The sequence below is a fragment of the Rhinoraja longicauda genome, unplaced genomic scaffold, assembly GCF_053455715.1.
Source record: "Rhinoraja longicauda isolate Sanriku21f unplaced genomic scaffold, sRhiLon1.1 Scf000469, whole genome shotgun sequence".
Lineage (NCBI taxonomy): Eukaryota > Metazoa > Chordata > Chondrichthyes > Rajiformes > Arhynchobatidae > Rhinoraja > Rhinoraja longicauda.
Genome location: NW_027601686.1, coordinates 12,938 through 85,026, shown reverse-complemented (window position 1 = coordinate 85,026; position 72,089 = coordinate 12,938). Strand labels below are relative to the sequence as shown.

Genomic DNA, 72,089 nt, shown 5'->3' with positions numbered 1-72,089 from the left:
TTGCTTCGAGATTTTATTGCATTATATCATGTAGAAATGGCGGCAGTAAACTGCCCACCAGTTCTCTGACTTCACAGCAGAACTGGCCGACAATTTACTGGGCAATAAACAACTTTTGTTTTTTTTTGTTAGAATATTTTCATAGAATAGTATCTATCAACTACATGGGTACCAATTATTACATTAGTCATAACATACTTTTTATTTATGTTAATCTTATTCACCAACAAATGGTTAATACAAGTCAAACACAATATAAGGGCATCTCGACATTATTCTATCTCACCTTTTAGGCAGCTCGCGCCACCATCCCCTCTCCGAGCCGTGGAGGAGCCAGCGCTGCCGTCGCAGCTGCGGCTTGCCTGCAGTCCGTCTGTCCTTTGTGTTTTTTGTTGTTTTTGTCTGAATTGTAGTTTAATATGATGTAGTGTTGTATGTTATGTTTTGGGGGGGGGGGGGGGTGGGAGGGAACGGGAACTGTAGCATTCTCTCTCCCGAACGGAGACGTGACCTTTGTTTCTGTGTCGTGTCTCCGTTCCCGTTGCGGCCTACCACCGGCCATTCACCTGGGAACACCTGGGGCTCTGGTTCGCAGAGCCCGCGGTCCGGACTCACCACCTGCGGCGCTGGCTGCCTGCGAATGCTGCGGGAACGGCTGCGACTCGTCTCCGGAGGCTCCGGCGCGGGCCGCGTGGACGTCGGAAGCCCGCAGACCCCTGGATGGGGGCCGACATCGGGAGCTCCGGCAACGGCAGAGGCAGCGTGTTCGCCCGCCCCGAATCGCGGGGCTTGGGTCGGCCCGTCGCGGACCTTTCACCGTCCGGCGCGGCCTGAAATAGGCCGTTGACCTTTCACCGCCCAGCGGGGGTTTCAATATCGGGAGCCCCGACCGCCCCGACGTGGCAACTCCAACAGCCTGACCGCGGGACAAGACGGCAGGGGAGAGAAAAAGACATTTTGGCCTTCCATCACAGTGAGGAGGGACTGGAGGAGACTCACTGTGATGGATGTTTCTTTTTGTTTGGTGTTAGTTGTGATTGTATGTGTTATTGCATTTTTATTGATTAATCTTATTGGTCTTATTGTTCAACTGCGGGTAATGTTTCATTTTACTACACATTTATGTGTATGTAACAAATAAACGACTATTGATATTGATATTGATAAGCCCGCCATTTACAGTAACATTCCCATACCACTAGCGGGAGGGGGCGCGGGTGGTCTACTGTAACTTCTCACAGAAGGGAAAACAAGTTTTGTAAGCTCCTCCACTATTTCATGCTTGCCTTTATCATCCACCCTTCAACACATTCCCAGACAAGAGGTAACACATCTAGTCTTACTTTGCCGATTTCCACGAACCTCTTCTGCACCTGGTTAATGAGTGATGCCAATTGTCGCATCCAAGCACCCTTCCGTTACCTTGTTCAATTCCAATCAAAATTAAGTAAGGAAGGACATTAATTTTTCTTACACAGAGAGAGAGGGAACCACAGGCATCAGAGAATGGGGAAGACATTAGGGAAAGAGGGAGGTATAGGTTAGGAGGAAAGACGATGGAGAGGGATGATGAGATGGCGAGCGGTTACATAACGGAGAGGAAGAGCATGGAGAGAGATGTAGAGGTGATGGAGAGAAACAGTGGTGGGGTGACGGACACAAAGGAGGAGAGAAGCAGCGAGTGAGGAAATAGAATATGTGCCAGAGCGTGGGGCAATGAGAGTGGCGATGGAAAGCGGGGCAATGGGAGCGGTGGCTGCGGGAATCAAAAGAGGGAAACAGAAGATGGTGCAGACCTGGAGAGAAGCTGCACATTTCTTCCAGAACCAAGTACTAACTTCCCCTGCTTTATTCTGTAGTTGTTCAGTAATCAAATAATCAATGATTCATAAAATGAAATAAAACGCTTGGCGCCCTCAATCCCAGTGTATGGGTGTTGCTTCTTCTCTTCCAGCAAACAAAATCATGCGATTTCTCTGAAATCATACCTTTAATGAAAATTATGGTGAAAACAGCTGTAAATTGAGCAGTCGTTATGGCAATCTCCAGAAGAAACAAGAGTTGAGAAATAGGCAGTTGAAAGCAGGGATAATAGGATTCAAAGAAGGGCAAAGGGTCAGAGGGGGGAACAGGATGCTACGACGGATAAAGAGCCAAATGGAGAGATGCAGAGGGACGTCGGCGAATGCTCATCCCTCAGGAACACGTTCCTACTCATGTTTGAATGAAGACAAAGACTACAGAGAATATGTGCACACTGTCCATGGTACATGTGTCCATTCAAGTACAGGGCGAAAAGAGTAATGCAGTAGCGACAGATGGTGGCATGATCGAGGGAACGGACAGCAGAGACTGCAGCAGAGAAAGGGAGTACCATGCCACGATAAAAGACAACTCTGGTGAAAAAAGGAACGACAGATGCTGGAATCATGAGCAAAAGACAAAGTGCTGAAATAACTCAGCGTGTCAGGCAGCATCCAAAGAAAGATGCCGGCATGAAATGTTGCCAGCCCATGTCCCCAGACCAGCTGCCTGACCCGCTGAGTTTCTCCAGCACTTTGTGTTACATTTAAGGCAATCTTTTCTGGGCTGGAGAAGAACTTGGAATAGGAAGGAAATGTATCCACTCGTTATGTCCGCGTAGGAACTAATGGCCAGGAATATTTGTGAATTGTGAATAATTTAAGGAAAAACTGGAAAGCAAAACCTCCAATTTGATCATCCTTTGGGTTTTTACGAGACCCATGTGCAAATTGGCAGAGCATTGCATAAGACTGGATATAGAAACATGTAGCACAAATTAGAAGGTGTGGAACCTTTGGATATTAAAGGAATTATGGGATGCGAGGGCGACAGAACATCAACCACGATTCAGGTGAACAGAGCAGGGTCGAGTCCATTGCTTGACAGTTTATAGAGTAGAAGCAAGGAACTGCAGATGTTGGTCCACAAAAAAGGACACAAAGTGCTGGAATAACAGCAGGTCAGACAACATCTCTGGACAACATGGATAGGTGACGTTTTTGCATCGCACCATTCTTCAGACTCGCAATGACTGACAATTTGTGATGTTTCTCGGTTATACTGACCTCTGCCTTATTTAGCCTGAATTAATCTTGCTTTCAGGTTCACACTTAGTCTCAATTTCTCCCAAGTCTAACGCTCCGAGCTTCCTACTTCTGTTGGCCTCAGTTCGGTCTGCCATCAGTTGCGGTGGGTTCAGTGTCCTGGCTCGCGTTCACCTCGATCCTCAGAGCCCGCACTGGAAGCTCGGGCACCCGCTCGGACATTGCGTGGCTTGCTCGTCTCTTCCCGCTGTTGCTTTTTGCGCTTTGTGTGCTCCACGCAAAAAAAGTATTCTTGCTATTGAGGGCGTGCAGCGTAGGTTCACTAGGTTAATTCCCGGAATGGCGGGACTGTCGTATGTTGAAAGGCTGGAGCGATTGGGCTTGTATACACTGGAATTTAGAAGGATGAGGGGGGATCTTATTGAAACATACAAGATAATTAGGGGATTGGACACATTAAAGGCAGGAAACATGTTCCCAATGTTGGGGGAGTCCAGAACCAGGGGCCACAGTTTGAGAATAAGGGGTAGGCCATTTAGAACGGAGATGAGGAAGAACTTTTTCAGTCAGAGAGTGGTGAAGGTGTGGAATTCTCTGCCTCAGAAGGCAGTGGAGGCCAGTTCGTTGGATGCTTTCAAGAGAGAGCTGGATAGAGCTCTTAAGGATAGCGGAGTGAGGGGGTATGGGGAGAAGGCAGGAACGGGGTACTGATTGAGAGTGATCAGCCACGATCGCATTGAATGGCGGTGCTGGCTCGAAGGGCTGAATGGCCTACCCCTGCACCTATTGTCTATTGTCTATTGTATGGAAACGGGACGTTTCCCGGAGCAGCGGGTCAGATCCGCGGCCTCGTCCGCCAACAGAATGGCGCCAAGGACCGCTGGCACTGCGGGGTGTGGAATGCATCCTTAATAAGGATGGTGTTATAGTTGTATAAGGACAATTTGTTTTATTTGTATTGTGGTGGTGGGTTTTGTTTGGAATTATTTGGTACTGTAAATTATTGCAAATACTTGAATAAAACTATTTTTGGTTAAAAAAATGAAATATAAACAGCAGAATGGTGTGGGAAAAGTGCGACCGTGCCTGGTGGGAGGGGGGGGGGGGGGGGTGGGTGCGGGGACCACTAATCACGGGACGCGCGGGGATCTCACCAGTCGGTCACCTTATGCAGAGTAAAAGCGGGTCAGGCAGCATCTGTGAGAAACGGGGATGGGGAGAAATTTGGGGCCACGACCCTTCTCCAGCTTGTCGTGGGCAAAGATAATAGAGCAGAGCAAGATAGACCACTCAACCCTAAAAAACGTAGTATGTCATGGCGCCATTTTAGTAGGCAGAAACTTGCAGAAACATTTAAAAAGAAAAAAGAAAAATCTGTGAATTGATAGATGAGATATATTCTGCATTTTTATGGTATCATCACACATAATGTTCCCCCAAAACACTGATTACACTGCGAGAGGCAAAGCAAAGATTGGCTGAATGCTAACATTGTCCCCATCTATAAAAAAGGAGATAGGATAAATCCTGCAAACTATCGCCCACTTTCACTGACCTCCATACCATGCAAGATTCTCGAACATATAATCCACTGACATATCATGGGCCGTATTGACTTCCACAAGGTATTAACAAACCACCAACATGGCTTTTGACAGGGTTGATCATGTGAAACCCGCCAGGTCACTCGATAACAAGGGTCAGACTGACCTGATTATATTAGACTTCAGTAAGGCTTTTGATAAGGTTCCCCACAAGCAGCTCCAGTACCAGCTCAACCATGTTGGAATAGACGGCAACCTCCTAAAATGGAATGAGATCTTTTTGACAAGGAGACACCAGCGAGTTCTCATGGAGGGGGAGACATATATTGAAACTCCTGTGACATCAGGTGTGCCACGGGGAACTGTCATGGGTCCATTGCTCTTCCTACTGTATATCAATGATATTCCAAATGCAGTTTCGTCCATAGTTCGACTCCTCGCAGATGATGCCATAATTTATAGAGCGATTAAAACACCAGAAGACAGCTTGTCCTTACAAAAGGATCTGGATGCTCTCTTTGAGTGGGGGAAAACCTGGCAGATGTCATTCAATACAAGCAAATGTCATACCATGCATGTCTCACACAAGACTAAACCACTTCTATTGGAATACAACATGGGTAGCCATATATTACTTGCTGTCGACCATCACCCATATCTAGTAGTCAAATTAAGCAAAGATTTGAGTTGGGTGACGCATATTGGTCAAGTGTCTAACAAAGCAAATAAAACACTTGGCCTTCTTAAAATAAATTTGCACGCATGTAGTACATCCGTCAAAGAGAACCCCTACAAGGTCAGGCCCAAATTGGAGTAATGTGGAGCTGTATGGGATCCGTATAACAACAATAACAAGATCACCCTGGAGAAAGTACAACACCGAGCAGCTCGCTTTGTATGTAATGACAAGCGCAAATCAAATGTGAATAATATGCTGACTTTTCTCAGATGAGATAACCAAGAGCTTCGCAGAATCAGGCTAAGACATATTGCTATATACAAAGAGATTCACAAAATCACGCCATCAAATCTTCCGTCATCCCAGAGCACCAACTGCCATGAAACAAGACAAAACAACGGTCCCTATTTAATCAACTCGCTGAATTTCAATAAACTTTGCTACCGATATTCCCTTTACCCTAGGACAATAAGGGAATGGAATGTTACCACCCAACACACGTGCCGCTCCCAATGTTCAGTCATTTAAAAAGGGGATTGAGCAACTAGATCTCCTCTAGATTTCCATCCTGCCCTAAAATATACCTGGACTATCTCCGACATCTCCCTCCCGTTTCTGGACCTCACCATCTCCATCACAGGAGACAGACTATTGACGGACATTTACTATAAGCCCACTGACTCGCACAGCTATCTGGACTACACTTCTTCCCACCCGGTCCCCTGCAAAAAGTCTATCCCCTACCCCCAATTCCTCCGTCTACGCCGCATCTGCGCCCGGGATGAGGTGTTTCACACTAGGGCTTCCGAGATGTCCTCGTTCTTCAGGAAACGGGGCTTCCCCTCCTCCATTATAGATGAGGCTCTCACTAGGGTCTCTTCCACATCCCGCAGCTCCGCTCTTGCTCCCCCTCCCCCCACTCGCAACAAGGACAGAATCCCCCTCGTTCTCACCTTCCACCCCACCAGCCAGCGGATCCAACATATCATCCACCAACATTTCTGTCACCTACAACGGGACCCCACCACTGGCCATATCTTCCCATCCCCTCCCCTCTCTGCGTTCCGCAGAGACCGTTCCCTCCATAACTCCCTGGTCCACTCGTCTCATCCTACCCAAACCATCCCAACCCCGGGCACTTTCCCCTGCATCCGCACGAGATGCAACACCTGTCCCTTTACCTCCCCCCTCAACTCCATCCAAGGACCCAAACAGTCTTTCCAGGTTAGACAGAGGTTCACCTGCACCTCCTCCAACCTCATCTATTGCATCCGCTGCTCTAGATGTCAACTTATTTACATCGGCGAAACCAAGCGCAGGCTCGGCGATCGCTTCGCTGAACACCTGCGCTCGGTCCGCATTAACCAAACTGATCTCCCGGTGGCTGAGCACTTCCACTCCCCCTCCCATTCCCAGTCTGACCTTTCTGCCAAGGGCCTCCTCCAGTGCCATAGTGAGGCCCACCGGAAATTGGAGGAACAGCACCTCATATTTCGCATGGGCAGTTTGCAGCCCAGCGGTATGAACATTGACTTCTCCAACTTTAGATAGTTCCTCTGTCCCTCCCTTCCCCTCCTTCTTCCCAGATCTCCCTCTATCTTCCTGTCTCCACTTATATACTTCCTTTGTCCCGCCCCCCCTGACATCAGTCTGAAGAAGGGTCTCGACCCGAAACGTCACCCATTCCTTCTCTCCCGAGATGCTGCCTGACCTGCTGAGTTACTCCAGCATTTGTGAATAAATAGATCTCCTCAACTTGGTGAAAAAGGCCCACTTCAAAATTTAATGACTACTCTACTCACTCCGACCTGCGCGAGATAAACACTTATGCGGTGTTTGCGCAGTAATCAGAAGCAGAAGCAGAAGCAGAACCAAAGGCAGAATGCAGGGTTTTGCTTACTACAATGGACGTTCCGCTCCTTTGCGTACTACACTTCGGTATAGGCGATTTCGACGGAGTGGTTCATCTTGCTCCTCTAGTCGTGGGCGTCCGGCTGGTCACGTGGGGCGCTCGGCGCGGCCAACGTTGACAGTTGGTCGCGCGTGCGGGTCCGTTGGTCGCGTGACGCGCGTGGGGAGGGAGGGGTCGGTTTGTCACGTGCCGCGCCCGCAGACGGAACAGCGATTGGTGCCCGCCTGCCCAGGTGATACGCGCGCGGCCGAGCGGTTGCCGCGTGACGCGCGCGGGAGCGGCGGTTCGCCTCGCCTGTCACGTGCCCTTTCAAACGCGGGTCCGTTGCTCGTCGGTTTGGGAGCCGTTGTCAACCCGGCGCTCGGCACAAACACCTGGTGGACAGCGCTTCTCAGCCTTTGGCAAACATCAAGCGTAGGATGCGTTCTTGTCAGTTTTTCTGAGTCCGAGGTGGATTCATGATGGCTGGGACACAAGTTCACAAGTTGTAGGAGGAGAAATAGGACATTCGGCCCATCGAGTCTACTGCTCCATTCAATCGTGGCTGATTTATCTCTTCCTCCTTATCCCATTTCCCTGCCCCTTCCTCATAACCCTTGACACCCGTTCTATTTAACATTTATCTATCTCTGCCGTAAAAATATCCGCTGACTTGGCCTCCGCTGCCTTCTGTGGCAATAAATTCCACATATTAACTGCCCTCTGACTCAAGATGTTCTTCCTCATCTCCTTTATAAAAGAGCGCCTTTAAATTCTGACTGTCTGGCCTCTGGCCCTAGACTCTCCCACCAGTGGAAACATCCTTTCCATGTCCACTCTATGATTTCCGTTATCACCAGGGACCACCTAACACTTCTGTGCAGCTCAACAGTTCACTTTGACCAAGATGGCTGCGGTGTGGAGTTCGGCAGGAGGACATGGTTTTCGGAATACCCGGTGAATGACGGTGAAGAACCCCAATCAGGGGGAGCCCCTTCTCAAGTGATCTCTTCATCAAGAAGGTGCTGCTGGAGGCCTGCAGGTTTAAGGCCAAGGACATCTTCTGCCACCAGGAATACTCGAGCAACAGATACTTTGACTTTTTGAACTTCATGCACCCGGCGGATGCCAGAAGCTGCTTCAGGACATCCGCTAGAAGGGGAATAAAACTCTGCTGTCGCTCCTGAAGATGAAGCGTCTCTTGAGCCTCCCCACTCAAAAGGAACAGACAGTTCACGGTGCACTTGTTCAACCCCCACTTGCTGGTCATGGATGTCCTTGCCTTCCTGACTCATTACGTCAAGGGGGCAGGAATCTGTGTCGATGCGAACGATATGTTTTGGATCTGGACCAGTAAGTGGCAGGTGAAGTTGAAGCTGAGGGTGGAGGACAAAGGAGCCATCATCCATACTCGCTCAGTGTTCGATATCAGAGGGAACCAAGGGTTCATGACATGCAGGACAGCCCTGGGTGTGTTGTATGTGCAACATACCCTTAGATGTCGCGACCAAATGTAGCGCATTATTTGTAAGATCTGTAAGAGACAAGACACGAGACCATTAGGTCATGAGGGCACCGTGCAAGCAAGTACTTCAAGCTCTGTGACACAGTGTCGCAGCGGTAGAGTTGCTGCCTGACAGCACCAGAGACCCAGGTTCGATCCTGACAACGGGAGCTGTCAAAACAGAGTTTGCCACTGCATTCACCCTCCCAACATCCAGCTCATTATTCTCTATTTTGTTTACCATTGACTGTCAATGGAAATGCGGGAGACTGGGAGTGGGCGGCGCATTTTCCGCCATAGCACATTCCCATACTTGACAGAAAGCAAAACCCAGTGAGCCTGGGAGCAGCGGACGGCGGGGATAGTACAGCGCGACAACCACTTCATTACATTTGGTTTCTAACCCCGGTTCTCGTTTTCTTACTCTGACCAATGAGAGGAACCCTCCCCTCAGCTCAGTAACTCATAGTTACAGGGACTGTTAAATCACCTTGTTAAAACAAACAGACTGCGAATGAACAAAAGCGGTGAAATGTCAAAAGACGAAGTCACATTGACAAGCGATAACGCGACTCACCTGGAACCCCGAACGCCACGAGAACAGGATAGAAAACGGCCTTAACTTGGACAAGGATCAGTCTACTCATCTCGAAGGTATTTATTCACAAAATGCTGCAGTAACTCAGCAGGTCAGGCAGCATCTCGGGAGAGAAGGAATGGGTGATGTTTCGGGTCGAGACCCTTCTTCAGACTGACTGTCCGAAGATAGCTGCCTGACCTGCTGAGTTACTCCAGCAATTTGTGAATATGCTGCCTGACCTGTTGAGTTACTCCAGCATTTTGTGAATAAATACCATCGATTTGTACCAGCATCTGCAGTTATTTTCTTAGTCCAATCATCTCTCTCTCCCAAATTAATTTCCACATACCTCGACGCCATCCTATTCCCCTGGTCAAATCCCTTACTACCCCCACCCCCCCCCCCCCCATGTCCAAGGCACCTCGCATGTTCACTGTCTCCTCAATAACTTCCGGTTCCCAGGCCCCCACTCCCTCATCTTTACCATGGATGTCCAGTCACTCTACACCTCCATCCCCCACAAGGATGGTCTTGAAGCCCTCCGTTTCTTCCTCAACTGTAGAACCAGCCAATCGCCATCTACTAACACTCTCCTCCTCCTAGCAGAGCTGGTTCTTACCATGAACAACTTCTCCTTTGACTCCTCCCACTTCCTCCAAAACCGTGGAGTAGCTATGGGCATTCGCATGGTTCCTAGCTAAGCCTGCCTCTTTGTCGGGTACATCGAACAATTCCTGTTGCAGGCGTACACTGTCCCATCCCCGAACTCTACCTCCGCTACCTTGACGACTGCATTGGTGCTACCTCTTGTACCCATACAGAACTCACGGACTTCACACATTTCACCACTGATTTCCATCCTGCTCTTAAATATACTTGGACCATCTCCAACATCTCCCTACCGTTTCTGGATCTCACCATCTCTATCACAGGTGACAGACTTATGACCGAATCTACTACAACCCTACTGACTCACACAGCTATCTTGACTACACCTCTTCCCACCCTGTCTCCTGTAAAAAGTCTATCCCCTACTCCCAATTCCTCTGTCTATGCCGCATCTGCGCCCAGAATGAGGTGTTTCACACTAGGGAATCAGAGGTGTCCTCATTCTTTAGGAAACGGGGCTTCCCCTCTTCCATTATAGATGAGCCTCTCACTAGGGGCTCCTCTATGTCTTGCAGCTCTGCCCTTGCTCCCCCTCTCCCGATTTGTAACAAGGATAGAGTCCCCCTTGTTTCCCACCTTTCACCCCATCAGCCAGCATATACATCAAATTATCCTCCAACATTTCTGTCACCTCCAACGGGACCCCACTACTGGCCACATCTTCCCATCTCCTCCCCTTTCTGCTTTCCGCAGAGACCATTCCTTCTGTAACTCCCTGGTCCACTCGGCCCTTCCCACCCAAACCACCCCCTCCCCAGGTACTTTCCCCTGCAACCGCAGGAGATGCAACACCTGTCCCTTTACCTCCCCCCTCGACTCCATCCAAGGACCCAAACTGTCTTTCCAGGTGAGGCAGAGGTTCACCAGCACTTACTCCAACCTCATCTATTGTATCCACTGTTCCAGATGTCAACTTCTCTACATCGGCGAGACCAAACGCAGGTTCGGCGATTCTTTCGCTCAACACCTTCGCTCAGTCCGCCTTAACCAACCTGATCTCCTGGTGGTTCAGCACTTCAACTCCCCTTCCCACTCCCAGTCTGACCTTTTTGTCATGGGCCTCCTCCATTGTTATTGTGAGGCCCACCGCAAATTGGAAGAACAGCACCTCATATTTCGCTTGGGCAGCTTACACCCCAGTGGTATGAACATTGATTTCTCTAACTTTATATAGCTCCCCTGTCCCCATCTTTCACCTCCCCTTCCCAGTTCTCCCACTGTCTTCCTGTCTCCAACTACATCCTTTCTTTGTCCGGCCCCCTTCCCTGACAGCAGTCTGAAGAAGGGTCTCGACCCGAAGCTTCACCCTTGTCTTGTGAGATGCTGCCTGACCCGCTGAGTTACTCTAGCATTTTGTGATACCTCTCTCACCCAGGGACTCGGTGGTGCTGGAGGCGGGTGCTCTGATCTGCAGTCAGATCAAGCAATGTGAATCCAATCCTATATATGTACCTGAGCTAAATGGTCAGTGATATAATTACTTTGTCCAATTACTAACATTAGTCATGGTACTTTAACCAAACAGACGAGGCAATTGTTGTTAATGTAATGAAACTTTATTTTCATCAATCGAACTCTCCACTAACTTTAAACAGATGAGGTTGGAGGAGGTGCAGGTGAACCTCTGCCTCACCTTTCTCTGTCTCTTTTGTGTTGCTGAGTTGGTCGCACATGGAATCCAATGGGGATGTCAAAATAACACGTTGATTTCAGAAACCATTTCCCATTACATTCATCAGATACACAGTGGTTCTTACAGGTTGTTGTTCTTGTCCAATTTTTTTCAGGCTGGGTTTAATGTACCAATGTTTTATGGGTCAGGCAATCTCGCACGTTCCCTCTTCTACTTGTAAACCTTCACCCACTTCACTATGCCGTGTTCCTTGCTGAATACTGACAAACCGCAGTTCGACTCTGGTGTGTGGGAAGCAACTGCAGATGCCGGGTTACATAGAAGATAGACAGAAAGTGCTGGAGTAACTCACCGGTCAGGCAGCATCTCTGGAGAAAAGGAATAGGTGAAGTTTCGGGTTAAGACCTGAAGAAGCTGGATTCTGAACAGGTGCTCATTGCCTCAAAGAGGCAGTCAGCATCATCAGAGACACACACCATGCTGGCCACATACACATGTCATCACTGCCACCGGGAAGAAGGTACTGGAGCCTGAAAACGGTAACACCCAAGTTCAGGAACAGCTTCTTCCCTACAGCCATCAGGCTATTAAACACAACAACCTCAAATAAGCTCTGAACTACAAGAGATTACAATTTTTATTTTTATTATTATTATTATTATTATTATTATTATTATTATTATTATTATTATTATTATTATTAATTATTATAATAATTATTATTATTGTTATTATTATTATTATTATTATTATTATTGTTATTATTGTTGTTATTGTTATTATGATTTGCAGTGTACTTTGTTTACATATTCTGTTATGCTGCAGCAAGTAAGAATTTCTTGTTCTATCTGGGCCTTATATGACAATAAAACCCTCTTGACTCTTGCTCCAGAAGCTTCGATTGCAGATGGTTCGACTGCCCTGACCACAGGAGTATGAAGAGGGAAGCGGATTGGACTTTATTGCCTTCCATCAATGTGAGGAATGTGGGGAATCCACTTTGGTGGATGTTTTTGTTAACTTTTTTGTACTTGTGTGTCTTGCTGCTTTTTCTGGTGTTGCTCTATGGTAAATCGAGTTTCACTATACCTTAATTGGTACAAGTGACAATAAAATACCTTTTTATCCTTAGAAACCTTTGAAACATAAGTGTGATCTGCTCCCTGTACTCTCCCATTGCCCATCGTTGTTAAATGTAAGACCATAAGACCAAAAGACATATGTGCAGGATTAGGCCTATTGAGTCTGCTCCGCCATTTGTTAATGGCTGATCTATTTTTCCCTCTCAACCCTCTTCTCCTGCCTTCGCACCCATACTAATCAAGAATCTGTCAATCTCCGCTTTCAAAATACCCAATGACTTGGCCTCCACCGCCGTCTGTCACATTGAATTGCACAGATGCACCACCGTCTGGCTAAATAAATTCCTCCTCATCTCCATTTTAAAGGTACGTCCTTTTTTTCTGAGGTCGAGCCCTCTCTTCCTAGACTTTCCTAATACTGGAAACATCCTCTCAACATCCACTCTAGGCTTTTGAGTATTTGGTTAGTTTCAATGAGATCCTCGCCCATCCTTCTTATCTTCAGTGAATACAGGCCCAGAGCCATCAAAGGCTCCTGGTACGTTAAGTTAATCATCACTGGCTCCAAAACCAGCGCATGATTCATCAGATATAAGGCCCACAACTGTTCACCATATTCCAAATGTTGCCGCACAAGCACCTTATAAAGCCTCTGAAATACCTTTCAGAATGTTCGAAAGTATTTCTACTGTGTGCATCTTCCGGGGAGACGGACACCTATATTCTTCTACGTTAAAATTTCCGTTGATTACGTGGAGAACAGTCGGTCATTGCTTGCTATCATCAACAAATAACAACTGGCATGGTATTTCACACAAACATGACATCTCCAACGAGGGAGAAAAAGATCAATACCTGGTGCTTATCGTGCCAAGTTAAAACGCCTAGTTGAACAGGTTAGCAGCCAAATAATCGTATTAATGCAAACGCCAGCTTTATAAGGGAAGTGAACTGTTGCAATGTACTATCTAGGCAAGCAAGGGGCACAGATTCACTGGAACAAAGAAGTAGCCTTGATCTAGGACCCTGACCTGAAATGTCAGTAATTGTTTTCCCCCAGAAATACTGCCCAACCATCCAGCGGCTTGTTTCGTTACACTCATAGACAATCTAGGCCAGCGAGAAGTTGATGTGCATAATTGGTCTATCGCAAACGAAAAAAAATCACAACGGAATATTCACTTTGAAGTAAATCTTCGGTATGGATTTGGGCTGCACAGTGGCGCAACTGGTAGACTTCTGGCTCACAGCGCCAGAGACCCACATCCGATCCTGACTGCGGGTGCTGTCTGTGTGGAGTTCACACGTTCTTCATATGACCGCCGTGGATTCCTTCGGGTGCTGTGGTTTCTACCCTCATCCCCAAGATCTGTGGGTCTAGGTCAATTGTACTATGTAAATTCCCCTACCACGTCGGAAGTGGATGGAAGGAACATAGAACTGCTGTGAAAAATGTTATCTATGGTGAGCGTGGACTCAGTGGGTCAAAGGACAGGTATCCACGTTATATCTGTCAATCGATGAATGGGTTCCTACTCTCCATGAAGACCTGTGTACATATGGGGAGATGTACTCCCTCACAGTAGGTTTGTAGTCAGGCTTGTAACGAGATCGTGCACCCTGTGTAAAATCCAACATTGAACCAAAAATCGACTTAACCGTGGATTCATAAAAATGCCCCCAAAACATCAGTGGAGGCCGAGAAACATTTTATTGGGAGCAGTTGCATTGAAAGTTAGAATCATCTACATATCGTGGAACGGTTAGTTTATCCTTGGACAAGGAGATGGAACAGCTCTCATTGAACGTGGCTGGAGACACATTTGATTCATTGGATGCCACAATCATGGAGGCGCTTTCACTGTACTTCGTATCAACTGGAATGAAAGTAACTCAGTAAAACTCAATTTTTTTTAAAGGACGAAAAAGGGGTGAGTACTTTATGTACTTCCAATTCCCATACTGACCTTTCTGTCCTATGTCTCCTCCATTGTCAGAGTGAGGCCCAACGCATCTTGGCGGAACAGCATCTCATATTTCGCTTGGGCAGCTTACAACCCAGTGATATGAATATTGATTCCTTTATCTTCAAGTAACCCGTGTACTCCCTCTCTCTCAACCCCTCCCCACCCAAGTCGCACCAGGTTCCCGTTCTCACACACCAAACAGCTAACAATGGCCTGTTTCCTTTATCACTCATTTTCTGCATATTTTTCATTCATTTGTTTTGATCTCTCTACATCACTGTGCATATCGCTCGTTTCCCTTTCCCCTAACTCGGCTGAAGACGGGTCTTGATCCGAAACGTCACCCATTCCTTCTCTCCAGAGAAGCTGCCTGCCCCGCTGAGTAACTCCAGCATTTCGTGTCTGTCTTCGGTTTAAACCAGCATTTGCGGTGCCTTCCTACACAGTACTTTGCTGTACTTCGTATCCAAAAACAAAGAAGTTCACTGTACTTAGGTAGAATATTATCATCGGCGTCAATTATTATGGAGCCATTATGATCTCCTTTGTTTGAGAAATTATGGCACACATGGAAATTAATATTTGACAATCGTGCTCATGAGCATGAAAATTGTTAGCGTTGGCGAAAAAAACCCTTCTTAATGCCAACATGAACAATTTCGCTGTGAATCCATCAGCTCTCGGTCGGCACGTTTAAATCAGGTCCTTGGTATGTCCATTTAGAATGGGAATATGGATTGACGCTATTGTCCCTGTTGCCCACGCGAACAGCCGCCAAAATCTGCTGGGTTCTCGCTCTGTTCGTCAAGCCGTGAACGAGAACAGAGACCAGCTGGTTATTTCACCATTGGTCCCTCATGTCCGTGTTTCACCAGAACCTTGAGAATTGAGTAAAGACAACTTGCCTGCACATGGTCTTGCACTGCGCATTATACATCTAATATACTTTTAAAATGCTGTACTATTATTTTGTAAGATATACAGAGACTAATTTGCACCCAATAGATTCCCAACGCGATGTGGTTGTGTGGGGAAGCTGGCAGTTGATGGGAACGTATTGCGCTTCGTGGGATTGTTTCCTTTATTTGTGGAAATGCTGCCTGGCATTTTATTTTTGCGGATGTTCATGCAAGGTGCTGTGATGGATCTTTCTTGTAGTTGTTTTTGCAAAAAGCAGATATGTTTGTTGGGCTGTTCTGTTGGTCTTTCAGGTTGGCTCTGACGAGTTCATCACCAACTATATACTCCCCCTCTCCATCGCCGTCCACCCTCATCTCCAGCAGCGTTAGAGCTCCAGCCGTCATTACAGTAGAGACCGTGGTAACGGCAGTTGTTCAATGCCAGTGATTTATTATCTTGGAACGGCAGGATATGAGTACCGACGTGGTATGATTCTGCTGCTAAGACGTGAGGATTTGGCTTTACAAATTGATTATTCATTGAGAGCGCGGTTGCCGAGGAAGGATCAATAGGGATCATGGAAGCTTAAGTGAGGGATATCAGGCAGGGCTCGGTAAACAGGTGAAAGATAATTGGGGATCGGTAAAAAGGCTGGCAAATGAGATACAAGTACATAGGTTGGAGGAAGCGCGATTGGCAAATGGGTAGAGTTGCATTTATTTCCCACCTTTTCTGATATTACCACATAAATTTGTCCTCGTGACCCTCTTCCAGACAAATAGCACTAGTTGCTTGTACCTCGGCGCCTGGTCAGGAACGACAGATACGGCAGCTTAATTCAATTTCCCGCGCGTCTCCATTTGTGGCAACAGCCCACACGGAAACAGGCGCAGCAGGGCAACCAATTATCTGGAATAATACAGGGTATTTGATGGCTGGAGGCCTGTTGGTGTCAAACAGCTTCCACCAGTTGGTGATAGGCAAGCTGATGAGAAGGGAACATGACTGTTGTATCTCTCGTCAATGTGTTTTAATCAGCTGGCAACGTTAGTGAGCAACCGTGGGTGGCACAATGATGCAGCAGTAGAGTTGCTGCCTTATAGGGCCCGAGACCCGCGTTTAAACCTGACTACGGGTGCTGTCTGTACGGAGTGGGGAAGAAATTAATTTAGAGGGAAATTAAAGGAAAATGAAAAGCAACAGAATTCGCAGGTTTCTTTCAAGATACTTTATTCAAGAGAGAGCTAGATAGAGATCTTAAGGATAGCGGAGTCAGGGGGGTATGGGGAGAAGGCAGGAACGGGGCACTGATTTAGAATGATCAGCCATGATCACATTGAATGGCGGTGCTGGCTCGAAGGGCCGAATGGCCTCCTCCTGCACCTATTGTCTATTGTCTATTTATTGCATGATATCATGGAGAAGGCGGCAGTAGACTGTTCACCAGTTCTCTGACCTCACAGCGGAATTAGCCGACAGTTATACTGTGCAGTAAACAACTTTTGTTTTTTGTTAGATTGTAGTGAGTCCAGACGAGTGGTATTATCTAAATCCTTTATTAGTATAAAACCCGTAACAAACGCGACAGACTTCTTTCTGGACAAACACTAACTTCACTCACTAATCTAATCTCTAATCTCTAATCTAACGTTTGGCGCCAAGCATTTAAATACCCCGCGCTTCCTCACCCCGTGACCGTAACCCAATCCGAGGGTTCTATTACCTGGCCAATCCCTATGTCCCTACATGACCCCCCCCAGAACCCTCGAAACCATACCTCACGGGCGGCCGAACCTCCCGCCCAGAACGTGTACGGATGGGGGAAACCGATACCCCCAGCGTGACAGGAGGCGGGGGGGACGCCGCCGCTGGAGGCGATGGGGGGTCCACTGGAGCGGAGGGTGCAGGTGACGTGGGGCACTTGATGAACAATGGCAGCCCGGGACCAACCATAGGCGGCGGAGGCCCAAGAGGTGGTAAACTGGGCGCCGCTGACGGGACCAGTCGAGCAGCCACAGGCCGGCCCCGGCGCGGCAGCTGAGCCACCGACACGGGGAGGTCCTGGTCTAAATGGGCCGGCTTGAGACGGGACACTGAAACCAGCTCCTGACGATTTCCTACCTGCAAGGTGAAGGTTACAGTCCCTCTTTTGAGCACCTGGAACGGGCCCTGGTAAACCGGCTGAAGAGGGGGACGGTGGCAATCTTTCCGAAGAAACACGAAATCACAGCTCCGCAATTCCGAAGGAACGTGAACTGCTGTGCTTCCGTGACTAGAGGTGGGGACTGGAGCCAGAGAACCCACCCGTTCCCGGAGGGAGCCCAAGACTGACGTGACGGATGGCGGCAAGGCGGGAGTGGAAGGGAGAATGTCGCCCGGCACCCGCAGGGGCGAACCGTAGACGAGCTCGGCCGAAGATGTGCCCAGCTCAGCCCGCGGGGCCGTACGGATGCCGAGGAGGACCCAAGGCAGCTGGTCAGCCCAATCGTAGCCAGTCAGGCGAGCACAGAGGGACGCCTTCAGCTGCCGATGGAAACGCTCAACCATCCCGTTGGCTTGGGGATGATAGGCGGTGGTCTGCTGTAATCGAGCACCATAAAGCTGCGCCAGCGCGGCCCAGAGAGACGAGGTGAACTGGGCTCCCCGATCTGTAGTAATGACAGCCGGGACCCCGAAACGAGCCACCCAATGCAACGCCAGGGCCCGTGCACAGGAGGCCGCCGAGGTGTCTGACAACGGGAGCGCCTCCGGCCAACGAGTGAACCGATCAACCACCGTCAGTAGATGAGTGTAACCCCTAGAATAGGGCAATGGACCCACCAAATCCACATGGATGTGGAAAAAACGGGAGGGGGGAACCTCGGATGTCTGGTGCGGGGGCTGGACATGACGATGGACTTTGGAGGTCTGGCACGGAATGCAGGCGCGTGCCCAGGCTGCCACCTGCTTTCGCAGGCCATGCCAGACAAACCGGTCGGCCACCATGGCTGAAGTCGCCCTGATGGACGGATGTGCCAGGCCATGAATGGCCTCAAAAACCTTACGCCGCAGAGCGGCAGGCACCACCGGGCGAGGGCGTGGGAGAGTAACGTCGCACCACAACTTGGTACCCGTGGGGCCACACGCCACCTGCTCTAAACGCAGTCCCGAGGTTGTGGAGGCGTACACCGCGGCAGTTCCTTCCAGGCGCTGAGCCTCCGCTAGCTCCTGGAAATCCACATGTTTACCAACCACGGCTATGGAGGGAATGGCCGGCCGGGACAGGGCATCAGCAACGGCATTCAGCCTACCCGCAATATGACGGACATCGGTCGTAAACACCGAAATGAGGGTTAGGTGCCGCTGCTGGCGAGCCGACCACGGATCAGAAACCTTAGCAAAAGCGAATGTCAAAGGTTTGTGATCCGTGTAGGCCATGAAAGAACGGCCTTCTAAAAAGTAACGGAAGTGCCGGACTGCTAAATAAAGGGCCAGGAGCTCCCTATCGAACGCACTGTACTTGAGCTCCGCTCGAGAGAGCTGCCTGCTGAAAAACGCAAGAGGCTGCCATTCACCGTCAACCTGCTGCTCCAAAACCCCTCCCACCGCCACGTCTGAGGCGTCCACCGTCAGAGCTGTGGGGGCGGAGGAGCGCGGGTGCACCAGCATGGCGGCATTGGCGAGGGCCTGTTTGACCGCAACAAAAGCCGTCTCCGCAGCTACGGACCATACCAACTCCGCGGGGTTACCTGCGAGACATTGAAAAGGGGACGCATAACCCGAGCTGCTGCAGGCACGAACCGATGATAAAAATTGACCATGCCCACAAATTCCTGCAAGCCCTTGATGGTAGTCGGGCGGGGGAAAGAGCGGACCGCGTCCACCTTAGCTGGTAAGGGAGTGGCACCGGCCGGAGTAACCCGGTGACCCAAAAAATCCACCACGGACAGGCCGAATTGGCACTTGTCCGGATGGAGAATCAGGCCATGGTCTTGCAGCCTCTGGAACACCGTGCGGAGGTGGACCAAGTGCTCCTGGACCGAACGGCTGGCAATCAAAATATCGTCTAGATAAATAAAGACAAACGGCAACCCTCGACCCACCCGGTCCATCAGACGCTGGAATGCCTGAGCTGCATTTTTAAGGCCGAAAGGCATACACAACCACTCAAACAGTCCGAAAGGGGTGATGGTCGCTGTTTTCGGAATATCCGGCGGGTGGACCGGGATCTGATGGTATCCCCGCACCAAATCAATTTTTGAAAATATTGTCGCACCCTCCAGGCTAGCTGAAAAGTCCTGAATGTGTGGAATCGGGTAGCGGTCCGGCCGTGTTGCCGCATTGAGTCGACGGAAGTCACCACATGGTCTCCACCCCCCAGATGCTTTGGAAACCATGTGCAAGGGGGAGGCCCATGGACTACTCGAAGGCCGAATAATTCCCAACCTCTCCAAGTTTAGGAACTCCTCTCGCGCCCTGGCCAGCTTGTCGGGTGGGAGGCGCCGTGCCCGGGCAAAAACCGGCTGCCCTTCGGTTGGAATGAAATGGACGACCCCGTGCTTCTCCGAAGGTGAATCAAAACGCTGGACGAGGAGCTGCGGGAAGTCGGCCAGGACCGCATCGAACTGACCGGGAGCCGTGGTAATGGACTGGATGACTAGGCTGGGTGGGGCGGCGCTTGTAGAAGCCTCTGGCCCAGTATCCCGAGGCCGTACATCAGCCGAGGGTTGTAGGCCCCTCCCTCGGACGTCTGCGACCAAGGAAAACGCCCATAAGAAATCTGCCCCCAATATGGCCTGGCCCACATCCGCAACGATGAATTCCCAACGGTAAGTCCTGGACTCGAAGGACAGGGACATGGTCCTTTTACCGTATGTACGGATGGTGCTACCATTCACTGCAATTAGGGTCGGGCCCTTTTCCCCACTCGAACTTCACAGTCATAGGGGGGCACAATACTTACGACCGCTCCTATATCCACCAGGAAAACGATCCCGGTACTCTGATCCGTAGCGTAGAGGCGGTGGTTACGGCCAACCGAGACTGCCTCTACAGTCGATCGGCCCAGGCGTTTCCCGGAAACGAACACGGGGATCTACAGCTTCGGGCCTCGCTGCCCCACCGCCGATGGAAAGAGCACCAGCCACGCCTATCCGGCTCTGTTGGTCGAGCCCGCTGCCAATGAACAGGCGCCGCCGCCCTCTCTTGGCGGGCCGGCTGCGCAATAGCGGCCGATGCGTCGCTCTCCCGGCCGCACCCCCGACTGCCGCTGGGCCTCGAGACCCGGTTAACGGAGCCGTCTCGGGCGTTGCGTTCCCTCACGAGCGTGTCTGCCTTCTCGGCGAACGCTACCGGATCTTCAAAAGGGACGTCTGCCAACACCAACCTGACGTCCCCAGGTAGCTTCTCCCGGAAGGCCGCTTCGAATATCATGCACGGCTGATGGTCGCCCGCCAAAGCCAGCATCTCGGACATCAGCTCCGACGGCAGCCGCTGCCCCAGGTCTGGCAAATGGAGGAGCTTCAGCGCCCGCTGGCTCTGGGCCCAGCCGAAGGTCCGCAGCAGGAGCTTCTTGAGCCCCACGTACTGGTTCGTTTGGGGTGGACTGGTCAGGTATCGGCTGACCCGCGCAGCCACCTCCGCCTGCAGACAGCTCACCACGTGGTGGTACTTCTCCTGGTCTTCCTCCACCTTTTTGAGATGGAACTGTGATTCTGCCTGCACAAACCACAGGTGCGGCTGATGGGCCCAGAACGGCGGTAGATGGATTTCGCCCGCGCTCGCTCCCGCCTGCGACATGCTGCTGCTTTCTTCCTACGTTCGAGGTCACCAATGTAGTGAGTCCAGACGAGTGGTATTATCTAAATCCTTTATTAGTATAAAACCCGTAACAAACGCGACAGACTTCTTTCTGGACAAACACTAACTTCACTCACTAATCTAATCTCTAATCTAACGTTTGGCGCCAAGCATTTAAATACCCCGCGCTTCCTCACCCCGTGACCGTAACCCAATCCGAGGGTTCTATTACCTGGCCAATCCCTATGTCCCTACAAGATACAACTTTACGAAAATATACAATCCACTACATGAGTACCAATTATTTCATTAGCCATAACATTCTTTTTGTTTATGTCTATCTTATTCAACGACAGATGGTTAATACAAGTCAAACACCACACAAGGGCATCTTGACATTATTCTATCTCATCTTTTAGCCGGCCCGCGCTACCATCCCCTCTCCGAGTCAATCATAAGCCCCTATTTACTGCAACGTAACTAGCTGCCAACGGTAGGGGGCGCGGGTGGTCTACTGTAACACTGCTGAGAGAAACTAGCTTCCTTATCTCCGTCTACTATTTCATGTTTACATTTACCATCCACCCTTCAACACATTCCTAGACAAGGGATTAGACATACGTCTAATCTTCCTTTGCCGATTCCCACGAACTTCCTCTGCGCTTGGTCAACGAGAGATGCCAATTGTCACATCCAAGCAGCCTTTCGTTACGTTGTTGAATTCCAATCAAAACTAAGTAAGAAAGGATATTCATGTTTTCTTCCACAAGGAGTTTGTCCGTTCTCCTCGTGACCTGCGTGGATTTTCTCCGTGAGCTCCGGTTTCCTACCACACTCCACAGACTTACCGGTTTGTAGGTTGATTGGCTTCGTATAAATGTAAATTGTTACGAGCGTGTGTAGGATAGTGTTAATGTGCGAGTAGCACTGGTCGGTGCGGACTCGGTGGGCCGAAGGGCCAGTTTGTCCGCTGCAAGGCAAGCACCTATCCACTTTACTCCCATTTTTCGGCCTTCTGTCCCGAGACGTTTCAAGTCTCATCCAAAAAAATCTAAAAGATCTTGAGAGTATCTGCGACTAACAACCCTGCAGGCCACGTGGTCCAGTGAATAAATACCAACCTGAAATCCCATTTCCCCAATAGATATCTCATGCTGTAGATTGCTCCCTTATGAGCAACGCATCTCATTATCATATCATATATCTACAGCCGGAAACAGGCCTTTTCGGCCCTCCAAGTCCGTGCCGCCCAGCGATCCCCGTACATTAACACTATCCTACACCCACTAGGGACAATTTTTACATTTACCCAGCCAATTAACCTACATACCTGTACGTCTTTGGAGTGTGGGAGGAAACCGAAGATCTCGGAGAAAACCCACGCAGGTCACGGGGAGAACGTACAAACTCCTTACAGTGCAGCACCCGTAGTCAGGATCGAACCTGTGTCTCCGGCGCTGCATTCGCTGTAAAGCAGCAACTCTACCGCTGCGCTACCGTGCCGCCGACATATAGCCCTTATAATATTGTACATCCCATTCCCAGTTCACTCAGCCTTCCCTGCTGCAATGTAAACAAACTCAGCACTTCCATTCTCCCCCTTTAACCTGACACGCTCCATTCCGGGCTAAGTCTGGTAAATCTACTTGCAGGCCCTCAAATGAAATCACGTCCTTTCCTCAGGTGGCGATCTCAATTACACATAGTACCGCAGTTGCTGACATCTTACGTGTTTTTTTACATTACATTTCTAAATTGCTAATCACAGGTGAATGATGGAAAATTCCTACATTCCGCCTATCAAAAAGTTCCCTGACCAGCCATGCCATGTCCTGCCTCTCTTCACAGTTTTCCCTCACTTCCCTTCCCCCAACAATCAATCTGAGGAAGGGTTCCAACCCGAAACGTCCCCTGTCCATGTTCTCCAGGAATGCTGCCCGATCCGCTGAGTTACTCCAGCACTCAGTGTCCTTTAATGAAGGGGAAATTTTTGTAAAGGTATTTACTAACTTATTTACCGGTGTTGCTGGCTTCAGGGGTCCATGGACGTGAACGCAGACGTCCCTCTACTCCCCAGTAGCTGCTACGAAGCATTGTGCTTATCTTCGACTTATCTGTGTTCACAAAAAGAATTAAGTTTTCAGTATGAAGTTCTATCCGCCATTGCTCGACCTATCTTACTAACCCTATCAATGGCGACCTTTGGCAGTGCCTGCCACCCTGAACAACACTGACAAGTGTTGACATTTGGCCAACGGACAATCCGTGCCTCCAGCATTCACATCCACATGGTTTATATATCTCTGTCAGTGATGGATATGGGTTTTAGGAACTCGGGGTACTCTCAGGTCCGTGAGGCTGAGGTTGGGAAGGAAGGGGGGTAGGGGGGTTATGTGCGGTCATACCCATGTAAGAGTACAAGAATGCATGACTTGTTTATTGTGTGTTTATAATATAGTATATTGTGTATTAAATGTCATAGCTGCTTTCTGGCATCTTTCTCTCTCTCTGTTTACATTACAAAATGTTCCATAATGGTATATAATCTCCATTTCTTTCTGTTACCTGCTCTTTCTTTCTGCATGCCGTTTCTTCAGCACACCTTCTGCCACTAAGAAGCCATGTCCTCACATATTCTTTAGGGTTGAATTTTGACAGAGGAGGTCCCACCAATTTAATAAATAGAAGAGTTGAGAGATGATCAGTTTGAAGTCTTGCACGTTGTGGTGACATGCAGAAATTACCAGCTGCTGAAAATCTGCAGAAACTATCTTCCCTTTAGATTCCTTGAATTCTCTGAAGGCTCTGACACAAAGCCAACCATTTAAGCCAAATTGTTCTGCCATTTCTTCTCCCCATCATTATCCCCAAAGGTAAAAAGTGAATCTTCTGGAATATTGTTAATATCTAAATATTTCGATTTGTTAATTAACTTTTTACATTTATCATTGGAAGCTGTTGTAGAGTCAAGCAGCCTGGATTTCATATTATTGACCAAACTCCTCAAAAACTGTTTTCTATGTATAGTAGGTACTTTACCAGCTCTCAAATTTATTCCATTAAATATCATCTGGCTTGTTGCTTTCTCCACTTGAGTATAAAATGTTCCTGGCTTCTCTATTTGACATTCAAGACCCTTGATAGTTCGTTTAATTTCCTCATGTGCTTTACCAACATGAAAGATTCACCAACTGCTGCTCTCAAGCAGACTACTAGAACAGTTTTCCCATTAATAGTTGTAGATTCATCAATCATAATAGTCATTTTAGATTGTTTTGAAATTATATTTTCCACCACTGTCTATCGCATCTGGTTCCCTATGTGGTGAGAAACATCTGCACATGACTTACGAGAGTGTAGAATGTACCCTAAGTTGATGCCGTTTCTTTCTTGCAGTTCAATATCGGAAGACATATCTGTGTAGGGCCTACCTTTGTGTACAATATTATATACCGTTCTAAAAACTCAACCTGTTTTTGCTTCGTCCTTTTTCAGTGACATATACAGTATATTTTCGATTGCTTTTTTTTCAACAATTTCATTGATTTTTTGGCATCTGATATGAGCTTCACTATTTTTGTGCTTAATAATCTTTTTTCTTAAACTCATTAACTGTTTTGCTTTGTCATCACTCACTCCTACTACATTGACACTGCACCACTCACGACAAAATGAATTCCTTGTGTTCGTTCAAGTCCAAGATGACACTTGCTGCATACACTACATCCTAGTTTTCTATTTTTAACAATTAGCCAGGGATATTCTTTCTTTTTGTTTAAGTACATTTCTTGTGTCCAACGGTCTGGAAGGTCACATTTTTCAATATCTTTTGAAATGTCTTCACATGCAGCATCAGGCGAAACAGCTGCATCAGTTACATTATCATTTTCAAGTGCCTTTTCTGGCTGAGTGTTTTCATTATCATTTATTTCTTCATCGATCTGAAGACGCTGTCTTTTAAAGTATATCAGTATGCTCATTTTCACAGGGGTACACAAGTCTGAAATTTATAGATATTTGATAGTGATATATAATAAAATTTGATAGTGATATATAATAAAATATTTCCGCTTGCACTATTGTTTTGCTAAATAAAACCACCCATAATACAATATTCACCACTCACGATTTAGGCTAGAAAAAACTATTGGTACTACTTATTTAATTTTCTCCCCATCCATTCTAATTTAACTGAAACAACTGAGGCACAGCGGCAGAGAGGCACAGAGGCGCAGCGGCAAATAAAATAACGTGGAATAATAAAATAACGTGACTTTACCTGAGCCCGTGCTCGCGGTCCGGTTGCCCTCACAGTGAGTTTAAGAAATTCTCCCTTGAATTTTATTCAAAGGAACGTGGTGTCATTAGTACATGGTCAAAACACAATTACATTTACTGAGGAATGTGGATCGATGTATTGATGACACATTATATAACTACTACCTGTTAACTACTGGCTGTTAACAAGTGCTAACGGTGGCAGTTAACAAATCGTTTTCGTCTGAGTTGAATAAAATGATAAACGACTCGAATCTTTCTGCAGTACTCATTAAACCCGAGCTGGAAATTGAAAACTAGGGGAACACCGTCCCCCTGCGTACCCCACCATTTCCATCACTGATTCTAAAACTAGAGTGCCCCACACCAGGCCCCTCTTTGTTCTCCCACCATCCCTCACGGCGGTCCTCCGTCAAAGAGAACGCCTACAGGTCCTTGGTCAGGCCCAAATTGGAGTATCATGGAGCCGTTTGGGATCCTTTCAACAACAACAAGATCACCCTGGAGAAAGTACAAGGCCGAGCAGTTCGCTTTGTATGTAATGACTACAAGCGCAAATCAAGCGTGAATAATATGTTGACTTCTCTCGGATGGAATACACGAGAGCTCCGCATAATCAGGCTAAGACTTATTGCAATTTACAAGGAGATTCACAAAATCACGCCATCAAATCTTCCGTCATCCCAGAACACCAACTGCCATGAAACAAGACAAATACCTACATCATCAACTAGCTGAATTTCAATAAACTTTGCTACCAATATTCCCTTTACCCAAGATCGATCAGGGAACGGAATATGTTGCCACCCAACACACGTGCTGCTCCCGATGTTAATTAATTTTAAAAGGGGATAGAGCAACTAGATCCCCTCAACTTGGTCAAAAAGGCCCACTTCAAAATGTAATCACTACTCTACTCACTCCGACCTGCTCGAGATAACCACTTATGAGGTGTTTGCGCAGTAATCAACCAGAACCAGAACCCATGCCGGGTCATCCATTGTTCTTCGCGACAGTCCCCCCCAGGCCGGGTCATCCATTGTCTTCCCCTCCCCCCTTTAGGCCCCACCGCTGCCGAGGCTCCTTCGGCCCATTCAGGCTTTGCCGCTCGGCTTCTCCGCAGTCCGCTGTGGGGCAAGTCGAGCCTGTCTTTCTGCAACGTCGCACTGGGACTTTGATTAGGCTACATTTGGAGTATCATGTGCAGTTCTGGTCGCCTCCCTTACAGGAAGAACATGGACATTTTTGAACATGTACGCAGTTTTATTTTGTTTTGAAAGGTATTTTTCCATTTTGAAAACACTAAGCTCTCAGCTGTCACCCCGAAACTGTGATGATCTTCGGTGGAGGTGTTGAGGTGTTTTAGAAACTTAAGTTACAGTTCTTTGCATCTTTTAAGATGGTTCGAGAGGATTGGACTTGGCCACTGTCCAGAGGCCACTTAGCTATCTCTGAGTTTACTGGTTTGCTTGAGAACTATTTTCGGGGAAAGAACAACTTTAATCCAACTGAATGAGTAGAAGAGCTTCAGCTCTAACCATTTTAATTATTTTTTTCCCCACATGATCTGGGACAAAACTGGTCAACCTGTGTGAATGAGAATGCTGCTACCTGTAATGTTATCCCTTCCCCCTCTCCCCCCCCCCCGCAAATCAGTCGTGTATTTTCTCACTTATATTAATTTCCCAATGTCAGAATTATGGAACTTGTTACCCATAGTTGTGTAGGACTGCAAAGTTAGAGGTTGTGGTTTGCCACTCACATCCTGCAAGCGTTTTTCCAACTCTTTCTTCTTCAGTGTGCAGTGTGTGTTTTTCTTGCAAGCTGTCTTGTGTTCTGTGAATTGAGTAAGTCTATATCTGGTCGTTGCATTCAACAGTTGCATTAATTGATATTCCAACCAAAAAAACAAGCAGGGAAGACCAAGGAGGAACTTGCTATGGAGAAGAAGAGTTGGAAAAACGCTTGCAGGATGTGAGTGGCCAACCTGTCCACCCCGGAGGACCGGCGCCCGTCCCGGTGTGCCCTGTGCCTGACCTTCCTCCCACGCTGCGGTGCGGCGCAGAGGGTCCAACAAGATGGCCGCCCTCCCCGCAGGGGCCGAGGTCAGTAGGGCCGAGGGGGGCAGGAGGGGAGGGGGGGGTTGGGGGGAGGGAGGGGTTGAGTGCAGGGGGAGGGGAGGGAAGGGGTGAAGAGAATGGGGGAGGGGAGGAGGGGGTGCTGCACCAATGCAGGAGAGCTTTGGAGCCACTTGGTCTAGTATCTCTCTAAATCTGGCCTATCCATGTATCTGCCCAAATGTTTCTTAATCATTACGATAGTGCCTTCCTCGACTATTTCCTCTGGCGGCTTGTTCCATAAACCCACCACTCTGGAAAAAGTTACCACTCGGATTCCTGTCAAATCTTTCCCCCTTCACCTATGTCTGGTTCTTGATTCCCCTACTCTGGGCAAGAGGATCTGTGTGTTCCTGATCTATTCCTCTTGTGCAGCATGGAAACGTACCTTTCCTTCCATTGAGTTTGTTCCAAACATCAACCTCTCATTCCATTAACTTCAGTTAATTCCATTTTTTTAATTACACCTGCAAGAACCCCCTCCAGATTCTTGGTGAGGAGTTGTGTATTTTAGTTGCTTTGTTTCAACTACGATTGAGTGAGGAAATGTTGCTTTAATTGAGGCTTTCTCTTTGCAGCGACTGAGAAGCCAGATCCGATTCAGGCAGCGGGTCCTTCACGCCTCAGTGCCAGCAGCAGCAGTTCGTCGGGATCTGACACTAGTAGCACTTCAAGCGGATCAAGTTCATCAGACACTAGTGATTCTGACTCTGGTTAGAGTTGGCAGATTCTTTGGTTTCTTGTTGAGGAAATTTGGTTTTGGATTGGTTCGAACTAATCTGCAGGGTCGGAAGAAGTATGAACCAGACTGCTGGGAGGTATCCTGTCCCCACGTGCCCGTCGTTACTGACTGCAGTGTACATGGTTTGATGTGATTTTAATTTTACAAAAAAAGGACAATACTACAAGCGCTGCATCGCGAGGATGGACCCGGTAGAAGATTATCCACTCTGTAACACATCAGCTAGATCTCATAATCTGTCTGTCTCAAATGTGTGCTGTATTTGGGGCCAAGTTGGGACTGGGTGGGTGGGAGGGTACTAAGGGGTGCTTGAGGCTATTGCTTGGTTCCTCCTCTCCAGTGGAGGCAACTAGGCCGGGTCAAAAGTGACTGCAGCCTCTAAACCTAGAGTGCTCCTTGCTTAAAATCATGTGGAGAATCCAATATGAGGGGCACGCAGTTATGAACTCGCCTGTCGAGTTGCTGTACGCACTTTTATTTTGTTTTGAAAGGTATTTTTCCATTTTGAAAACACTTTAAGCTGGTCTGTGAGCTGTCACCCTGAAACTGTGATGATCGTCGGTGGAGGTGTTTTAGAGATTTAAGTTATAGTTCTTTGCATCTTTTAAGATGGTTTGAGAGGATTGGACTTGGCCACTGTCGAGAGGCCACTTAGCTTTCACTGAGTTTACTGGTTTGGTTGAGAACTATTTTCGGGGAAAGAACAACTTTAATCCAACTGAATGAGTAGAAGAGCTTGAGCTCTAACCATTTTAATTATTTTTTCCCCACATGATCTGGGACAAAACTGGTCAACCTGTGTGAATGAGAATGCTGCTACCTGTAATGTTATCCCTTCCCCCTCTCCCCCCCCCCCAAATCAGTCATGTATTTTCTCACTTATTAACTTCCCAATGTCAGAATTATGGAACTCGTTACCCATTGTTGTGTAGGACTGCAAAGTTAGAGGATGTGGTTTGTCACCACCGTTAAGTGCAGTGTGTGTTTTTCTTGCAAGCTGTCTTGTGTTCTGTGAATTGAGTAAGTCTATATCTGGTCGTTGCATTCAACAGTTGCATTCATTGATATTCCAGCCAAAAAACAAGCAATTAATCCGAGCGTGACCTTGAAATATATTTTTAGCAGTTCCTTCCCTGAAACTCGCGAGCCAAGTTGACTGCCCGAAGTTGAGTTTGCTGTTGGGGGGCTGGGTGTTGCGGGAAGCCATTGCGTAGCACTTTTAACGCCATAGAGTGTTGCGGTGTGGAAACAGGCCTTTTGGCCCAACTTGCCTACACTGGCCAACATGTTCTATCCGTACTAGTGCCACCTGCCTGCGTTTGCCCCATCTATACATACTACTAAAACTCGGTTCAGTACTTGAATGCAGAGCAGTAACGCTGTACCAAGGTGGTGTTGGTCAGTGCACAGTTTGTAAGCAATTGCTTTGTGCCTATCTTATTTCCCCTCCTCTTTTGGTTTGGACTAGGCTGTTTGGATAGTCTTGCTGGTTATCCTACTTGGTGCTGTCTTACTGAGTTGCACGACTTAGTTTGGAGGGGCAAATTTGTTTTTAATGTGTACAGTTTAGTTGTAGTCTTCATTTCTGCAAAGGTTACAGGAAAAGCTGACAGCTAAATTTAATCTTTTTTCATCCAGTTATGTGGTGTTTTATTTATTTTGTTACAAAATAATTATGTTTTATATTGTAAAGACTGAACCAACGTGCCTGTTGATGCAGGTCACAAGAGTGTAGAGTGAGATTTTAACAAGTATTGTATATATAAAGATGCACAATTGAGAAGCATGTTTCTTAATGTAAAGGTGATTTTTATTTTTTATCTTAATCTGTAAAGTTTTTTTTCTACAGTCCGTTCTTGTTTTTTTTTGTTATTTGCAGAATTGGACCTCATGTAGCAGTTAACAACTTGTATGTGACAATGTATTTGTTAAACCTTGAGTTCTCAACGCTGTACAGTAAAAATGTTCTTTAAAGCCGCATCTGTTTATTAAATTGTTGGATTAGTTGCCTATTGTAGGGGTGAAAGATGAAACCTGATAATTAAGATGGTATTGCTTGCATAAATGAACTATTAAACGTGTAAGGAGTTGGTAAGTGAGAAGAGATATAAAGGGGCTTAATCAGAATAATGCAGGCTTTGTAAAGCTGATTTGGGGGGAATGATTTCCCACGTATTAATTGTGGTTATCTTTAGTTTACATGTAGCACATGAAATCCAGTCCCCCTCCAGACTGACCATTGATCACCTGTTTACACTGGTTCAGTTATCCCACTTATGTATCCACTTGCAACGTACTAGGGGCAATTTTATAGAGACCAACTAAACATCGGATGTGGGAGTAAACTGGGACACCAGGGAGGAACCCATGTGGTCGCAGGGAGAACGTGCAATCTCCACACACAGTACCTGAGGCCAGGAGGTGCAATGAGGCAGGAGGATACCTGCTGTGCCTGCCTATTCAGCGCAGATGAAGCATATATAATTCCGGAGGTGTACAGGGGAGCAACTGAATGTTACAAATAAGGGAAAGCGTTACTGCACCATGGAAATGTAGCTGGTCAAGTGGATGGATTCTCAATTGGACATCCTATTATTTTTGGAGATAACGATGTAATAAGATATATGGTAAATTTCACCACAATGGGATGATCTTGCAAAGATTAGGAGCATCTACTTGCAGGTAAGTATGTTGTATTAAGGTTTCAGTGAAGAAATAATGATTTGAAGATTAACATGCTCCTGTAAGCATAAAAGCAAGGATGTGCAGAGGTGTAAGTGTTGTTTAAGCAGTAAAAGTATGAAACAGGTAAGGGGAACTAGTGGAGAGGTCTGGCAAGAGTGTACAAAAATAAGGAGGCGCTCAAGGAAATTAGGAAGGCCAAGTCTAACGAAAGGCCACTGATAGCAGGATCAGGCAAATCTGAGATCCTCTGAAAAAGAATAATTGGATAATAAAGTAATCCCTGTGGAGTAAGAAGGTATAAGCGAGGGTACTAAATTAATAACTCATCAGTATTTACAAAGGAAACAGACTTTGTAGCTGGTGAATTCACTGGAGAGGTAGGTGAAAGTCTGGTGCACGCATTCATAAATGAAAAGTATAACTGATGTTAAAGGTGATGGAATCCTCAGAGCCAGAAGGGATTTATCCCAGGGGAGAGGTTGCTTGGAGTGGCTGAGATTTTGCATATTTGATGTACACTTTACCTAATGCCTGATTGTTATTGAGTCTAGTCCCCTGGTAATTGTTCCCAGAGGTCAGCATGGATATGGTGGGCCGATTGGCTTTTTTCAATGCTATATACCACCATGAATAAATAACTGGTGCTGTCAGTGTGATGTTTGTACCATCTTTCTGTGACCGCATGGGTTTCATCGATGCTCCCCATCCAAATATGTGTCTAGATTAATTGGCCTCTAAATTGCCCCTAGTGTATAAGGAGTGGAAGAGAAAGTAGAACAACTACTGGATGATTGACTCGGGTTGGGTTTGGTTGAAGGGCCTGTTTTCATGCTTCCTTTCAATCAAATAAACTTAGGTCATGGACAGATGATTGGGGGGGAAAAGCGTGTTCTAATTCCCTGGGAGTGATGGCCTGCAATCTAAAATCCTCTGGTGGGTAATGGCTAGCAAGATGAGCACATTGGTGATAACTTTAAACATTCCCTAGTTTCTGGGCAGCACCACTAGGATGGCAACTGATTATAATGCAAAGAACAAGAGAACTAAAACATGAAACTGATGCAAATTGCAACACTGGAACAGCAATGGCTCGAAAGCCAGGCCTCCAGGTAAAGTTTACTACGATCTTTTCCATCTTGCCTGGCCCCTGTGCTACCTTTTGATTTAATGTGTTCATTGTAGATGTTGCACGGTATTATAAACTTTGCTAAAAAGAAAGTGTAACAATACTAAAACTCTGTTCACGTGGTTCCAAATTTCAAAGCATGGAGGGTTATCAGAGTTTTATTGTAACTGGGATTTGTGAAAGTTACTGCACAAAACTTAGATAGAATATGCATAGGGAATTATTCAAAGGATAGTTTGACTTGCCTGTGTCCCTCATACATGTTCTTTCGTACTTGGCTAATAAATTTCCTTTTAATCCTTGTAATCTATTGATATATGTTGCCTTTCAGATTTATTTTACAGTGATTGGGGATCATTGTTCAGATGTTTGACTTGCAGTTTGCATGCACCTTCCCTTTAGAGATTGCATTTGAAGCTGCAACATTCTTGCTGTGCATCCTTTGTTCTTTCCCCTCTCAAAACCTGGGGTGTATGTCATTGTGGTCTAGGTTCATCCACATTTAAAGCTGCTAGATCCGTTGGTATTGAATCCTTTTGTTTAAAAAAAATGGCTGGCCAAATATGTATTCAGAGGTGGGGATGCTGTATTTTCCTTTCAAAATATTAAGTATAATTCAATTGCCTTCTTGAATCATTCCACATACCTGAAAATAAGGTCATAAGGAATAGAAGTAGAATTTGGCCATTCAGCCCATCAAGTCTACTCCACCATCCAATTATGATTGATCTATCTCTCCCTCCTAACCCCATTCTCCTGCCTTCTCCCCATAACCTCTGACACCTGCACTAATCCAGAATCTATCTCTGCCTTAAAAATATCCACTGACTTGGCCTCCACAGCCTCCTGTGGCAACAAATTCCACAGATCCCTCGGACTAAATAAATTTCTCCTCACCTTCCTAAAAGAAGGTCCTTTAATTCTGAGGCCATGACCTCTATGTTTGAGAAATCTCCCCAGGATAAATCTTGTTGAGTGTTGGTATTGGGCATGTGATTATTAGCCTGCGATTATTAGGGCTAAGGGCCTGTGATTATTAGGGCTAAGGGCCTGAATTCTGGAAATAATGGCCTGGGAGATACAACTGCCATTAATGCCCACATCCTTGGTGTGTCTGGAAGATGCGACCAGACTGGCGTTAAGACAATAGACAATAGGTGCAGGAGGAGGCCATTCGGCCCTTCGAGCCAGCACCACCATTCAATGTGATCATGGCTGATCATTCTCAATCAGAACCCCGTTCCTGCCTTCTCCCCACACCCCCTGACTCCGCTATCCTAAAGAGCTCTATGAAGCTCTGTCTTGAATGCATTCAGAGAATTGGCCTCCACTGCCTTCTGAGGCAGAGGATTTCACAGATTTACAACTCTCTGACTGAAAAGGTTTTTCCTCATCTCCGTTCTAACTGGCCTACCCCTTATTCTTAAACTGTGGCCCCTGGTTCTGGACTCACCCGACATTGGGAACATGTTTCCTGCCTCTAACGTGTCTAACCCCTTAATAATCTTATGTTTTGATAAGATCCCCTCTCATCGTTCTATGGCAAGCTCCACCAGAATGAGTCAAGTCAAGTCAAGTCAATTTTATTTGTGTAGCACATTTAAAAACAACCCACGTTGACCAAAGTGCTGTACATCTGATTAGGTACTAAGGAAAAAAAAAAGAAACATACAGTAGGATCTCTAGGTGAGCGACGACAGGCAGCCAAACACAACGGCGCGGCCATCTTGAACAAAATGTTTAACTAAAGCAGAATGGTGTCCCGCGGCCGCGCCGCACCGGGCGATGGAAGGTCATGCCGGGCAGGTAATTTTTGAGCCAGGTTTAAGTTCATGATTTTCAATTGTCTTTTCCCTCGGCCAAAACTGCTGCTCGTGCCCTGTGAATAATGTTGAAGATTACCATTAAAATCTCTCGGCTAAGAGGTGGTTTGAGCAATGGTTCAAATTGTATAGCATAGAGGTTAGAACCTCGCCTCACTGGAGAAGGTTCGAGCTCTGGCCACGTGCAGTTTTGGGCGGTTGTGTGCTCTGGGGGCAGGTCTCCAGAAACTAGAGTGCAAGAAATGTCCAGTTGTGCATTGCAATAAAGAGGACTGGAAGCATATTGGTTTTTTTTTCTTTAAAGCATGTGATATAACCCCTTGTGTAAGATGGAACTGCAGATGCTGATTTAAACTAAAGATAGACACAAAAAGCTTGAGTAACTCAGCAGGACAGGCAGTATCTCTGGAGAGAAGGAATGGGTAACATTTTAGGTCGACACCACTCTTCTCGACCAGAAACGCCACCCTTTCCTTCTCTCCAGAGATGTTGCCTGTCCCGCCGAGTTACTTCAGCTTTTGTGTCTATGATATAACCCCTTGTTTGGGTTGGTTTCATTCTCAATGCATTTCATGAAATGCAGATGTACCTGGAGTCGAATGACAGCGGGGCATCTCTCATGAGTTGGAAATCCAACTACTGTGCATTTCATCATCCCTGTTAACTCCCAAAACTGCTTGATTACTCCCCTTCAAGGTGTACTTGAACACGTATTTGACCGACTTTCCAGAGGAGCATATCTCAACGCAATGCAACTTTTCAGCAAAAAAAAGTATGCACGCCAAATGTGCATATGCGTTGTGCTATATTCATGTGTGAAAAATGACTATTATTTCCAACAGTCTGTAGTTCTTGGACTACATGTACAATGTCAGGCCTACCATGAGTGTACTCCGGTATTTATAGAAAGATTATTGAACAGAAATGCTTTTTACAACAAAAACTAATTGTTTTGTTTTGTTTTTTCTATTTTGTTTTTTCCGTACACATCCCTTTTCTCTTGATATTGAATAAAAGAATAATGATCATAAAATGTATGACTAAGTTATGAAGAAAGAGTTTCATTTGAAAAACTGCACATACCTAATTTCATTGAAGAAATACTTGCTCCAGTGGTCTTCAACAGCAATTCACAATGGCCCGGTGGGTGGCGAGGCGTGGACCGGCGGGTGGTGAGGCAAGGCAAGGCCCGGGGAGCAGCAAGGCGAGGCAAGGCCTGGGGAGCGGTGAAGCAGGGGTCCAGGCGAGCGGTGAGGCGAGTCTCGGCGGGCGGCGAGCTGAGGCCCGGGCGAGCGGCGATGTGAGGGGGGGCAGCGAGGTGAGTCCCGGGCGGCGAGGTGAGGACTGGGCAGTGAGGCCTGGGGAGCGGCGAGGCCCGGCGAGGCAGGGGCCCGGCGAGCGGCAATGCAAGGCCCGGGTGGGCAGCTAGGCGAGGACGGGGTGGCGAGGCGAGGACCGGGCGGTGAGGTGAGTCCCGGCGGGCGGAGAGGCGAGACCCGGGCGGGCAGCGAGGCGAAGGAGGGCGGCGACGCACGGGTGAATGGTGAGGCTAGGCAAGCAGCGAGGCAAGGCGAGGCCCAGCGAGGCAGGGGCCCGGCGAGCGGCGATGTGAGGACCGGGCGGGCGGCGAGGCAAGGACCAGGCAGGCGGGTGACGAGGACCGGGCGGGAGACGAGGGGCGGGCGGCGAGGCAGAAAAACATTATTTCCAATGCGTTTGCAATCAGTCAGGTGTGTCCAGCGTGGATGATCCTCGACCTTGACCGCAGTGGGGGTGGTCAGAAGTACTTGGTGCGGCCCGAGTTTTTTCCGGTCCCAGTTCCTTATGAGCACGCAATCCCCTGGCTGTATGGACTTGGTTTCACACTCTGTCAGCAATGGTATCTGTGCTTCCCGTACCTGTGAATGCAACACTGACAAGGCATTGGTTAGTTGCTGTGTGTATGTGATCAGTTCATCACTGAGAGCATGTAGATCAAAATTAACCTCCACGCTTTTTTCCGCCCCTCATGGGGTGCGTAGGGGACGGCCATATACTATTTCAGTGGGGGTCAATTTGGATACCCTCGTGTGGGGTGACCCTTATTTCAAAGAGGGCCAGGGGTAGAACCTTGATCCAGCTTGGCCCAATCTCTTCTGCAAGTTTGGCTAGCTTTATTTTCAGGGTCCCGTTTGCTCTTTCAACCACTCCCACAGCCTGCAGATGGTGGACACAGTGGAATTGCTGCCAAATGTTAAAATGTCGGCACAATTCCTTGTTAATTTTAGCAATAAAATGGGGCCCATTGTCCGAACTAATAACGGTGGGCAACCCAGAGCGAGGTACAATTTCTTTCAACAAAAGCGCTACCGTGGTTTCAGCCGTGGCATTAGTAATTGGCAAGGCTTCAATTCATCGACTGAACAGATCTATAACTACTAAACAATATTTATAACACTGTGCCCGTGGTAACTCAACAAAATCAACCTGTCTACACTCCAGGGGTCGGCTTGGCATTGGTGTAACCCCTTTTGGGAATTTTACAACCTTGCCGGGGTTATTTCTTTTGCAAATTGCACATTCTGAGGCTTGTTTTAAGGCCTCTTGGTGAATTTTGGGGTGCCACCAAGTTTCCTTTGCTATCCTTACCATTCCCTCCTTACCTGTGTGAGTAAGGGGGTGTATATAGGTTAAGAGAACAGGCAAAAACACATCAGGTGCACAAACTTGTCCGAGTGGGGTGAGCTAGAGCGCTGTCAGGGAGTCAATGGCACAGCCCTCTCGTTTCCATAGATGGCGCTGCGCGGCAGAGGCATCCCCCTGCATTAACTTAACTTCCCCCATGTCTGGCAAGGCCGTTCTGTTTACAAGGAGTCTCGGTTCAGTTGGGACAACAGAATTAGAGATGCAGGCTGCAGTACGGGCAGTGATGTCTGCTAGGGCAGTGATGTCTGCTGGGGCATTTTGCCTAATTAGTAACATCTCTTGGGGTTTCCATGGGGTATAAACATGCATCAAAGGTTCCTGGTTAGCTTGTCCAGCCTGTGGGTTAGGCATAGCCCATATAGGGGCCAATCTATTTACCTTATCTCTTGGGTATAATTTAACCCTTTCACCCACAGTCTCACTCACGGCTCCTCCTGCCTCGCCTAATGGGATCCTCTCGTGCTCCCTATCGTCCTCTATTTCAGTTGCAGAATCATCCCGTTCGGTCCTGAATGAGGGCGCCGAAGCTCCTTGGGAGGGTCCTACTGCTCCACTGACAGAGGGGAAGGGATCTACTGCTTGGGCCATTGCCTGGTGTTGATGCCCAGGGACGTAAGGAGGAGGGGGTCTACTCCACTCCTGGGTTTGTTCTTCATCCCCGTCCTCTATAAACAGGGTCACCATGCCAAACAAGGAGTCCCCGGGTTCTTGTGTTTACTTCTGTTTCTGCATAATCAATTGTTTGTTGGCCGGCCCGCTATGAATAGGTCCCTTTTCCCTCGCTAATTGTTTCTTTTGTTCATCTAGACAATCACATTCTACCTGTAACACTTCCCATCTCTTCAGCGCACCCCCGTCTGCACATACCTCTATCCCTCTGCGACTTGCATTAGCTATCCATCTCTTGTGGCGTGATTCATCCCACCTCTTTTGAATTCTATTTTACCATTACTTTCCCGATTCTCGTTCCCATATCAATTGCCCTGCTGTTTAATTGTTTATACATTCCACGTTCCCCCAACGGGCCAGGCTTCGTTTCCCAGCCTCTTCGTCAATGATGCCGACAATTGTCTATAATCTCTCCGTTTACGTGGATCTATACAGCACATATGTTGCACTGGTGCACCACCATCACTTGTATCCAGGGCTTGCACCATCGTTAGCCCTCCTAATATATATATATATGCACAATAGTCACAGACTCTAGCCTTCATCGAACCTTTCCCAAAGCCAGTTAGGTAGTCTGTCGTGTCCAATTTAATAACTCTTCTTCTTAACGTACCAGACCCATAGTCTGCTGGTCAATTCTTATTCAATTTACACAAAATCAACAATCCAATTGATATATAGTAATCTCTCTTACCGTAACTTGTCTTCTGTATAAATCTCGGAGGGAACCAGATCGACCTCAGACGAGGGACCACAGTGTTCCCGGGAACTTTACTCGGAAGTTCAGACTCAATGGATCCAATAGTGCACCTTACTCCCTTCAAGGTCCCGGACAGACCACAGCCACTGACTTAGTCTCCACTGATGGTTCCATCGAGATCCTGCCGACTACGCCAATTGTTAAAGTTCGATTCTACTAGACAGACAGCAATACCATAAAGTGGTAAAACATTAGTCTTTATTATGCCAGTGGGAGTGGGAGAGCTACAACTAGTATGCTTGCATATTACAGTCACTCGAGGACCTCACTCACCTACAGTGTTTCAGCAGCATATTTATACACCAAATACAATAGGTTTTACAAGTGATCACAGAACCAGACACCCCACACGGGTGGTCTTGCAATAGGATAGGAGTTCAATGAATCATCACCCACTATCACTGGCCATTGTCCAAGATCATTATATTCACAAAATGCTGGAGTAACTCAGCAGGTCAGGCAGCATCTCGGGAGAGAAGGAATGGGTGACGTTTCGGGTCGAGACCCTTCTTCAGACTGATGTTGGGGGTGGGACAAAGGAAGGATATAGGTGGAGACAGGAAGATAGAGGGAGATCTGGGAAGGAGGAGGGACAGAGGAGCTATCTAAAGTTGGAGAGGTCGATGTTCATACCACCGGGCCGCAAACTGCCCAGGCGAAATATGAGGTGCTGCTCCTCCAATTTCCGGCGGGCCTCACTATGGCACTGGAGGAGGCCCATGACAGAGAGGTCAGACTGGGAATGGGAGGGGGAGTTAAAGTGCTGGGCCACCGGGAGATCAGTTGCGTTAATGCGGACCGAGCGCAGGTGTTCAGCGAAGCGATCGCCGAGCCTGCGCTTGGTTTCGCCGATATAGATAAGTTGACATCTAGAGCAGCAGATGCAATAGATGAGGTTGGAGGAGGTGCAGGTGAACCTCTGTCTCACCTGGAAAGAATGTTTGGGTCCTTTGATGGAGTTGAGGGGGGAGGTAAAGGGACAGGTGTTGCATCTCGTGCGGTTGCAGGGGAAAGTGCCCGGGGTTAGGGTGGTTTGGGTAGGAAGGGACGAGTGGGCCAGGGAGTTGCGGAGGGAACGGTCTCTGCGGAATGCAGAGAGGGGAGGGGATGGGAAGATATGGCCAGTGGTGGGGTCCTGTTGTAGGTGACGGAAATGTTGGTGGATGATATGCTGGATCCGCTGGCTGGTGGGGTGGAAGGTGAGAACGGGGGGGATCCTGTCCTTGTTGCGAGTGGGGGGATGGGGAGCAAGTGCGGAGCTGCGGGATGTAGAAGAGACCCTATGTTTATAGTAGATGTCAGTCACTAGTCTGTCTCTGTGATGGAAATGGTTTGGTCCAGAAATGGGAGGGAGATGTCAGAGATAGTCCAGGTATATTTAAGGGCAGGATGGAAATTGGAGGTGAAGTGTATAAAGTCAGTGAGTTCTGCATGGGTGCAAGAGGTAGCACCAATGCAGTCGTCGATGTAGCGGAGGTAGAGTTCGGGGATGGGGCCAGTGTACGTCTGGAACAGGGATTGTTCGACGTACCCGACAAAGAGGCAGGCGTAGCTAGGGCCCATGCGAGTGCCCATAGCTACGCCTCTGGTTTGGAGGAAGTGGGAGGAGTCAAAGGAGAAGTTGTTGAGGGTAAGAACCAGCTCTGCTAGGCGGAGGAGAGTGTTGGCCGATGGGGATTGGCTGGTTCTACGGTCGAGGAAGAAACGGAGGGCTTCGAGACCATCCTTGTGGGGGTTGGAAGTGTAGAGTGACTGGACATCCATGGTGAAAATGAGGGAGTGGAGGCCTGGGAACCGGAAGTTATCCAGGAGATGGAGAGCATGTGAGGTGTCTTGGACGTAGGTGGGGAGGGATTTGACCAGGGGGGATAGGATGGAGTCGAGGTAGGTAGAGATAAGTTCGGTGGGGCATGAGCAGGCAGAGACAATGGGTCTGCCGGGACAATTGTGTTTGTGGATTTTGGGTAGGAGGTAGAATCGGGCCGTGCGGGGCTGGGGAACTATGAGATTGGAGGCACTGAGGGGTAGATCGCCGGAGTTGGTGAGGTCGGTGATGGTGCTACTGATGAAGGTCTGGTGTTTATCGGTGGGGTCATGGTCCAGGGATAGGTAGGAAGAGGTGTCTGATAGTTGTCGTCTGGCCTCGGTGTGGTAGAGGTCAGCACGCCAGACTACCACAGCCCCTCCCATGTCAGCGGGTTTAATTATTAAGTCCGGGTTGTTGCTGAGTGAGTGGAGGGCTGCACGTTCAGGAGGGGAGAGGTTGGAGTTAGTCAGGGGAGTGGAAAATTTGAGGCGGCCGATGTCACGCCGGCAGTTTGAAATAAAAAGTTCTAGTGATGGTAGTAGGCCATACTGGGGGGTAAAAGGGGAGGGGGTCCGTTGGAGACGGGAGAAGGGGTCATCAGTGCGGGGTCGGGACTCCTTGCCATGGTAAAAGGCTCGGAGGCGGAGGCAGCGGAAGAAGAGCTCCACATCATGGCGGACGCGGAACTCGTTGATGTGGGGGCGGAGGGGAACAAAGGTAAGGCCTCTGCTGAGGACCGACCGTTCGGTGTCTGAAAGGGGGAGGTCAGGGGGGATGGTGAACACCCGGCAATGGTGGGGGTTGGGGTCGGATGGAGGCAGGGGGGCAGGTGGAGGGGATGTATGGTGGGGGGGTGGTGGGTTAGCAGGGCAGAGGGGGGCATGAGGACCGATGTGGGGAGTACTGGGGGTCGCCTGGCTGGAGGGGGAAGGGGGAGACCCAGTGGAACCCCGGCTGCAGTTACCTGTAGTAGAGAGTGGGCAGTAGGACCCAGCAGTGCTGAGGGGCTCTGCCTGGTGTCTGCCTGCCTGAATCATTAATTCAGTCTATTAACATAAACACATCTTCCTGGTGCTCAACTTTATGGTGATTGGAAAGAGGCTCATTCTACTCTGTAGTATAAGAAAATAACTGCAGATGCTGGTACAAATCGATTTATTCACCAAATGCTGGAGTAACTCAGCAGGTCAGGCAGCATCTCGGGAGAGAAGGAATGGGTGATGTTTCGGGTCGAGACCCTTCTCACTACTCTGTGCTCTTCCTTTGTATCCGTTTCCTGTCCTTTGTACTTTTGCAACAACACTTTTGTAATCTCAAGCCGGCATCTACACAGAGATAGACTTGTAGGCGTCTGTGGTATGCAATCTAATTTAGTGACAGTTCATCTTCATGTAGCATTTGGTCACATACACCTTAACCCTTAAATCACTTTTCTCCTTTACATCTTTGGTGCTAATAGATGAAGTTTCATTGTAATTGGTGTCATATTTTTAAAGTCATTCACAATTTAAAGTTTAAATCTATCTCCGAGGGAGGGAGGGAGGAGGAGGGAAGATATAGGGGGTTGAGGGGGATGGAGTGGGGGGGGGAGGAGAGGATGCTGCAGCAATGCAGGAGAGGTCTGGGCCCAACGGGTCAATTTGGTCTTGTAATTTAATAAACCTCTCCCCAGCCACCGATGCCCCAGAGAAAACAATCCGAGTTTGTTGAACCTTTTCTTCAAGACAATACCCCCTAATTCAGGCAGCGTTCTGTAAACACTCCCTTCGAAGCCTCCACATTCATATAACGGGAAGAGAAGAAATACATGCAATACTGAAACAGTGTGAATCTGTGGAATTCTCTGCCACAGGAGAATCTGCCAATTCACTGGGTGTACTCAAGAGAAAGTTGAGATATGATAAAACTTTATTCATCCTCGGAGGGATATTGGTCTGCAAACCATCACAACACACAACAAGGAACACGAAAACCTGAAATTAAAAATGAGAAAAAAAAGAAAAACACAAGCCACTGTTGGTTGGCTGCCGTGTGCACAGCGCCTTAACAAACTAACGCAGGCTTAGCCCCAGGGCAGAGGATTCTAAAACTGGAGTGCCCCATACCGTTCTCCCACCGTCCCTAACGGCGGTCCTCCATCAAAGAGAACACCTACAAGGCCTTGGTCAGGCCCAAATTGGAGTATTGTGGAGCCGTACGGGATCCTTTCCACAACAACAACAAGATCACCCTGGAGAAAATACAAGGCCGAGCAGTTCGCATTGTATGTAATGACAAGCGCAAATCAAGCGTGAATAATATGCTGACTTCTCTCGGATGGAATACCCGAGAGCTCCGCAGAATCAGGCTAAGACTTATTGCAATTTACAAGGAGATTCACAAAATCAAGCCATCAAATCTTCCGTCATCCCAGAGCACCAACTGCCATGAAACACGACAAAACACTGGTCCCGACATCATCAACTCGCTGAATTTCAATAAACTTTGTGACCAATATTCCCTTTACCCAAGATCGATCAGGGATTGGAATATGTTGCCAGCCAATACACGTGCTGCTCCCGATGTTAATTAATTTTAAAAGGGGATTGAGCAACTAGATCCCCCTCAACTTGGTCAAAAAGGCCCACTTCAAAATGTAATCACTTCTCTACTCACTCCGACCTGCGCGAGATAAACACTTATGAGGTGTTTGCGCAGTAATCAACCAGAACCAGAACCCATGCCGGGTCATCCATTGCTCTTCACGACAGTCCCCCCCAGGCCGGGTCATCCATTGTCTTCCCCTCCCCCCTTTAGGCCCCACCGCTGCCGAGGCTCCTTCGGCCCATTCAGGCTTTGCCGCTTGTCTTCTCCGCAGTCCGCTGTGGGGCAAGTCGAGCCTGTCTTTCTGCAACGTCGCTCTGGGACTTTGATTAGGCCACATTTGGAGTATCATGTGCAGTTCTGGTCGCGTCCCTTACAGGAAGAACATGGACATTTGGAAAGGGTGCAGAAGAGGTTTGGCAGAATGATGCCTGGTGTGAGACGTAACTTGGTGCTCACAATCACGATGCCAGGGACAAAGTCGTGGAAACAAGACAAGTTTATTCACGAGTCTGCAGAGCCGGGTGCCGCTCCAAACCGAGACACACCGAGACAAAGACAGTGCCTTCTCTTTATACAATACAACTTCGTTGAATCTCCCTCCCCTTTGTTGAATCCCCCTCCCCTTCGGGCTCCTTCCAATCAGAGCGCTGAGGTGCACAATCTTCTGTACCGCCTCGGGTACCTCCCAGATCATACATCGCATGTGCATGGTAATTAGCAGTTTCCCCATCAGGGGCGTATTTGCAATATTCATTTACCTCATTGAGCAAGCGCAGTAGTTATCCACATGACTCATTTTAACCCTTTCCTGCCGTTTAGACACTTTCTTAAATTTATGGCTGTTTGTGTAGCTTATCTCTCTCTGTCCCTGTACCACGTTATCAGTGCCTTAACGAGCGCGGTGGTAGTTTAATCATCCTGTCCCTGACGGTTTAATCGTCCTGTCCCTGGTGGTTTAATCATCCTGTCTCTCACAATCCACCCTTTTTCTTTTGCTACACATCCCCTGATTAAACCCCATTTTCAAACACCTTTGCCTCCAACTGATGTAGCATTCTCCTAATTTCCTTTCTCTGGGAATCCAGAACCTCCCCTGGTCGCATTTTCATGATTTTCTGCACCTCCCCTCTTGTCCTCATTGGCATTGCTACAGCCTGCATCTGACTTATGCTCCTAGTTATAAGCTCCCTAAGACAAGGTATACAACAGGGGATAAAGATCAGCCCAGTCAGTGCACATAAGATCACCTGTGCCACCGTTCTCCACCATGATCCTCCCAGGAGGGAATCCCACCATCCAATGCCCATAATTGAGTTCCACTTTTGTACTGGAACATGTGCCAATTTCCGGATTCCTTCGGATATGTCCATTACTGCCTGTCCGTTATCATCAATATTCAAACAACAATTAGAGAGGTTGAATTTCCCAATTACCCCTCCTTCTTCGGCTAGGAGGTAGTCCAGGGCCAATCGATTTTGGTATATTGCTGCTCTCATCTGCATTTGCTGCTTTGCCAACATCTCTAGTGCGGCAGCCGTCCGATTAGTGATCACCTCCAATACAGCCTGTATACGTATTATCCGGTTTAGCATGTACACTGGGGTACGATATCCCCAGGAACCATCCTGAGCCCAGGTGGCTGGCCCATAATATGGAATGATTCGGGCCGGAGGCCACTCATCATCCTCCCAGGCTCCTATCTCCAATTCTCTTTTTTCCCTTTGTAGGTCATCAAACACTGGGGTGCCCAGCATTCGTCCTCCTCCGGCTGGCAACAAAAAGAATCCCGGCTGCACCAACCCAATAAAACACGCTCCACTCCATTTTCCCGGAAGTACTGAGTAGGCCTTATGTCCACAGATCCAGAGTAATCCCTCTGGAGCAGGTCCACTGACCGTGTCACTCTCCCAGAGGTCCCGTAAAACTGGTAACCCCTGATATGGGTTGTTCCCTGTGCAGTTCCAGATTCGGCTTTCCTTGTCTGTCTTGTCGCTGACTGGGGCGATGTTTGTACAGTTCCCCTAGTCTTCTTTGGCCAGATACCATTTATGTTCCTCAGGCCACCAGGTCCGTGTCTGGTTCACCCACAAGGTTAAGATGCGTTGACAAGGACTGATGCCCGACTTCTTCTCTTCCCGGAGTCCTTGGTCGAGCTATACATTCCGTCCCTATTGGAGTGTCAGTCAAAAGCCATTCCTGGGGCCCTCAATCTCTCCCTTTCGTGATGTTCCACCCAAATAGGTCCCATACTTCGACAGTTGATCCCCTCCAAGGCCATCTAGAACTCATAAGAGGTCCTCCACAAACCCAGCAGTCCTTGACATCCAGCGTCTGAGCAATCCTGGTAGCCAGGTCCACAAAGAGATTCCCTCCCAATTCAGGAATTTCTATCTGCTTCTGTATCTCTTTGTACAAGGACACATATACTTGAGGTCTCTTAGTTGGGGCTGGTTGGGTTATCTTTTTTTTTTTTTTTTTCAGCCTGTTTATTAGGATTTCCTTTTCCTTGTCTAAATATTCCTTCACCAACTGGGACCCGGTCCCCCATTGCCCAGCTTTCCATAAGCAAAGCCATCTCTCCCCTCTGGGGCAGGTTCTATACATCCTCATTCCTGAGTATCCCAAATTCTGCACTAAGTAGTATTCTACCCCCACCTCCTTACAGCTGGTTCTGGTCCTAAGGGTATAACATGAGTCATGCGCATAGGAATGATAGGTAAAAGACCTTATGATTTGTCCGCCATACCTGATGGGGTGGTAACATTTATCATAGCCGTCCATGCATTTACTTACAGTGGCGACCATCATGAGCACCAGTGCCACGCACTGCATTGTAATCTTCTAGTTCAATCGCTCTTTCTCAAAGATCAGAGTCAGTGGTTTCCTTCCTTGCCTTACTGTCCAGTCCTCCTCAGCCGGAGGTTCCACTGGCCCCTTTATCCGCGCTGCATGTGTCCACCCTTTCTCTTTCATCCGCACTGCCGTCTCCGTGGTCAACAATACCAAATACGGACCAGTCCAACGGGGTTGCAACTTTTCTTCCTTCCACGATTTCACAAGAACCCAGTCTCCCGCCTTCACAGAATGGATTGGAAAGTCGAGAGGGGGACTCTGTGCCAGCAGCCCCTTGGTTTTTAATTCTGTAATAGAACGAGATACTGCCAGTAGATAGTTCCTTAAGAAAACATCACTACCCTCTAGGGTGGGTATTCCTTCTATCTTTCCCAAATAAGGTAACCTAAACAACATTTCGTAGGGGGATACTGCTATATCCTTTCGTGGGGCGGTTCGAATTCTAAGCAAGGCTCTCGGCAAGCACTTAGTCCAAGGTAGTCTAGTCTCCTCCATTAGTTTGGTAATTTAGGGTGCCATTCATCCTCTCCACCATTCCCGAACTTTGCGGGTGCCAGGGAGTATGCAACTTCCATTTTATCCCTAGGGCATCACAGATGAGCGAATGGGCCTTTGATGCGAAATGGGTTCCTCGATCTGAATCGAGAGATTCGATGATTCCATACCGCGGGATTATTTGTTCCAATAGAATTTTGGCTACCACCTGAGAAGTGGCATTTACTGTGGGAAATGCTTCCACCCAACGGGTAAAGTGATCCACCACCACTAGGAGGTATTTCCATTTCTGCACCCTAGGGAGTTCAGTAAAATCTACCTGTACTCTCTGGAATGGTCTGATGGCTAACTACTGACCTCCTCCCGGCGTTGCCCTCATCACTTTCTTATTTATCTTCTGACAGATTACACAGCTTGAGACTGCTTGTTTAGCCAGAGTATATATCCCCCTACAAGCATACGTACGTAAAAGAGTATCACATAATGCCTGAGCCCCCCAGTGTGACTGGGAATGTAATCTTCCCAATAATTCTCTGATAACCTCCTTATTTAGCAGTTGCTTCCCATCCGGCGTCCACCACCGTCCATCTTTTGCTATTCTCGCTCCCAACTCATTCATCCTATCTATCTCGAATTCGGAAAACACGGGTATCTTCTCTATCCCCTCCCTGAGAGGTATCAGAGACATCATCTTTACTGTCACCTGTAGAGCCACCCGTTTTGCCATTTCGTCCGCGGCTCTGTTTCCCCGGGCCTCTGGAGAATTTCCCTTCTGATGTCCCGCCACATGTACTACTGCTATTTGCTCTGGCTTTGCTAATGATTCCAAGGTTTTTTCAATCAACTGTTCATGTGCTAACTCCTTTCCTCTCGCTGTTATCATTCCCCTTTCCTTCCAAATCTTTCCAAAGGTATGCACCACCCCAAAGGCATATTTCGAATCAGTATATATGGTGCCTTCTTGGCCTTCAAGTAACTCCAATGCCCGCATCAGGGCATGGAGCTCACAAGACTGGGCTGACCAGCTCCCAGGTAATCGCCCAGCCTCTATATCACTTAACGTATTTCCGTCAATTATGGCGTATCCACTGTGTCTTTTCCCATCTATGCACCGAGATGACCCATCTATGAACCATCGACCTCCCTCGGCCAGAGGCTGTTCCTCCAGGTCTTCCCTACTCTTGGTCTGTAATTCTATTATTTCGCTACAATCATGTTTTGGCTTCCCTGTCTCTTTTTCTCTTTCTTCGGGCGGGTACAGAAACTGAGATGGGTTTAAGTTTTTGTCCGTAATCATGGTCAAATCGTCCTTTTCCATCAGGATAGCTTCATATTTTAATATCCTCGAGTCTGTCAACCACCTATGAGACTTCTGTGCCAATATAGTTCTCACCGTATGTGGGGTGGAGACCACCAAAACCTCCCCGAAGGTCAATTTCCTGCTCTCCTCTACTAGGACCGCTGTGGCTGCCACTGCCTGTATACAGACAGGCCATCCTCGTGACACTGGGTCCAATATTTTTGATAGAAATGCCACGGGCTGCCGGTTTCCCCCCCTCCTCTGAGTCAATACCCCGAGGGCTATCCCATTTTCCACATTTACAAACAGATGGTAGGGCTGGCCTATTGACGGCAGGGCTAAGACAGGAGCGGTTATCAAGCTATTCTTTAGCTGGTGGAAATCCTGTTGTTCTTTCGGGTCCCATTCCACTTTATCTTTCTCATCTCCTAGCTTGTTATACAAGAACCGGACTTGTCTGGCGTAGTCATCGATCCAGAGTCTACAGTACCCAATTCGCCCCAGAAATTTTCTGTTTTCCTTTTGTAATCTCTAAGCGCTTTAAGGATGCCTCTATTTCCTTTCTACACTCCCTTGTTCTTTCCCCATCACTTTCTAATTCTGCTTCATTCTCACAGTTTTGCCCTCTCTCTGATGCCTGCTGATTACTCGCCTGTGTTTCTGTGTTGCTGCCTCCCTCATACTCCTCATTTGCTGCCTGGCGGGTCCCATAAATCTTTCTGTCCCTGAGGTCCTGCAGCCTTTTGATGTCTGCTTCCAGTTCCCGTGCTTCTTGCTTCATCCTTTCCTTTTCTCGCTGCCCCCTTCTCTGTCTATATCCCTTTATGTCTTGCTCATCGTTCCAAGTTGTGACTTCTCCCTCTATCTCCACTATTCCCTTTCACCAACGGGCACTGCTTTGTTCCGTCCTGGCCGGAATAGGGAGGGGGATACCCAGGGTCCCTTAGGCTGGGGTACAGAGTTGATTTTTTCTCCTGAAGCTCCTGACTTTCATGCTGTTTTGGGGGTTTTTCACCCTTGTTTGGGGTGGTATTCTTTTCCTGGTATGCTTTCCTCAGCCTTTCTCCTTCTATTCTAAACAATTTAAGTACGTCTAGTTCTTTTCCTTTTTCGTTACTCGGGTTTCTGATTTATCCTTAGGCTTATAGTTCTTAATTAACACTCCCATTTCATCACACATATTTATATCAAAATATAAATATATCAAAATTTATATCATTCCGTGGGCCATTTCGTAACCAATCTTTTCGTCCTTTTTTCCCATTTATCATATCATATCATATATATACAGCCGGAAACAGGCCTTTTCGGCCCACCAAGTCCGTGCCGCCCAGCGATCCCCGTACATTAACACTATCCTACACCCACTAGGGACAATTTTTACATTTACCCAGCCAATTAACCTACATACCTTCTCAGAGTGTTTTTTTTAATATCCTCTTTGGATACGGGGAACTTCCTACTTAGTAGTTCAATTGCAGTTATTTTATTCATTGTATTCATCTTATGTTAGTGCACTTGGTCAGTCAGTTTAAATGCAGTCCTTGTTCTCACTCCGTTCCGTCTTTATAGTCACTGTGCTACCTATTACGCTATTTCTATCTTCTATAGTTCAACTATATTCCTTTAATATTTATTCCGAGGCATCGGCAAGCCTGTGATTCCTGCGATTCTTTCAGGATTTATTCTTCGCTTTCCCCTTACAAGCATAACAACTTTCCTCCAGATTAGGGGAAGCTTTTGAATTAACAAACACATTTAATGCCTGCCGTACTCAATCCTCATCGGAGCCCAGTCGTGGCCACCAGACTGAACTCCCTTTAATTAGTTCCTTTGGCCAATCAAAATAACAGAACTTAATCATAGTCTCCTTATTTTTACCCCCAGTGCCACCTTCTCCCCAGAGTTGCAACATTCGCCCCAACGGACTATCGGGTGGAATGTGAGGACCCTCTTCCCTTGGTCCCTTTTCCTTGGCACATTGTTTATCTCCTGGGTCATTATCCATAACACAATAATTACCCATCCTCCCTGTCCGACCTCTCCCGTCCGACAGAATCCAATCGCCCGAGTAATACTTAATAGTCACTTTTCTTACCCGGGTCCTGTGCACAGAAATTGCTCGATTGATCCCTTCCTTACTCCGGATTCCCTCTTGTTTCCACGAGTCTCTTGTCCGGATATCACTCGCTCAAACTGCTGATGGCAAGCAAGGAGATCAGAGACTGCTGAAATCAGCAGGGTGCACCTTCCCTTCCTTCCGTGCCTCCGCCAAGCGGCTGAAGTGGCGATCCCGGACGAGCTCCGAAGCTTGTGAGATGCAACTCGGTGCTCACAATCACGATGCCAGAGACAAAGTCGTGGAAACAAGACAAGTTTATTCACGAGGCTGCAGAGCCGGGTGCCTCTCCAAACCGAGACACACCGAGACAAAGACAGTGCCTTCTCTTTATACAATACAACTTCGTTGAATCTCCCTCCCCTTTGTTGAATCCCCCTCCCCTTCGGGCTCCTTCCAATCAGAGCGCTGAGGTGCACAATCTTCTGTACCGCCTCGGGTACCTCCCAGATCATACATCGCATGTGCATGGTAATTAGCAGTTTCCCGATCAGGGGCGTATATGCAATATTCATTTACCTCATTGAGCAAGCGCAGTAGTTATCCACATGACTCATTTTAACCATTTCCTGCCGCTTAGACACTTTCTTAAATTTACGGCTGTTTGTGTAGCTTATCTCTGTCCCTGTACCACGTTATCAGTGCCTTAACGAGCGTGGTGGTAGTTTGATCATCCTGTCCCTGACGGTTTAATCGTCCTGTCCCTGGTGGTTTAATCATCCTGTCTCTCACACTGGATTAGGGGATATTCGCCATTGGGAGAGGTTGGACAGACTTGAATAGTTTTCTCTGGAATGCCCGAGTTTGCAGGGAGATCTGATAGCCTCGCCTCTTGCTGCATATCACGTGCACCGCCTTGATTGTTATTTTTGCGATTGCTCAGTGTTTCCAGGAAATTACACTGAAACTGAAAGTGGTTCTTGGAATCCATCACAGTCTCAAGAAAAGAACCCACGGTCGGCTTGAACAAGTCACCACATCTTAGGGCGGTAGAGCTGCCGCCTCACAGCGCCAGAGACCCAGGTTCGAATACGTGTGGTATCTGTTGCTACTGGACATTTTCTCGACCGGTGAGTGAAACAGATTAATGTCCCAGGGAAACACAAGAAACTAAGCACGCGGGAACATTGAGCAAAAATAAAATGGTGGAGGATCTCATACGGAAGGAGGCACTGTCCATTGCCCTCCAGAGATGCGGCCTGGAGTAACCCCAGCATTTTTGTTTCTGGTCACAATTCAGTGTAAAGTATAGTCGGAGATAGACACAAAATGCTGGCGTAACTCGGGGACAAGCAGCATCTCTGGAGAGGAGGAATGGGTGAGGTTTAGGGTCGAGACCATTCTTCACACTAGGTCAGGGTAGACGGACGGCACCTATTTTCCATGTTTTGCTACTCCTGCACCTATTTGCTATGTTTCTATGTCTCGGTATCTTCAAATATCTTTGATGTGATTCTCTGTGACCTTTTCTATCTTCTCTTTCAGCTGTTCTAATTGTTCACTCTTCCCTGCAACAAATATCACATTAACTGTGGATTGCCCTGCTGCATATCCTGTTCCCTTTATCTCTACTAGTCTTGTTAATCCCTTCTCCAATAACTGCTCCCTTAACGAAACTGCATTAATTCCTTTGCAAGTGCAGAGCACTATTCTGAATGGCCAACCCTTTAAGGTTAAGCGTCGCCTGAAAGTGACGATAAAGGAAAACAAAGATGACTTTTTCTTCATTCGGGGTTACCACTAACCTATGACCATTTACAACCGTAATATCATCACGTCGGGGCAGTACAGTGGTAGAGTTGTTGCTTTACAGAGCTTTCAGCGCCAGAAACCCGGGTTTGATCCCGACTTGGGGAACTGTCAGCACGGAGTTGGTACGTTCTCCCGTGACCACGTTGGTTTTCTCTGAAATCTTCGGCTTCCGCTCATATTCTAAAGACGTAGAGGTTTGTCGGTTAATTGGGTTTGTTTCAATGTAAATTGTCCCGAGTGTTTGTTGGATAGTGTTAATATGCGGAGATCACTGGTCGGTGCGGGCTCAGTGAGCCGAAAGGTCTGTTTCTGCGCTGTATCTGCAAACCAAACTAATTGGGTTGAGTTCTCCTGACTCTCCTCCCCCCCCCCTCCCTCTCCCCCTCCCCCCTCAAATCTTTGCACATCCCCAATCTTTTCCACTCGTCAGTTCAATTTCATGTTTCATGTATTTTGTGTTTTATGACTCTTGGTAGATCAATTTCCCTCTTGGGATAAATAAAGCTCTATCGTATCGTACTAACTCCTGCATGTACCTCCAAACTATTTTGGTTCAATTGCAAACCCCTACTTCTTCGGTAATCAATGTACAAATGCAAGAGTGTATTCAAATTTGGGAGTCCCACAAACACTGTCAGTACATCAAAGCCAGCTTACCCAAAAGAGCTGAAAGTGCAAAGGCAGTAATCCATAACTCTTGAGCAATATCTTTAACACCGTCGGGAATATATTCTTGTTCCCAAAAGCAACGTTTAAAATAATTCCCCAATTGTTCCAATCTATAGTCCAATCTATAGTCCATAAAGTGGTAAAACATTAAAGTGTCCGGCACCTCCTTAGCTGATGACCTGAACTCTTTTTACGCACGTTTGAGATTGCCAACATCACCCCTAGCTCGCCGTCTAAAAGCAACACCAACAGGGCGCTGGCTAGCGAGGCTGGAGAGGGATCCACCGCCGGGGATGTGCACGCATTCTCGGTGTCTGAGCACGACGTGAGGAGGGCTCTGAAGCATGTGAACACGAGGAAAGCTGGAGGCCCAGATGGTATAGCTGGGCGAGTACTGAAGTCTTGTGATACTCAGCATGCTCCAGTGCTCACCACAATATTTAACCTCTCCTTGGCCAAGTCCGTGGTCCCTGCATGCTTCAAAAGATCCATTATTGTACCGGTGACAAAGAATACCTCTCCAGCTTGTCTGAATGACTACCAACCAGTGGTCCTCACCTTGGTTGTCATGAAATGCTTCGAGAGTATAATCAAGAACCACATCTGTGCCCTCCTTCCTCGCAACATGGAACCACTGCAGTTCGCATACCGTCCGAACAGATCCACGGATGATGCGGTCTCCCAGGTTCTGCACACCGCTCTCTCTCATCTAGACAGCCAGAAGGCGGGCTATGTGAGGATGCTGTTCATTGACTTTAGTTCAGCCTTCAATACTATAGTCCCCACCAGACTTGCTGAGAAGCTGCTGGAACTGGGGCTTAACACTCCTCTGTGTGCCTGGGTCCTGGTCTTTCTCACCGCCAGGCCCCAAATGGTCAGGATGGGGGAACACACATCTAGCCCCCCCCACCCTGAACACAGGATCCCCCCAGGGCTGCGTCCTTAGCTCCCTACTGTACTCCCTGTACACATATGACTGTGTGGCCAGGTTCAGCTCCAACTCAATCATCAAGTTTGCTGATGACACTGTGGTGGTGGGCCGGATCTCCAACAACGATGAGAAGGCCTACTGGGAGGAGATGGCTGATCTGGCACTCTGGTGTCAGGACAACAGCCTCCTCTTGAATGTCAAAAAAACTAAGGAGCTGATTGTGGACTTTAGAAGGGCTTAACATCCAAGGACGTACACGCCACTGGAAATAAATGGGTCTACTGTGGAGAGGGTGAGCAGCTTGAAATACCTGGGAGTCCACATCAAAGAGGATCTGACATGGACAACACACATTGCCGCAATGGTGGGTAAGGCAAGGCAGCGCCTTTACCACCTCAGACAGCTGAGGAAATTCAGAATGTCAAGTCAAGTCAAGTCAAGTTTATTTGTCACATACACATACATGATGTGCAGTGAAATGCACATTCTCTGAGGATCCTTCAATGCAGGAGGAGATAAGACTTTTTTTGCCTTCCATCACAGTGAGGAGGTGCCTGGAGGAGTCACTGTGATGGTTGTTTACGTTAAACTTATGTAATTGTGTGCTTTGTGCTCTTTACTGTCATGACTGTACGTCAGCGACATTTCATTCAAATTTATTTTGAATGACAATAAATGTTTCAATTCAATTCAATTCGTATGTTGGCCTCTCCATCGTGTAAGACCTTAGGTCAAAAATATTGCAAACAACTCATCTTCTTTGTAATTTGCATAATTTACTACGTCAAATTTCCCCCTCTTGGTAGACACAAAATACTGGAGTAACTGCTGGACAGGCAGCATCTCTGGATAGAAGCAATGGGGATGCAAAATATCACCCACTCCTTCTATCCAGAGATGCTGTTTGTTCAGCTGTTACTCCAGCATTTTTTGTCTATCTTCAGTTTTAACTAGCATCTGCAGTTCCTTCCGACACCTTCCCCCTCTTGGTACTTGGCCACGTCTAAGTAAGCCATATAAATAACTAATCTAATATATATCTGGAACTCAGCTTGTTATATTTTATTCCGCTTTCTGTTTCAGGTCACTGGTGTTTCCTGAGTGTCCGCTCCCAGTTCAACAATGAGCGAGATCTTGCAACTGGCCACTCTGGGCCGTCCTTTCCAATTGGGAATGCTGTACGACTGCCGATCAGACACTCTGATCCCAGGTACTGGAATGTCATCACACAAATCAGTATGGTCAATGCGGTGTCATACGTTCAGGTTGCCAATCTTACCATGGTGACTTTGACTCTGAGTTTCAGTGCAGTTTCCCGATGGGATAAGGATGGTTTGCAAATTAAGTTGCTGAACCCTGGTAAGGCTGATTAACGATATCATTGGCAGATGTGGCATTTTGGGAAGTCAAACTAGGACTGGACCTCAGAGCGAAAAGTAGCGCCATGAGGAACATGGTAGAGCAAATGGATCCAGCAGTACAGGTACATATTTCCTTGAAAGTAGCATTACACATAGATAAGGGGGCAAAGGATGCTGTTGGTACATTGGATTTCACCAGTCAGGTTACTGAAAATAGAACATTGGACACAAAATGTTAGAGTAATTCAGCAGGTCAGCCAACATCTATAGAGAAAAGGAGTAGGTGCTCATTTTCTCCGGAGATGCTGTCTGACCCGCTGAGTTACTCACAACTTTGTTTGTGTCTATCTTCTGTTTAAACCAGCATCCGCAGTTCCTTCAGACACATAGAATATTGGCTGTTATGTTGCAATTGTACAAAACATTCATGAGGCCACATTTGGAGTACTCTGAAGGAGAACTGGTCACTCTGTTCGAGGAAGCATGCCATTGAGCTGGAAAGAAGCAGAGATTTACGAGATGTTGCTAGAACCTGAAGGCTTTGGCTATTGGACAGGCTAGGACTTTATTCCTTGGAGCGCAGGACACAGAAGGGTGGTCATACAGATGTGTTTAAAATCATCAGGGGAATAGATAAACTGGACGCACAGAGACATTTCCCCAGGGTAGGGAAATCAAGAACAACAGGACTTTGGTTTAAGGTGAGAGGAGCCCGATTTAATTCGAAGCTATGGGACAATGTTTACACTCGGAGGGTGATGGGTATATGGAATGTGCTGCCAGAGGAGGTAGTTGAGGCAGGTACTCTTACAACATTTTAAACACACTTGGATAAGTCCATGGATAGGAAAGGTTTTGAGGAAGATAGACACAAAATGCTGGAGTTACTCAGCGGGACAGGCAGCATCTCTAGAGAGAAGCCATTCCTTCTCTCCAGAGATGCTGCCTGTCCCGCTGAGTTACTCCAGCATTTTCTGTTTATCTTCGATTTAAACCAGCATCTGCAGTTCTTTCCTTCACAAGGTTATGAGAAAATGGGCTAGCTTAGATAGGGCATGTTGGTCAATAGGGACAATTTTGCTCTATGATTATTAGACAGCATCTGGTAAAAAGTACACTGGGATCACCTACTTGCAAGTTATTCCACATCTGGTTAGTGGGAGTCAATCAGGGCCAAAGTGTTCCCATGGCAGGTAAAGGTAAGGACAGCAATTCAAAAGTACCCCAGTTATTAAGGCGTAATGGAGGTTGGATATTAGAAAGAATATGATAGGAATGGAAAAGCATTACATATAGATAGGGGGGCAAAGAATCTGTTGGTACATTGGATTTCAGCAGTCAGATTACTGAGAATAGAACATTGGACACAAAATGTTAGACCAGCTTAGATAGTGAGGGAGGTTTTCCCTCTGGAGTGTCCAAAATGTCGTGGGGGGACAAACTTGAAAAAGTGATTGGGAGAGCAAAGTGAGAGGAGATGGTATAATGTGTGGTCACAGGTAAGGTGCCATCCTCCGCATACCTGCCAGCATCTACAAGAGAGAAGCCGTTAATGTTTCAGGTCAGAGATTACTCATCAGATCTGCGACAGGGCGAAAACAATCTAGATGCAGAAAAGACATGGCATGGTGACATAGCCATAGAGCTACTGCCTTACAGCACCAGCGACCCGGGTTCCATCCTGTCTACGGGTGCTGTCTGTACGGGGTATGTACGTTCTCCCGTGACCTGCGTGGGGTTTCTCCGAGATCTTCAGTTTCCTTTTGCACTCCAAAGACGTAGAGGTTTGTAGGATAATTGGCTTGGTGTAATGTGAATATTGTACCGGGTGTGTGCAGTTTGGTCGTGTTAATATGCGGGGATCGCTGGTCGATGCAGACTCGCTGTTTCTGCGTTGTATCTCTAAACTAATCTAAAGGTTTGAGAGGGATTGAAATGACAAAGAGAATATCTCTGATATAGTCATAGTCATAATGTGGAAACAGGCTCTTCGTGCCAACTTGCCCACACCGGCCAACAAAATAATCTCAGGCTTACTGCCTGTGCCACGCGATAGTGAGAATAGGAATGGAGTGAGGTGGAGGATAAATACGTGGCTGAGGAACTGGTGCAGGGAGCAGGGTTTCAAGTTTCTGGATCATTGGGACCTCTTCTGGGGGAAGTATGACCTGTACAAAAAGGATGGGTTGCATCTGAACCCGAGGGGAACCAATATCCTGGCGGGGAGATTTGCTAAAATAACTGCGGAGACTTTAAACTAGTACGGTTGGGGGGAGGGACTCAAACACAGATAGCTAATAGGCAGTGTGTGAGGCAGGAGGCAGAAAAGGGAAACACTCAGACCCAATATGTAGGAGAGAAAGAAGGGAAAAGAAATAAACTGAGAATAAGAAATGATGGGTCCCTTAAATGTGTATATTTTAATGCTAGGCGCATTGTAAGAAAGGTGGATGAGCTTAGAGCCTGGATTGACATCTGGAAGTATGATGTTGTGGCGATCAGTGAAACATGGTTGCAGGAGGGTTGCGATTGGCAATTAAATATTCCAGGATTTCATTGTTTCAGATGTGATAGAATCGGAGGGGCAAGAGGTGGGGGTGTTGCATTGCTTGTCAGGGAGGATATCACAGCAGTGCTTGGCAGGACAGACTAGAAGGCTCGATTAAGGAGGCTGTTTGGGTGGAACTCAGAAATGAGAAAGGTTTAGCAACACTTATAGGGGTGTATTATAGACCGCCAAATAGGGAACGAGAATTGGAAGAGCAAATATGTAAGGAGATAGCAGATATTAGTAGTAAGCACAGAGTGGTGATTGTGGGTGATTTCAATTTTCCGTATATAGACTGGGAATCACATTCTGTTAAAGGGCTGGATGGTTTGGAGTTTGTAAAATGTGTGCAGGATAGTTTTTTGCAGCAATACGTAGAGGTGCCTACCAGAGAAGGGGCAGTGTTGGACCTCCTGTTAGGAAATGAGTTGGGTCAGGTGACGGAGGTATGTGTTGAGGAGCACTTTGGGTCTAGTGATCATAATGCCATTAGTTTCAATATCATTATGGAGAAGGTCAAATCTGGACCAAGGGTTGAGATTTTGGATTGGAGAAAGGCTAATTTTGAGGAGATGAGAAAGGATTTAAAAGGAGTGAAATGGAAATTGTTGTTTTATGAAAAGGATATAATAGAGAAATGGAGGATATTTAAAGGTGAAATTTTGAGAGTACAGAGTCTTTATGTCCCTGTTCGGTGGAAAGGAAAGAATAATAATTTGAAAGAGCCGTGGTTTTCCAGGGAAATTGGACACTTGGTTCGGAAAAAGAGGGAGATATACAATAAATATAAGTGGCAGGGAGTAAATGAGGTTCTTGAGGAATATAAAGAATGTAAAAGGAATCTTAAAAAGGAAATTAGAAAAGCGAAAAAAAGATATGAGGCTGCTTTGGCAAGTAATGTAAAAGTAAACCCCAAGGGGTTCTACAGATATGTCAATAGCAAAAGGATAGTGAGGGATAAAATTGGTCCATTAGAGAGTCAGAGTGGACAGCTATGTGCTGAGCCGGAAGAAATGGGGGAGATATTAAACAATTTCTTTTCTTCGGTATTTACAGAGGAGAAGGATATTGAATTATGTGAGGTAAGCGAAACAAGTAGAGTAGTGATGGAAATTAGGAGGATTAAAGAAGAGGAGGTATGGACACTTTTGAAGAATATAAAAGTGGATAAGTCTCCAGGTCCTGATAGGATATTCCCTAGGACATTGAGGGAAGTTAGTGCAGAAATAGCAGGGGCTATGACGGAAATATTTCAAACGTCATTGGAAACAGGGATGGTGCCGGAAGATTGGCGCATTGCGCATGTTGTGCCTTTGTTTAAAAAAGGTTCTAAAAGTAAACCTAGCAATTATAGACCTATTAGTTTGACGTCTGTGGTGGGAAAATTAATGGAAAAGATACTTAGGGACAATATATATAATTATTTGGATAATCAAGGCCTGATTAGAAATAGTCAACATGGATTTGTGCCTGGAAGGTCATGTTTGACTAATCTTCTTGAATTTTTTGAAGAGGTTACCAGGGAAATTGATAAGGGCAAGGCTGTGGATGTTGTCTATATGGACTTCAGTAAGGCATTTGACAAGGTTCCACATGGAAGGTTGATTAAGAAGGTTAAATCGTTGGGTATTAATAGTGAGGTTGCAAGATGGATTCAACAATGGCTGAATGGGAGATACCAGAGGGTAACGGTTGACAATTGTATGTCAGGTTGGAGGCCAGTGTCTAGTGGAGTACCCCAAGGATCTGTGTTGGGTCCACTGTTGTTTGTCATTTACATTAATGATCTGGATGATGGTGTGGCAAATTGGATTAGTAAATATGCAGATGATACTAAGATAGGTGGAGTAGTTGATAGTGAGGTAGATTTTCAAAGTCTACAGAGAGACTTGGGCCTTTTGGAAGGGTGGGCTGAAAGATGGCAGATGGAGTTTAATGCTGATAAGTGTGAGGTGCTGCATTTTGGTAGGACAAATCAAAATAGGATGTACAGGGTAAATGGTAGGGAATTGAGGAATGCAGTGGAACAGAGGGATCTGGGAATAACTGTGCATTGTTCCCTGAAGGTGGAATCTCATGTGGATAGGGTGGTGAAGAAGGCGTTTGGTATGCTTGCCTTTATAAATCAGAGCATCGAGTATAGAAGTTGGGATGTAATGTTGAAATTGTACAGGGCATTGGTGAGGCCGAATCTGGAGTATGGTGTGCAGTTCTGGTCGCCAAATTATAGGAAGGATGTCGACAAAATGGAGAGGGTACAGAGGAGATTTACTAGAATGTTGCCTGGGTTTCAGCACTTAGGCTACAGAGAGAGGTTGAACAGGTTGGGTCTTTATTCTTTGGAGCGTAGAAGGTTGAGGGGGGACTTGATAGAGGTTTTTAAAATTTTGAGAGGAACGGACAGAGTTGACGTGGGTAGGCTTTTCCCTTTGAGAGTGGGGAAGATTCCAACAAGGGGACATAGCTTCAGAATTGAGGGACAAAGGTTTAGGGGTAACATGAGGGGGAACTTCTTTACTCAGAGGGTTGTGGCTGTATGGAATGGGCTTCCGGTGGAAGTGGTGGAGGCTGGCTCGATTTTATTATTTAAGAGTAAATTGGATAGGTATATGGATAGGAGGGGATTGGAGGGTTATGGTCTGAGTGCAGGTAGATGAGACTAGGTCAGGGAGAATGGTCGGCGTGGACTGGTAGGGCCGGACAGGCCTGTTTCCATGCTGTAGTTGTTATATGTTATATGACCCAGCTACACTAGTCCCACTTGCCTGCGTTTGGTCCATATCCCTTCAAACTTGTTCTATCCGTGTACCTGTCTAACTGTTTCTTAAATGTTGGGGTAGCCCCAGCCTCGTCTACCCCCTCTGGCTGCTTGTTCCATATACCCACCACTCTTTGTGTGAAAAAGTTACCCCTTAGTTTCCTATGAAATCTTTTCCCCCTCACCTTGAACCTATGGTCCTGTTCTTGATTCCCCCACTCCAGGCAAGAGATTCTGTGCATCTGATAGGGTTGGGACAAAGAATGTATGTGGGATGTACTAGAGGACAGAGGATCTAGGGGGTAGAGGAACTGAAAGAAATTTGCATTAGGCGAGAAATAGTATTGGGTGGACTGATGGGACTGAAGGTTGCTAAAATCCCCAGGACCTGATGGTCTGCATCCCAGGGTACTCAGGGAGGTGGCTCGAGAAATAGTGGACGCATTGGTGATCATTTTCCAATGTTCAATAGATTCAGGATCAGTTCCTGTGGATTGGAGGATAGCTAATGTTATCCCACTTTTCAGGAAAGGAGTGAGAGAGAGAAAACGGGGAATTACAGACCTGTTAGCCTGACATCGGAGGTGGTTAAGATGCTGCAGTGAATTATTAAAGAGGTAATAATGGTGCATTTGGATAGCAGTAAAAGGATAAGTCCAAGTCAGCATGGATTTATGAAAGGGAAATTATGCTTGACTAATCTTCTGGAATTTTTTGAGGATATGTTGTAAAATGGATGAAGGGGAGCCAGTGGATGTCATGTATCTAGACTTTCAGAAAGCCTTTGATAAGGTCCCACATGGGAGAATGGTGAGCAAAATTAGAACAAATGGTATTGGGGGTAGAGTGTTGACATGGACAGAGAATTGGTTGGCAGACAGGAAGCAAAGAGTAGGAGTAAACAGGTCCTTTTCAGAATGGCAAGCAGTGGCGAGTGGAGTGCCGCAAGGCTCGGTGTTGGGGCCGCAACTATTTACCATATATATTAATGATTTGGATGAAGGAATTAGAAGTAACACCAGCAAGTTTGCAGATGACACAAAGCTGGGTGGCAGTGTGAACTTCGAAGAGGATGTTAGGAGGTAGCAGAGTGACCTGGACAGGTTGAGTGAGTGGGCAGATGCATGGCAGATGCAGTGTAATGTAGATAAATGTGAGGTTATCCACTTTGGCAGCAAAAACAAGGAGGCTCATTATTATCTCAATGGAGTCAGGTTAGGTCAGTGGGAAGTGCAGCGAGACCTGGGTATCCTTGTACACCAGTCACTGAATGTTGGCGTGCAGGTACAGCAGGCAGTGAAGAAAGCTAATGGCATGTTGGCCTTCATAACAAGAGGATTTCAGTATAGGAGTAAAGAGGTTCTTCTGCAGTTGTATAGGGTCCTGGTAAGACCCATCTGGAGTATTGTGTACAGTTTTGGTCTCCTAATTTGAGGTAGGACATCCTTGTTATTGAGGCAGTGCAGCGTAGGTTCACGAGATTGATCCCTGGGTTGGCGGGACTGTCATATGAGGAAAGATTGAAAAGACTAGGCTTGTATTCACTGGAGTTTATAACGATGAGAGGGGATCTTATAGAGACATATAAAATTATAAAAGGACTGGACAAGCTAGATGCAGGAAAAATGTTCCCAATATTGGGGGAGTCCAGAACCAGGGGCCATAGTCTTAGAATAAAGGGGAGGCCATTTAAAACTGAGGTGAGAAGGAACTTTTTCACCCAGACATTTGTGAATTTGCGGAATTCTCTGCCACAGAGGGCAGTGGAGGCCAAATCACTGGATGAATTTAAGAGAGAGTTAGATAGAGCTTTAGGGGCTAGTGAAATCAATGGATATGGGGAGAAGTTGGGCACTGATTGTGAATGATCAGCCATGATCACAATGAATGCCCTCCTCCTGCACCTATTTTCTATGTTTCTGTTTCTAACCACAAAATACAGAGAATGAATCTACTGAATAAACATTGTTTTCTTTGATTAATTTCTACTGGTTGATTCAATTTTACAGTTTTGATCGCTGTTTTATTCTATAGGTGTCACCTTGTGGGACTTACAGACACTGCAGAGCAACCTTGATGGTCATGATAAGCCCAGCACCGAGTTTCACATCATTGCATCAGACTCCATGGAGAAGAAAGCCGCTGCCCTCAATGTGTCAGGGTCACTGAAGGCGAGTCTTCTGGGTGGGTTAGTGGAGGTGAAAGGGTCGGCAAAATATCTCAGTGACACAAAGGAATCTAAGCAACAAGCACGAGTTACCCTTCAGTACAAAACATCAACCAGGTTTGAGCAACTGACGATGAATCACTTAGGGAGACAGAATATTACCTACCCGAGTGTGTTTGATGAGGGCTCAGCAACCCATGTCATTACAGCAGTGCTCTATGGGGCCCAGGCCTTCTTTGTGTTTGACCAAATGGCTTCATCAGCAGAGAACACACAGGATATTCAGGGTAACATGGAGGCAATGGTTAAACATCTCCCTAAGATTGCGATTCAGGGCGAGATCTCCCTAGAAATTACAGAAGAACAAAAGTCTCATTCTGAGAAATTTAGCTGCACCTTTTATGGGGATTTCTCACTGAAGAACAACCCCACCACCTTCAAAGATGCCATCAATATCTACGCAACCCTCCCAACCCTCCTCGGCCCAGGTGGAGCGCATTCAGTGCCCATCACAGTCTGGCTCTATCCTCTCAATAAACTCGACTCAAAAGCTGCCCAGCTGGTGAGGGGGATCAGCGTGGGACTGGTCAATCACTGTCAGAGTGTCCTGGAACAGCTCAGTGAGGCCGTGATGAGGAGCAAAGACCTGATGAAAGAAAGTGTCGCCGATCAGTTTCCTGAGATCGGGAATAGGATACTGCACTTTCGAGAAATGTGTCTGGAGTACACACTAGTTTTCCAAGGGAATTTGGCGAGGGTTCTGCCATCCATTCGGGGCGGCGGGGAGGAGGAAGGATTACTGGTGAATATACTGAAGAACAGGGAACAGTCACCATTCAAACACCAGGCACTGACCACGTGGCTGGATGACAAGGAACGAGAGATGAAGGTAGTGAGACGTTACCTCAGCGGATTTAAAGATGTACCAATTGTGAAATCAATGGGCGAGTTGGATGACAAGTTGATGGATCTAGCAACAGATTATGTTGTCTGCTTCACATTTACAACATTACATCGGGAGGACTTCTACCTGTCAGAGGCAAACAACCACCTCCAATCTCTCACAGCTCAGAACATGCAGGTACCCAATCCTGCTGACGGAGCCTGTGCAAAAGGACACAGCGAGCACTGGTTTAATTCACGGTCTGTCTCCCAGAAAATGAAGGAGCAATTCCGATCGTTCCTGGATTTTGCCACAGCCAATAGAGCAGATGAGAAAGTAAAATTCATTGTTAGTTCTGTGCAGAATGACAGCAAAGTGGGAGCGTCCATTTACCTGTACGAGGGAGAGTTTCTGGAGAACCAGTGCTTTGAACCCCCGTCACAGCCAGAGATACCGACGGTTAGTGGAACAACTCATGACAGTGTGATGCTGCAGTTACAGCCACCAAGATGTGGTGCCGGTGAGATTGTGGGCTACAAGGTAGAATACCAAGTTAGGCAGCAGGAGGAATGGACAATTCTGGACACACCTGATCAATGCCACTCCTTCACAATACCTGGGTTACAGCCAAACCAGGAGTATCACATCCGATACAGAGCAGTGACCAAGGTAGGGGTCAGCAAGGCTAGTGAGAGCTGCAAGAGCTTCACCCGGCCGGCAAGCCCACCTGGTAATCCGGTCTTCCAGGATTGTTCACCCAATCCAACACTGCACTGGGACAGACCAAGTCAGATTGGAGCTGATGTTAACATAATTCGATACAGCATTGAATATAGAGAAGAACCGTTAGTTAATTTCAACATGAAAGGTGGATCATGGGAGGAAGTTAAGACAACAGACACACAATGCTACTATCGTTTAGAGGGACTGAAACCCACGACCGTCTACCGAGTCCGAGTGTCTGCTGAGTGCGGAAAAACAGGATCTAGTGCAGCAAGTGAGGAGGTTCTAATAGAAAAAGAAAATGTACCAAACAGAATAGCCCTGAAACTTCACAGAAAAGCTCAATTAATATCCGAAGGAAACCCTTCCATTTACAAGCTCAAATTACAGAAGAAGGTAGTTGATAAATTCAAACAGCTTATGAAATATTCCTTTGGAAATCCCACCACAAAACACACAATGAAGACAATTATGGTTCTGGGAGCAACTGGGTCAGGAAAGACAACCCTCATCAATGGGATGATTAATTACATCTTGGGCGTGGAATGGGGAGACAACTTCAGATACAAGTTAATACAGGAAGAGACAGGAAAATCCCAGGCTGAGAGTCAGACATCCTCCATCGCTGCCTACCAGCTCCACCATCAGGTAGGATTTAACATCGATTACTCTCTGACCATCATTGACACACCAGGATTCGGAGACACCATGGGCATCGGCCGGGATCAACAGATCACTGAGCAAATCCGTGAGTACTTCACTTCCCCACAGGGTATTGATCAGATCGACGCCGTGTGCTTTGTTGCTCAAGCCTCCCTGCCTCGCCTGACTCACACACAGAAATATGTCTTTGATTCAATTCTTTCTATTTTTGGCAAAGATATTGCAGAGAACATTCAGATCCTGGTGACGTTCGCAGACGGACAGCTTCCCCCCGTTCTGGATGCCCTGAAATTAGCTGAGGTACCGTGTCCCAAAGACAAAACGGGTCTGCCAGTACACTTCAAATTTAACAATTCAGCCATTTTTGCCCAACGTCCAACCTCTGGAAACTGTGGCACCGAGTGCAGATCCAATGACAGCGGAGTAGGGGGAGAGAACGATGATAACTTTGATGCAATGTTTTGGAAGATGGGAGCAAACAGTATGAAGAAATTCTTCACAGCTCTGAACACAATGGAAACCAAAAGTTTGAGTTTAACGAGAGAGGTTCTGAAGGAACGTAAGCAGTTAGAAGTTGCAGTGGTGGGATTGCAGAAGCAGATCCGATTTGGTCTCGCCAAACTGGAAGAACTAAGGAAAACGCAACAAGCTCTGAACCAACACCAGACCGAGCTGGATGCAAATCAAAATTTTGAATATGTGATTGATGTTACAATTCCAGTACAGAAGGATATCAGCGGGTCTGGTAATTATATAACCAACTGTCAGAAATGTTTCTTTACCTGCCATTATCCCTGCGGCATTCCTAACGATGATGGTAAACGTGGTTGTGCTGCAATGGGCCGAGAAGGGAACTGTACGGTCTGCCCGGAAAAGTGCATCTGGAGTGTTCACTTCAACCAAAAGTACAAGTTTGATTATGTTAAGAAAAAGGAGAAGAAGACATACAGTGAGCTGAAAGAAAAGTACGAGAAGGCCTATGGTGCGAAGATGACACAGCAGAATATTATGGAAACACTTGAGCAGGAGTTTGATGAGGTTGAGAACACAGTTCTGGCGCTGATTGAACAATTATCGGGCAGCATTAGACGTCTTGAAGAAATAGCTCTGAGACCAAACCCATTATCCACCCCAGCTTACATTGACCTCATGATTCAGTCTGAGAAAGAAGAGGCAAAGCCTGGGTTCATGGAGCGAATTCAGACACTGATGGAAGTAAAGGAACGGGCAGAGTTAATACAAAAGGTAGCAAATAATGAGAAACTGCTACCAGGGGAGTCGAAGGGAGGTCCAATGGGTGGGAAACGTGCTGGAAAAAAGCCAGAAGGAATATTTTCTAAAATGATACATTGGTTCACTCCCAATGTAGAAGATAAACATGCCAACTGTTCCCAATAGAGGGTACAAATGTTTCACTCAGCCCATAAACAATCCATTCTTCTAATTCCCCCTCCTTCTCCTGCTTCACCTTCCCACAGCCTCTCACACCACACCTTGCTTCCTCAATGCTGCCCCACACTCACCCGTTAGCTGCCACCCCTCTGGTCCGTGGCTTGTCACTACCAGGCGCTACCTGGAGTGGCTTCTCATCCAAGTACCACATCAGTACTTCAGGAGAACCTGAAGAATCTATCCACAACCCTTCCCATTCCACGTCCCCGCGCCGAAAGCTCACCAAATCACAGCGCCCATTTCTTCACGAGACAGGCTATCCCCAGCACCAGTTCCTAACCATCTTCCCCAACCCCCCACTCTGTCTGTGAGGTCAGACGGCACATTTCCCACCCAGTGCCGGAGGAGGGGAAGCTTTCTTCCGGCTCTATGTCTCTCCCTGGTCACCGCCAGAGTCAGAGTCACGGGCTGGTGGGGGGTAAAGTAGTAACAGACAGTGTCAGTGAAACTGTTCAACCCCTCTAGCCTCAGGACAATGGCACTGAACTATTTGACCGGTAAGCAAACTGCAGGGGTGTTTATGATATTTTTCAGGTGGCCCAACACAACTCTTTCTTAGGTCTTCATGATTACAGAGGTCAGTGCGACAGGCCTGTAGTCATTAAGACCAGTAATCCGTGGCTTTTTGGGTACAGGAATGATGGTGGAGACTTTGAAGCAGGCAGAGTGCAGGTTTGCAGGGACCGATTGAAAATGTTTGTTTAGACTGGTGCTTGTTGTTCGGCACAGAGCTTGAGGGTAGAGGGGGAAACGTTGTACGGTCCTGGGCCCAAAACTTCTCACAATGTGCCAAGTGCGATCTGACCAGCACCTTTCAAAGCGTGAGCATTACATCCTTGTTTTTATATTCTAGTCATCTCGAAATAAATGCTAACATTGCGCTACCGATTGAACTTGCAAATTAACCTTTTGGGAATTCAGCACCAGCACTCCTAAGCCCCTTTGCACCTCCGATTTCTGAATCCAATCCCCATTTAGAAAAAAGTCTATGCCTTTTTGTCTACTTTTAAAATGCATGACTGCACAGTTTGCTACACTGTGTTCCATCTGCCTTCCAAAAAGAGAGGCTCCGATTTCTGCACTCGCACATTGAGCAAGATGCACAATTGAGCAATGGGGAGACAGATGGTTGAGAATTGACAGTGCATCTTCCTGATCTGCAGATGGTTCCCTGTGAATGAGCTTTTATGAATGAATACTTTATTGTCACATGGGACAAGTCACAGTGAAATTCTTTGCTTGCATACCCAAGATATGCAAATAGTTGCCTATAAAGGGCGCTTACAAAGTTACAAAGTACCCCTGCGCCATGTCCCCCCTTGTACGCCCCCCCCTGATGGCGGTCCCCCCACGCCGGGTCTTCCATTGTTCTCCCCCTTCCCCCTCACGACTGAATGGTGTCAAGTTAGGAGGAGGGGGAGTTCAACGAGATCTGGGTGTCCTAGTGCATCAGTCAATGAAAGGAAGCATGCAGGTACAGCAGGCAGTGAAGAAAGCCAATGGAATGTTGGCCTTCGTAACAAGAGGAGTTGAGTATAGGAGCAAAGAGGTCCTTCTGCAGTTGTACCGGGCCCTGGTGAGACCGCACCTGGAGTACTGTGTGCAGTTTTGGTCTCCAAATTTGAGGAAGGATATTCTTGCTATGGAGGGCGTGCAGCGTAGGTTCACTAGGTTAATTCCCGGAATGGCGGGACTGTCATATGTTGAAAGGCTGGAGCGATTGGGCTTGTATACACTGGAATTTAGAAGGATGAGGGGGGATCTTATTGAAACATATAAGATAATTAGGGGATTGGACACATTAGAGGCAGATAACATGTTCCCAATGTTGGGGGAGTCCAGAACAAGGGGCCACAGTTTAAGAATAAGGGGTAGGCCATTTAGAACGGAGATGAGGAAGAACTTTTTCAGTCAGAGGGTGGTGAAGGTGTGGAATTCTCTGCCTCAGAAGGCAGTGGAGGCCAGTTCGTTGGATGCTTTCAAGAGAGAGCTGGATAGAGCTCTTAAGGATAGCGGAGTGAGGGGGTATGGGGAGAAGGCAGGAACGGGGTACTGATTGAGAGTGATCAGCCATGATCGCATTGAATGGCGGTGCTGGCTCGAAGGGCTGAATGGCCTACTCCTGCACCTATTGTCTATTGTCTATTGTCTATTGACGGTCCACGCAAGCCGGGTCTTCCATTGTTCTCCCCCCTCCCCCTCACGGCGGTCCCCCCACGCCGGGTCTTCCATTGTCCCCCCCCCCTTCCCCCTCATGGCAGTCCCCCCACGCCGGGTCTTCCATTGTTCTCCCCCCTCCCCCTCATGGCAGTCCCCCCACGCCGGGTCTTCCATTGTTCTCCCCCCTCCCCCTCATGGTGGTTCCCCCCACGCCGGGTCTTCCATTGTTCTCCCCCTCACGGCGGTCCTCCCACGCCGGGTCTTCCATTGTTCTCCCCCCTCCCCCTCATGGCAGTCGCCCCACGCCGGGTCTTCCATTGTTCTCCCCCCCTCCCCCTCATGGCAGTCCCCCCACGCCGGGTCTTCCTTTGTTCTCCCCCCCCCTCATGGCAGTCCCCCCACGCCGGGTCTTCCTTTGTTCTCCCCCCCCCCTCACGGTGGCCCCCCCACGCCGGGTCTTCCATTGTTCTCCCCCCCTCCCTCTCACTGTGGTCCCCCCACGTCAGGTCTTCCATTGTTCTGCCCCCCCCTCAAGGTGGTCCCCGCACGCCGGGTCTTCCATTGTTCTCCCCCCTCCCCCTCATGGCAGTCCCCCCATGCCGGGTCTTCCTTTATTCTCCCCCCCCTCATGGCAGTCCCCCCACGCCGGGTCTTCCATTGTTTTCCCCCCCTCCCCCTCACGGTGGTCCCCCCACGCCGTGTCTTCCTTTGTTCGCCCCCCCCCCTCACGGTGGCCCCCCCACGCCGGGTCTTCCATTGTTCTCCCCCCTCCCTCTCACGGTGGTCCCCCAACGTCGGGTCTTCCATTGTTCTGCCCCCCCCTCAAGGCGGTACCCGCACGCCGGGTCTTCCATTGTTCTCCCCCCCCTCCCCCTCACGGTGGTCCCCCCACGCCGGGTCCTACTTTGTTACTTTCCTCGGCAAGTCCTCACTTCCACATGGTCCATCCTCGTCCATTGGTCAGCGCCATCATTCATTCCAGGATGCTGCGTGTCCCGCTGAATTACTCCACCATTTTTGTGTCCACCTACATATAATCACACATTGGTACACACACCTGCAACGCATGCACAAAAAACACACACAAGTACACACGCAGCATGCACGGACACACATACATATGCACACAAAGGCGCACGCGGATACACATATAAATACCCACACTCATCAGTCTGAAGAAGGGTCTCGTCCCGAAACGTCACCCATTCCTTCTGTCCAGAGATGTTGCCTGTCCTGCTGAGTTACTCCCACGTTTTGCTTCTATCTTAAATACACACACAGACAGGCAGGGGATTCCTTCACGTTTCGGGTGACGATTCCGGTCGAGACCCTTCTTCAGAAGAACTCAATGGCCTGCAATGACCAGTATACCGCTGAGTTACTCCAGCATTTTTTGTCTATTATAGGAGCAGAACTAGGCAATTCAGCCCAGCAAGTCTACTCCGCCATTCAATCATGGCTGATCTATCATTCCCTCTTAACCCCATTCTCCTGCCTTCTCCCCACAACCCCTGACTCCCGTACTAATGAAGAATCTATCGATCACTGCCTTAGAAAATATCCATTGACTTGGCCTCCACAGCCGTCTGTGGCAAAAATCCCACAGATTCACCACCCTCTGACTGACTCCATACCACCACATACAAGGACACAGTTTTACCAGAGAATGAATACTCACCTTGTACCAACAGAGCGTTCAACACGAGAACCAGTGTGATCACCAAGAATATGGCCAGATACAATCTAACCAAGCTCTGGGATGGTGTTGAACAAAATAAATCACCTTTGCTTACCCCTTGTAGATTTTAATTTAAATGTCTACGATGCAGAAAAGACTTCCCTTTGCATCTATCATGTTTTTGATTCAATTCAATGATTCAGTGATATTTTATTGTCACGCATCTAGGTACAATGAAGTTCTTTGATTTTGGTGTACAATCCGTCATCACACAGCAGACTTCTCATTTATATTTTGTATTCCACCAGGTGGCGCCACCAGTACTGGCACTGGCTGCCTCGCCAACAGTCCGTTTGTCCTTTCTAATGTTTTTATTATTTTAAGTCTGTGTTAAAAGTAAGTTTCTTGGGGGTTTTTTAATGTGGGGGTGAGGGGCGGAGAGTTGGGGGAGACTGTTTTTCAATCTATCTCAGTCCCCACTACGGCCTAACATCGAGGAGTTGGCGGCCTATCCTGGAGACCGGCCCGGCGCTTCATGCCGCGGGTGCGGCGCGGACTTTAACATCACGGAGCTGTGATCCTTTGCCGAGGATCGACTGTGGAGAGCTCCAACCTCGGGGCCTGTGGACTTTAACACCGTGAAGCCCGCAGTCTCTGGTAAGAAGAGGCCGACTCGGGAGCTCCATGCTGCGGAGAGTGTTTCAACCGTCCCGACGCAGGGAGTTTCGATCATACCGACGCAAAGCTTCAGACAGTCGGCAGCGGCGACTGCGGATGTTTAAACACCCCCGACCGCCAGTGAACACAAAGAGGATGCTGATTGAATTTTATTACCTTCCATCACAGTGAGGAATGTGGAATCCGCTGTGGTGGATGTTTATGTAAAAATTTATTTTATGTGGCTGTGTGTCTTGATGCTTTTCACTTAGTATGGCTGTATGGCAATTTCACTGTACCTTAATTGGTACATGTGCCAATAAATTGATCTTGAAATGCTGGGCAATACACAAAGAGTCTGCATGTTTCTGGCTTCGACAAACTTTCAGAAGTTCTTCGTGCTGTCTGATCTTCTCACAGCGGTGAACCAGGGCTGTTGTTGCACGTGCATGGAGCACAATGCACGGTGGCGCAGCGGTAGAGTCGGTGCCTGCAGATCAACCATATTTATCCCTGTCTATATAACCTTCACCACATATCGTATGCATGATACACATTCCGCTATGTAATCCAGTCCAGGATTTAGGTAGGACTGGAGTCACTGATATAGTCAGCTTGTTGCTTGTTCCCTTGCTGGTTAGTCTGTAAGCTTAAGCCAGGAACTCAACAGTATGTATTGCTCTCTCTGCATTGGTTTAATAAATGCTTTATGGTTCACTGAATACTTTGTATTGGATTGATTACAAAACACTGCCTTACAGCACTTGCAGCGCCAGAGACCCGGGTTCGATCCTGACCACGGGTAATGTCTGTTTCGGAGTTTGTACATTCCCCCCGTGACCTGCGTGGGTTTTCTCCGAGATCTTCAGTTTCCTCCCACACTCCAAAGGCGTCCAGGTATGTAGGTTAATTGGCTTGGTATAAGTGTAAATTGTCCCTAGTGTGTGTAGGATAGTGTTAAAGTGCGGGGATCGCTGGTCGGTGCGGACTTGGCGGGCCGAAGGGCCTGCTTCCACGCTGTATCTCTAAACTAAACGAAACGTGGACAACCCGAGTCTCACAGAAAACCTGGGTCTCTGGCGCTGTAAGGGCTGGAAGGCTGCAACTCTGCCGCTGCGCTGCCATTACGCTATATTGACCAGTTTTTCCGATCTTGCTTCCCCACTATGCATTTTTATTTTGGTTAAATGGATCAAAAACTACTCATCTTCCTTATAATTTTCAAATGTCCTACATCACGTCTGGAGAGATATTTATCCACACAAGGAAACCAGACTGAGAGATCGTGTGAATAGTGGGAAAGATGTTGTCAAGCTGGAAAGGATACAGAGAAGATTTACAAGGATATTGACAGGGTTAGTGGGTGTGAGCTGTAGGGAAAGGGTGAGCAGGTTGGGACTCTATCCTTTGTAGAGCAGCAGGATGTAGTGTGATCTTGTACAGGTGTTTGAAATCATGAGAGGAATAGAGTCTCTTTTGCCCAGAGAAAGTGAATCGGGGACCAGAGGACATAGGTTTAAAGTGAAGGGGAAAAGATTTAAGAGTAATTTGAGGGGTAACTTTTTCACACACAGGGTGGAGGGTGTATGGAACAAGCTGCCAGAGGAGGTAGTTAAGGCAGGGACTAACCCAACATATAAGAGACGTAAAGTACACTGGAGTGAACGGAATGCTATCATACGCTGATAAGGTAATTTAACAAGTGTGGAGAGGGGCTGCATGATGGCGCAGTGGTAGAGTTGGTGCCTTACAATGCCGGAGACCCCGGGTTCGGTCCTGACTACGGGTGCTTGTCTGCACGGAGTTTGACCTGTGGCCTCCCCGTGTTTTCTCCCACACTCCATAGACGTGCAGGCCTGTCGGTTAATTGGCCTCGGTATAATTGTAAATTGACCCTAGTGTGTTGGATAGTGTTAGTGTGCGGGAATTGTTGGTCGGTGTGGACTCGGTGGGCCGAAAGGCCTGTTTCCACGCTGTATCTCTAAACTAAATTAACTAAACTAAACTAAACCAAACGTGGACAACCCGAGTCTCGCAGAAAACCTGGGTCTCTGGCGCTGTAAGGGCTGGAAGGCTGCAACTCTACCGCTGCGCTGCCACACCGCCTTGTGGGACAGTTTTTCCTATCTTGATTCGCCACTGTGTATTCTGTTGGGTTAAACGGATTAAAAACTACTCATCTCTCTCTCTCTCTCTCCCTCTCTCTCTCTCTCTCTCTCTCTCTCTCTCTCTCTCTCTCTCTCTCTCTCTCTCTCTCTCTCTCTCTCTCCCAAGTCGCACCAGCTTCTCATTTTCACCCAAAAAACAGCTAATAATGGCCTGTTTCCGTTATCATCGTTACTTTTTG

The 72,089-nt window shown here is 47.5% G+C and overlaps 1 protein-coding gene across 1 annotated transcript; it reads left to right on the top strand.

Annotated features, from left to right (window-relative positions):
- The first annotated feature begins 50,301 nt into the window (after nucleotides 1-50,301).
- On the top strand, nucleotides 50,302-65,564 carry LOC144591008 (uncharacterized). Its single transcript, XM_078395356.1, has 3 exons — nucleotides 50,302-50,410; nucleotides 53,776-53,902; nucleotides 61,394-65,564. The coding sequence occupies exons 2-3, from the start codon at nucleotides 53,815-53,817 to the stop codon at nucleotides 65,191-65,193; spliced, it is 3,888 nt and encodes a 1,295-aa protein (XP_078251482.1). The 5' UTR covers nucleotides 50,302-50,410; nucleotides 53,776-53,814; the 3' UTR covers nucleotides 65,194-65,564.
- Nucleotides 65,565-72,089: the final 6,525 nt, after the last annotated feature.

Coding starts and splice junctions, on each gene's coding strand:
- LOC144591008 (XM_078395356.1), top strand. CDS start 53,815: ATGAGCGAGATCTTGCAACTGGCCACTCTGGGCCGTCCTTTCCAATTG. Junction 53,903..61,393: donor ATCAGACACTCTGATCCCAG/GTACTGGAATGT, acceptor TTTATTCTATAG/GTGTCACCTTGTGGGACTTA.